Raw genomic sequence first — 72089 nt, forward strand, 5'->3', positions numbered from 1 at the left:
TCTATTTTGAGAAATATTCCCTCCGTACCACACCAAAGGTAACGTAGGGAAAAATGGAGTATTTAAGAAAAAATGGAAAAAGTAAGGGTAAAGAGGGGAAAAAATGTTGGAATATGTGTCCTCCGACAATAATGCGATCACAAATGTCGATCATAATGATCACATGTTTAAATCTCATTTTAAGAATACATGTGAGATGTAATATTTTACAGTCAACTGGTCCACACATATCGGTAATGATTGGCTGACTAGAGTTTGACATTACTGTCGTGCGACGGTGGTGATCAGTTGATCCCCTTATGTCATACCTATAGGGAAATACTCTTAATTGATTATTTAATTAATCGTATGCCGATACGAGTTAATTAAACTGCTTAAAATTGACGGATGATTTTGTGAGTAAAGTTAACGTGTCTTATTGTAATTCGATTAAATTAGATACGGTCTAAGTAATCGAATTGTTTTATTACTTGGATTAAAATATTGTTTACGAAACAATTGATACAGAATGAATAATTTATTATAAATGCAAGTTGTTGTAATTTATAATTTGATAAACCTTTTTGGTACAAGTAATTACGAATTACTAGTCGATTTTGTATATGACATATTTTATGAGTATGTTGATTTTTTGTAATAACCCGAAAAAAAAAATAATAGTAAATATATATATATATATATATATATATATATATATATATATATATATATATATATATATATATATATATATATAATACAACGTATAATAAAATACGCCAAACACATGTTATAAATTATACTCCGTGTAACTCTTTCCGTATTATACATTACTATTATTATAATAATGTTATTATACTTAGATATTTGTTATTGTGATATGTATGATGTGTTGGCAAGATAAGTGAAAAAAGGAAATTCTTACCCATTAAGAAGAGTAGAAGACAAAGCCCAATTGACAACATATTAGTATACTCCCTCCATTCAACTCCACATTACAAGTTTGTTTTTTCACGTTTGCCAACGAGTGTTTTACGCGGTAAATATCTTTAGCTACGTATTTGCAAAAATTATAGAAGTTAGATATTCTTAATGTACTCCTAAAGACGAATTAAATAAGATCTCACATGAATATATTTTCACTTATATATCGAGAGAAAATCGACATTGATTGTTCACTTGTGAATAGTGTACAAAAGAGAAACTTGTAATGTGGAGTTGAATGGAGGGAGTATTACTTACCTTGTGTGGAAGGTTTTTATCCGACTTTGATGGCTATAAATAGCCATCTCAAATCATGATTATTGTGTACACTAACACACAAAGAAAATGAGAGTTGCATGAATGTTTTTACCTTAATATGTCTAGCTACTAGTTCATCTATATATTATAAGGTATGATTTCGGGATCCTTCATCGTAGAAATAAGTAATAATATAATGATTATTCTATAGTATTATAAACCGAATCATGTTATATTGTCATTATAGTACTCATATGATATATTAACTGTCTTTATCTGAACATATGGCTGTCATATTAATACTATTGTTATAATGTACTATTGGCCAATTGTAGCATTCGGGATACGATTACGGGAGAGGGAAGACATTACAAATTTATCCTGTGTACATGGAAGGGGGCATGGCCTCATGTGAACTAAGGTTCTGATTATTACTGGTGAAAGTGTCAGGGGGTTTACACGGGTCTTAGACCTGGGATCCTGTGTACATGGAGGAGGGCTTAGCCTAGGGGAGTTTCTACTCCGTAATGTCTCTCTATTCAGTAATGTTTGACCGGTATAATTGTAAAGTGAGTTATTGCATTCTAAAATGACAGGTTGTGCATGTCTATTTAATAATTATTTGATTGTGTTCATGTGACCTATTTTTATACTTGTGAGACCAGAAAGAAGTGGAATATTAAAAGGGAGGTAAGTAGGGCCGGTGGAGGTGACCGGAGTCATACTCAGCCTGTGGTTGGCTGATTCCGTTACTTTCATTCTTTTTCAGGTACAAGTGTCGGGGAAGGACAAGTGTGAGGAATTTCAGATAGGATCAATGACCTAATAGGATGAATATGTTACAGAGTTATTAGTTTCTAGCTTTAAAAGATGTATTTATTTTTATTCTTGTAAAAGCCTTGTAATTTTCCGAATGGGAAATACGGCGGTGACGCCCTTGTATTTCCGCTGCTGTTTATTATTAATAAAAAGAGCCATTTTGAGCTGCCTGTCTGCTTTTCGGGGGTGTTACATTTTTAATATGTTAAAAATACATTACAATTTCACATGTCAAGTAACATGTCACATATGTCACAATTGACAAATGACAAAATAAAATGGACCTTTCATTTTATATTGAATGTGCCGAAAATTGTGGGTGTATTAGTGGATAAATTGTGTTGATTATTTTAAAACACAATGATTATAACCTAATATAGCCTTGCATACCTAAGCTTTTGAGAAGAGCAATTTTTCATGCATTGGCTCCCTAATTGCCCATACCCCAACCGGTTTTTCCACTAGAGAAAGGCCAATGTTTTCTCCATAATTATTCATCACCTTATCTAATATTTTCTAGTGTAAGAAATTACTATCCTCTCTACAATTTGTGAAAACTTAGAGAAATAAAACCTCACAAATCTCTCCTCTTGGCCGAAAATACAAGAGAACAAAAAATCAATTTTTGTGTCATTTTTATATAAGATTAATATTATTACTAGCTCATAATAATTTTCATCGCCTTTTATTAAGTTTGCATGCATAAGATCTTGTATTTATTTTATGAGCAAATAAATCTTTTCATATATGAATATGTAAACTAATGTGATTAAAGAATCCCAACAAAAAATAGGTGGGATATGTAATTGTGGGTTTAATTGTGGGTTGATAGGTGGGGTATGTAATGACATTTTGTGTAAATATCAAATAGGTATAAGGATAACTTGGTAAATGTTCTAGATCAAATAAGGATTGTTACCTTTGGTGTGGTACGTCCGTTTATAGTAAGTGTTACATTTGGTCTGGTACGGAGGGGGTATTTTTTTATGAATAATTTGATCTCTACATTTAAATTGGTTTCTTATCCTATGCTCAGTGGATATAGGTAAGAAAAACCGTTATTTTTAAAGTAATCACTTTGCGTTGTGCTTATTTGGACGCATATAAGGGCAACAAAGATTAAAATAACACAAATTCTTATTTAAGACTGGTATATCCGTCTTAAGTTTAGGACTGATCAAGTAGTTAAAATAAAATAAAAGCACATTGTCTAGGAAAAAACAACGGATTTGATACTTGACCTGTTTTTAATGTAAAGATGGACTAAGAGTAAGGCCATGTTCTTTTGAACTGAAATTGATCTGATCTGAACTGAACTGAACTTATAGAATCTGAACTGAACTGAACTTATAGGATCTGAAGTATGAAATTCAGTTAATGTAAATGGGAAGTTTAATGCTATTATAAATTGAAATACAATTACGTGTGAGTGACATTTAGGTGGTTAGTGACTAATACAGAGCGTGAGTGCGATGCGAGGCTCTAATCGGCCCGAACTTCAGCATGGAAGTGCCATGTTACGGCCGAGTACTTTCTTTAGTTGCGGGTGTAGAAGGTATAACCATAGTAATTCAATGAGACGGAAAATGGACGCTGTTACAATAATCACTCGACCGAGTGTCGGGAAGGACTCGACCGAGTGAAGTCAACTCGACCGAGTAGATGACCTACTAATCCTGAATTATATGCACACATAGACGAGTCAATGGACGGGAATGTGGTGTTGTAGACTCGTAGTGATACTAAGATATCATCTCATTAATCTCTTATTAGATACTTCTAAAAACTATGTTAATTTAGTTTAGTTATAAACTAATAAGATCTTATGCATGTATAACATTAAAATACAAAGTAAGAAGAAAACCGATCAACTTACACTACTACAGATACAGGCTATAACAACGGGTAAAAACCGTTGTAAAAACAAAAAGCGGACGTTGTTAAAGCGGCCGTTGTAGAAGGTATTTACAACGGTTTGGTTATTTAATGAAACCGTTGTCGAAAGTATTCACCACGGTTAAAAGCCGTTGTTGTTGGGTGTTCTCCGTTGTGGAAAGTGTTTCAAAAATTTGGAGGGAATAATATAACAACGGTTGTCATATGTATAACCGTTGTTGTAACTTTCCCTCCAAAATTGTGAAGTCTTTTGACAACGGGTTTATGCTACATACCCGTTGTTGAAATTGTTAGTAACAACGGTTATTAGTTTAAAACCCGTTGTTGTAACTTTACCTCCAAAATTGTGAAGACTTTTAACAATGGTTCTTCGTTTAAAATCTGTTGTTGAATATTATGCGCGGTATTTGTGAAAGTCATTCACAACGGTGTTCTTTTTATTAACCGTTGTGAAAGGTCTTCACAACGTTTTTTTTTAGTAACCGTTTTTATTACGAACTCCTAATGTTTTGAAAAATTAAATTTGTTTCATGTCATTCAAAAACCTGCATATATCAGCAGCACCATATACCAAAGACCAAAGATAAATCACAACGGGTTCATCGAACTCAATAGATTCAATTCAACCACAACAAATGAAAGATCATATATATATATATACTTACAAGGAGTTGAATTTACATGAACTAATCATTCCCTAACTTCAACAAAAAATTTACTAATAAGTTGATCTAAACTCTGAGTATCATGCATTTCTATTTTCTAAGACGTATTTGCCCAACATGTCCCTTACCTCGTCTATATCTATACTTGAGTCTTGCTCAATCTGTTGTGACGGGTTGATTACATCGCGGAAAAAACAAAGAGAAGACATTATTGTAACAACATCAATTACTGCATAGCAACATCATGGTATATATAGCAGCAAGCAAGACAACATTAGCTCTAATTTAAAAAAAGTAATAAACACATTATTAAATTACTAACCTTTTCTGGAATAATGATATATCTTCGCCTAATAATCTCCAACATGAACCGACAAACGTAGTATCCACATTGTATGCTATCTGGCTGGCGAGGGGCCTATTATTACATAAAAACAAACAGATGAGAGAAGGCTCACATCAGAATCTTGAACTTTAGGTATTGTATTAGTATTAAACACAGATTTTTTGCACTTAATGGATTGTATTTGAGCACGTACCCCTGTTATCGTAATAAAATTAGGGCCATCATCAGAATCTTTCGTGGGTTGATTTTGCTCGTTAGCTCTTCTCTTCTCTTCTCAAATGCCCTTATTTTTAAAAAAACAAAAGGAGGCAGACACTCATTTTTTTAGGGGAAAAAAATGAGCTTTTTGCTATAAATAAAAATTGAAACTTAATGTTATTATAAATAAATCAGTATTATAAACTTACTTATTAATCAAGTGCTTAAAAGTCTCGCTTGGTTGATTATGTAAAGAGTCCAACCAGAAAACTTTATTCCTTGTCGGCATGATCATTCGCTAGCACCCAATGAGTCCTACATCAAGAGACATCATCATTATTAACAAGTACATATATTAGTTATGAAAATGCAATTGTAGGGGGAAACGTAATATTAATTTGTTTATTACTCTTTTTCATTATAAGCGCCAAAAATCAGCTTCTTGGTTGTCGCCAATTGCTGAGCAATATAATCTACCCGTTCTTCGAACGAGAAATCCAGAATAAATAAAGATAAAACATAGGGGCACAAGAATCCGTATTGATCAGATGGAATATTCTTCTCGGGGATCACTCTCAATTTCAATATCCTACATTATTACGGTATTAATTACGGTATTTAAAACACTATCTAGTAGTCAGAATATTAGAATATGAAATTATTTATTAAGAAACTTACTTCATCCAAACAAATAGGTGTTGGACATCAATCTGGTCTAGGCCAGCCCAAATGGCTAGCATATCCCATGATAGAAGTGCTTGGCGCTCAACCCCTAGAATATCCTCCTCGAGCGGAATAACTATCAATTGCTCGGTGGCTATGCGATGGCCAGCCTCCTCATGCAGTTTCCTCATCGTCACCGTTCTTAATTTTTGCATGTAATCCTTCCCAGTATATTGTGTGGAGTTTAAACTCCTAACTTCTTTCAGGTCCGGGAAAGAATGAGTCTTTGATTTTGTGCTACTACCACCAGCCTACACATGTAGTAGATAATTAAAATAATAAAATATCCAAAGGTAACATATCCTAGTTAGAGTAATAAAAATAAAAGCGTACTTAATTAAATACCTCGTCAACCTGCTCTTTCAATGATGAGGTAGTAGTAGCAGGTAAGACTGGGGACTTAGGCTTATCGGTCTTTTTGTCCCCTACACAAAATTACCATGCTTTTTATAAATACAGACAAAATATAAATAAAGGGAGCGAGGTTTTTAAAAAAATGGAGAAGTTAATTAAATACCTCATCAAGTTGTTGTCTCGACGAGGTCGTTGGTATGTCTGTGGACTTAGGCTTATCCGCCAAAGCCGGCTTTTTTGTTCCCTACAAAAAAAAATAACATATAAATTTAACATATAAAAACATTCAACAATTAAAAATTTAACATATATATAAAGGTATTTCTTCTAACCCCAATCGCTTTCCATTTCTGAGGCGGAGACGGCCGAGCCAAGTAGATGTGAGTTTCAAGCCATTGGATGAAACTTCCAACCGCATCTCCCAGAATGGTAATGTCGTCACGAATCGGGACAGGCGGTTGAAAGTTTTCGTGGCTGGAAAGACCGTAGTTATCTCTACTTTGGTATGATTCGGCAAAAGTTTTTCGCCATGAACTACGTTTTCGCCGCCGCTGATTTGGTGTGCATTTCTACGAGACCCGCCAACACGCACATGTGGCTTTTCGGTTTAGGGTCGCAAGAATAAGCGGCCTCTTGTTTACGGCCTGAAGAATATACACATACATTATTATATCCCAAAATTTAATAGAATTCATATAAATTTAACTAATTAAACACTTCATGCATACCTTCAAAAAACAGGAACCGACTTGAAGGGGATGTATCTTTGTTTTCCATCACCGTCTTCTCAAGTTGCATCTCCTTTTCGGACCCATTATTTACCTAATAAAATTAACCAATGACACCATGTCAGAAGTTATAGCATTAGAATTTGGCAGGAACACACCCCCGATCTTACCCAAAAAAAAAAAAAGAAAAGAAAAATAAGGAAGTATTAGGTACCTGATCGGCTTTAGTTGTTACAACTTGAAGCATTATTAGGTACCCGATCTTTCGAATCTCGTTGTCCGATACTTCCTTCTCATGTATTGCCAAGGTAGTAGCGGCCTCTTGACCAATCTGTTGTACCTTATTACTACCCCCTTTAGAAATGACATCCTCCACCATCTTTACTTCTTCTTCGGAAAGCTTGCCTCCAGCATTCAGCTTTAGTAGTACGGATGCCATTAACTGAAGCTACGTGCCAAGAATGTAATGTGTCAGCAATTTTTATCCCAACAATAACATGTGAATTGAACTTAAATGAAAATAATAGAATAAATGTTACCATGTCACCTTCTCGGACTTAGTCTTCCTTTTCTTCTTTATCGGGGCAGTTGTCCCATAATATTTCGTTACTCCAACCTGTAACGGGACGCCCCTCAAACGACCTGGATGTTCGAGTCGGCCGATCGCTCTAGCAAGAACGTCACTACGACCACTGGGAGTGAATTTCCCTTCTTCTACCTCTTTCAATACGTTGCCCTATAATATATTAAATAAACTTCAAATTATATTTGTGACTAAAATAATAAAGTTAGTAATGAACTCGTCTTAATAAAATAATGCTTACTATGTTGGCCAACACTTCCTCATCATATTTGTCACGCGACCGGGATCCTTTAGGCGTGTGCCCTTCTTTATAAGTTACATGCCGATCCACCTCTTTCACTCCCTTTGACACCTACACATTAACATGGTAACATTTATACACGTAAATGTGTATCAATGCAAGTCCAAGTGTGATTAAAAAAATAAAGTCTCACAGGGGAATAATGCATGCTACTTACGAGGTTCTCTTCTATCTTTCTCAGAATCGCTCGAGAACCATACCATTTCCCCTTCTTGCATGAAATGTTAGCACGATTTCTTCTGCTAACGGCCTTCAAATAATTATATAAAAGCGCAAGTAGATGAGATAATAAAAAAGATTATATAAAGGACTCATTAATTAAAAAAATGATAGGTAAATCGTTAAAAGGCGAGGATATTTAACCTGAAACTTCTCAGTAGTTCTCATCTTTTTGAAAAGATCCCATTGTTCCGATCGATGGTGGGACACTTGTTTTCCGGTGGGCTCTTACGCATCTCCCCCGTTGCCTTGTCCACATACAACCAATCCCTAGCAACGTCACACCTCCACTGCTTGTGGACATCCGCTGCCTTATGCATTAAATACTTATCATGACTTTCATCGGGTATAATAAAGCCTTCCTTTACACGAGCCAAGTATAACTCCTCCAATTTTGGATTCAAAGTTCTAACATCATCTAAATGGATAGGCACAAACTGTCTTGTGCAAGTAGCAATCCAACTGGAGAAATAACCCGCATTTGGACCAGTAGGGAAACCCATCTCACTCCATGTTATTTCCAACGGCTGTTTAGGGGCTATAGTTGCAAGGACTTTCTGGCACTTCGTAGCACCCCTCTCACCAGGCTTATTATCCTCAGGCTTATTATTCTTTTGACTTCTTTTACGTTTTTCACTCATGATAATCCTAAAACCCAAATATGAATGATATAGGAAATGAACAACTTAACAACGTACATGCAGAGTATTATCTAAAACCCTAAACCCTAATAGGAATGAAAATTTAAAACAGCAGATTGAGCTTCTAAAATCCTAAACCTTAATAAGAGGAGTGAAGTAGATGATGCAGGATGATAAAGATAACAAAGAAGACGAAAAACAAACAGATGCATGAAAAAGAAAAAAGATGATCGTCTTAAAACCCTAATGACAAAACACAAAATTAAAGTGAACATACCTGATGATGATGATGATAAAGAGAACAAGCAGGATGATAAGGGAAGGCAACGGAATCTGGGCGTCGGAAATTGGGCGACGGCCGGCAACGAGAATGTAGAAAGCGAGGAAGAGAGAAGAATTAACTCAGGATACCAACGGTTGAACTAATGTTTTGTGTGTTTTGTATGGTATGGTATCTTTGTATGGGTTTGTAAATTAGTTTTTTATTAAGACAAACTATTGACAACGGGTGCTCAAAGAAGAACCGTTGTTATATGTTAATAACAACGGGTCAATAAAAGTCAACCGTTGTCAAAACTTTATTACAACGGTTAAAATATACCCGTTGTAATATATTTTCACCAAATTTGCGCCAAAATGAAATATGTCAAAAAAATCATTGACAACGGGTAGAGGTACTACACCCGTTGTTGAAAGTATTAACAATGGGTAATTTAAATATAACCGTTGTTATTGTTGAACCTTTTTTTAAAAAAAAAAATTACTGTAATTCCATTACAGTCCAAACCTATAACAATACATATGTAATAAATGAAGCACCATATATCGCAACATTATTCAAAGAATTTCAACACCAAAGATCCACATCTAATAATAAGATCAAGAAAATAAGACAACACCAAAGATGCATGCATACCGCATATCTAAGCTACAGGATTTACCATGCCATGCAAATTTGGGAATTTTTATTTAACAATGACCATTATTGATTTACCAATAAATTAAACCATCAAATTATTGGTCTGAAAATGACTCAAAATGTTGGTCGTCCATATCACTGTGTCCTGATGAACTATCTCAGGATCGGGGACGTTTCTTGGATGTCATAGTTTCTTCGTTAACCCAAATACCTTCACCATGGTCATCACGCATATAGATGCTTTCAGTGTCCTCATGATCAGTGTCAACATCGTCGAAATAAGATACAGTGGTAGACTGATCCATTCCCTCAAAATCGACATCCTGATCATCATCACCATTATCGGATGGACTACTCCTCCTACTCCTTATAGACAGTACAACAGACCACTTCTTATCCATAGGATCGGTGACATAGAACACTTGTTTAGCTTGGGATGCCATTATGAAAGGATCGTCCTTATTATTGTCAACCTTACCCAGATTGACCAACGTAAATCCCATCTTATCCTTTCGGACACAATGGATGTTGTTATCAACCCAGTTACATCGAAACAAAGGCATTGTGAAATCAATGTAATCTAGTACCAATATTTCTTGAATAACACCATAATAAAGGCATTTTCCCCAAATAGGCTTTTTATCTTTTGAAGTAGCAAAGTGCATTGCCTCAAATTCAGAACTCACACCACTATTTTGCATTGTGCTCAACTCATCTTGCTCGCGGGTGTAAAAAGTATATCCATTAATGGCAAAACTGTTGTAAAAGGTGATCCTGGCATTTGGACCTAAACCAAAACGTAGTAACCTAGGAGAGATGTCATCATCAGTTTGATCAATACACTCTAAGACAATATTCCTAAACCACTCTGCAAACGTCTTCGTATGCTCGTTCGCAATCCACTTCTCGGTCTTGTTTGGGTGATCGTATTTGAGCTCATCTTTGTGTTGTTGAATATAAGGTTGCACCTCATCTTCGTTGTTTAGCACATACGTGTGTGCTAAATGCAACATTTCACGTGTCGAATTTTTTCTTGCCCCTAATACCTTTTACGGTCATCCAGTCACTATGACGATTCTTAAGAACGCCAATCAACTCCTCAGGGGAGAGATGAGCGTAACAATATGAAAGAGCTTCGTCTAAAATAGCGCGTTCAGCAATACAACCTTCCGGACGATACCGATTAGATGTATAGTCCTTGTAGTCATCAATCTTTCGAAAGGATACTGGTATCTCAAGTACACGGGCCCAAGGTACAAAATCTTCCTAACCAAGTGAATGGTCAGATGAATCATGATAGTGAAGAAAGAGGGTGGAAAATACATTTTCAACTGACAAAGAGAGGTTACAACGAGGTCCTGCAATGAATCCGCGTCATCGGGATCGATGACTTTCTCGCATATGGACTGGAAGAAGAGACAGAATCTAGTTATAGCATATCTTACCTTTTCAGGTAAAATGGAACGAATAGCCACAGGTAGTAATTGTTGCATCAAAGTGTGACAATCATGTGACTTTAACCCGGTGAGTTTTAGGTCTTGCATCGACACTAGGCATTTGATGTTCGACGAATAACCATGTGGCACTTTAATTCCATTCAAACATGCACATAACTCTTTTTTCTCATTCCGTGAAAGGGTATAAGCTGCTGGCGGTAAAATTGTACGATTGCCTCTCTTCTGTGGTGCCAACTCTAGCCTAATACCCATCATTTTCATATCTTCCCTAGCTGCGGCGTTATCCTTTGTTTTACCAGGAACATTCAGAAGGGTATTGATAATATTATCACAGACATTTTTCTCAATGTGCATGAAATCGAGGCAATGCTTGACCTCCAGGTCAGGCCAATATGGAAGTTTATCAAAAAATATGGATCTTTTCTTATACCCACGAGTAGACAATTTAGAGCCGCTCTTCTTCCCATAATCTATCTCAATATGCTTTACTTTCTGATAAACTTCATGCCCACTCAAAATTCTAGGAGGTTGACGAAGTTCTTGTCTTCCATTTAATGCTTTCTGCATCTTGCGATAACAATGGTCATGATACAAGAACCTCCTATTTCCCATATACACATACTTACGAGAAGACTTCAAGTATTCAGACTCGATATCCTCCCCACACAATGGACAAGCCTCTTTTCCATGAACTGTGTGCCCAGAAAGGTCGCCATAAGCCGGATAGTCAGTTATTGTACACAATAACATCGCTCTCAAATTGAAAGTTTCGTTCTTATATGCATCAAATACTTCTATCCCACTATCCCACAACAATCGCAAATCATCTAGAAGAGGTTCCAAATATACATCTATATCATTTCCAGGTTGTTTAGGGCCCGAAATTAACAACGACAACATCAAATACTTTCTTTTCATACACACATATGGAGGTAAGTTATAAATAGCCAACACTACTGGCCAAGTAATATGTTGGCTACTCATGTTTCCGTGTGGGTTCATTCCATTAGTGGACAGCGCTAGACGTAAGTTTCTAGGTTCATTGCCGAACTCGGGATACTTAGCGTCGAACGATTTCCATTGCTTACCATCTGCCGGGTGTCTTAGCTTTCCATCATTTATTCTTCATGTTTCATGCCAAGTTAACATTTTTGCATCATCGGGATTCGCATAAATCCTTATGACTCTTGGTATCAATGGAAAATACCACAACACCTTAGCCGGGATCCATTCCTTATCTTATAACGCCACTCCAAACATTTAGGGCAATTGGTTAAGTTTTGATATAATTTCCGATACAATATGCAATCATTTGGACATGCATGTATTTTCTCATATTTCATACCCACTCCTCTTATTAGTTTTTTTGCCTCATATGTCTTAATAGGTAGAACATTACCATCAGGAAGCAACTCCTTTATCAAGGCTAAAAAACTAGTGAAACACGTGTCACTCACCCCATTTGCCCCCTTGATATTATACAACTTCACCACAACCGACATTTTTGTGAACTTATAACCAGGATACAGAGGTGCTTCAGACTCACACAACTTCTCATACATGTTGTTAAGGTCATCCCAATTACTAGTGTCATCACCTACATCTTCAAAAGCAATGAACTCATCGTCATTCTCTTCATTATCTATAGACCCAACATTCAACTTCTCTACTTCTAACTCTTCCAACTCAAAAAACTCGGCAAACTCAGGATCATCAGTTAGCCTTTCGTGTACCTCAACATCATCTTCTTCAGAGTTATTCTCTTCCTCTAATGATTCCCCATGAAAAATCCAACGTGTATAGGATCGACTAAATCTCCACTTTTCTAGGTGTATTTTAACGTCCGGAAAAGCCATATAGCTAATATTACCACATCTTTCACAAGGACATGCAATACTAGAAGAACCTTTCAAATTGTTCGAAACGAATTCATAAAATTCAGCTAGACCATCCTTGTAGGTGCGGTCACTCATATTTGCATCAATCATCCAAGTTCGAGTCATTATTCTACATTCGTAATAATAGGCAACTAATTCAGAAAATAAAATAATAGGCAAACAAATAAACGAAATTCAGGAAAGCAATTAAGCTAAATTATCAACAAATTAGATAATAACCCAAAAAATCCTATATCTATAAGTGTTGCTAAGAAACATATATATACCTGATTGATAAACACGATGAGGGAGAGAAGACGGTGACAATAGTGACGGAGATGAAGACAGAGAGACGATCAGGGAGGAATGGAGGATGATATAGTAGCAGTATTAGCTTGTGTTTGTGTTTTGTAGCGTATAACAGAATAAAGCAATCTGTTGTTCTTAAGATTTTCATAACATTAATAACAACGGTTATTGAGTCTACAACCGTTGTTAAAAAGTATTAAAAACGGGTTCTAATATAACCGTTGTGATTACTTTTCACTAATTTGGCGCCAAACCATTAACAACGGTTAAAATTTAACCGTTGTTATTAGTTTTTTCATTAACAACGGTTTTTCAAGTATGACCCGTTGTTAAAACCAATAACAACGGTTAACAACACAGAACCGTTGTAATTAAGTTTGGTAAAATTTGCGGAATCAATTCTACAACGTGTTTTGATGATTTTCGTGAATAAGCGTTGTTAAAGGGCCGTTGTGGTTGCCTGTATTTGTAGTAGTGTTACAATGAGGGCCGATTGGTTTATACTAATCGGTCTCCTACCAAATTAGTCTTCTTAAGAAAACCAAGTGCTCCAACAAAATCCTTAGATTCAATAGTAGAATCTAAGGATTGTCCCAAGGAAATCACTCTTAAATCCTATGCTAATTTTGTACTAGAATTAGTATATGAACCCTTAAAATAATTACTAATATTATAAGATTACTACTTCTAGTAATGGAGGAATAATATTAGAGATTTTGTGAGATTTTTCTTTCTTTGTATGTTCAAAAACAATTAGAGAGAGATAGTTATTATCAAGGTAATAATCTTATAAGAATGAATTGTGTGAATTAGAAGAGAAAAACTCTCCCAATTCACAAGGGTGGCCGGGTGGCATAAGGGAAGAGTGCCCAATGCTTTTGCAAGTTTGTTCTTCTCAAGATGTAGGCATGCAAGCCTATGATTAGTAGGGCATCATTATGCCTTCCACTAATTAAAAGAACAAAGCACAATTAACCCTTACACCCTTCATTTACACGGCACAATGGACTTAATATGGTCCACTTTAAGTTTGTCAAATGTCAATTTATGTAGTGTGACATATTGTACATGTTACTAGACATGTTGTTATAATAATGCATTTTTAACTTATTAAAAATCATTATATAAACAAAATAAATCACATACAAAAATTAACTAGTAATTCACAATTACAAATACTTAAAATGGGTAACAGAATTATAAATCACAACCACTTGTATTTATAATATGGTTATTTAACGGGAATACTCTGAACTATTAGGGTCATTCTCAAAATACTCCATAATTTAAATTAACTAACAATACTACTAACTTATACACTCCTTCCCACATAATAGAACAAGTGGAAGGGCTACCTGTTTTACCGGTTGTCCTTTTTTTAAAAAAAAAAATTGCTTATTATTTTCCAGTCATACTTCCGTTTTAGCTTCACCTTCCTCGGCCCTCACCTTTTCTTCTTCCTTTCTTAATAGGACTTGGACAAACTCTTTGAGGTTGTCTTTTCAGATTCATCTAATCTTTCCCTGATTCAATATCTATATTCTGTTCCCTCACAACATTTTCATCCTCTTCCGAAAAATGATATCGAGTATCAGTTTTATTATCTTCATCAACTTTGAATGTCCGTATGCATTTTTCCCCGGATTGAGTTTTCTAAGCAAAAACTTTTTAAAATTAATACCAGAGAAATGGAGAACAAGAATTATGAAAACGAAGATCACTTGCATCAGCATCATGAGCCAGAAAATGAATAGGGCACGAAAAAGGAAAAGATGAATTGGAGCAATCAAATAAAGGTTTGCCGATGAAATTGTAATTTTTATTTTCTTTGAAAATCGATAAACAAAACAAAGAAAATCCAAGCAAACAAGCTCCCTGGATTACAATAGAATGTTGGACATTATTGATTACGTAACTCCATCCTCCATACTAAACACTGGTGGACAAATTCCACTAAAAGACCCAATCTTAGTTGATGAACAATTAAACAATTTAAAGAAATTTACTAATTAGACTCTTAATTAAAGGTACTTACTAGGTAAAGGCGAGTAGGCGACAAACATATTAATTAGACTCTTAATTTGAAAAGGAGAGAGGCAGTATATGAAGATAAGAAAAGAGAGAAGAGATTGAGAATTCATATATGAGGATAAATTTGCATCGACAATGTAGGGGGAAGAAGATGGAGATCTTAATAAACAAAAAAAGTTGGCCCCGTATTATACATTACCTGCTACATCAGGTAAAAAAGAGTGTGATTCTGTTAGAAGAGAGGGGGTGTATTAGTTGGAAGCATTCCTAGTTAATTCAAAATATAGAGTATTTTAAGAATAACCTTAATAGTTTAGAGTATTCTCGTTAAATAACCCTTTATAATAAACCATTCATTCTTATTTTAATTGTTTCATAAACAATAATAAAACATAAGTAATAAAACAATTTGATTTAAACATATGATCGCATTATTGTCGAGGACACATATTCCAACAATAACCAGAGTAATTCAATGAGACGGAAAATGGACGTTGTTACAATAGTCACTCGACCGAGTGTCGGGAAGGACTCGACCGAGTAGATGACCTACTCGTCCCGAATTATATGCACACATAGACGAGTCAATGGACGGGAGTGTGGTGTCGTAGACTCGTAGTGATAATAAGATATCAACTCATTATCATAGCCTTGTCAGTCTTCACCGCCACCGGCACCGCCTGTTACTTTCCTGACTTCCAAAAAAACCTCACCCCGCCCCACCCACACTCAGCATAACCAACACCATCTGGACCATCATATCTGCTAGAAACCTCCAAAATCGGGCCACTCTTCTCTAGAAAAAGCTAAAGTGGTAGCTAGTAACTAGTAAGCCACAATGTTAGTTGCTTAACCATTAAAGTTGCTCACACTACGTAAACAACCAACATAAACTTGTAAAGCCCGACACTCCATCCATAATAACTCGAGTCATTAACAACAAAAATAACATAATTCGATTTTGAAACGAAAGCAAAATACAGATCTTGTTTGTAAGCAACTAACCAGCATCACTGCTAAATCAATGAATAATGATGAGCAACTGCAGAACAAAAGAACAAAAACTCATGGTATCACGAAAATCCAATGAGACAGATTCAGTTTGAGCATTGATAAAAGTTTTTGCATTCAACCACCATTTCGATCTTATACTCTTCACCAATGCAATTTCAACCGTATGTCGAGCACTGCCTTCCTTGCCTCGAGTAAATCAGAGTAATTAGTACCTTCAACTTCAAAGCTTTTCAATGGATGTTCCCAACTATTTGCCATCTCTTTTAGTTCACGGATCAAAGACTGTAAAACAACAAATACAAGCCTTATTAGCATTCAATCTTTTGTTCTCGACTTGTGATGAAAACATGATCGACGAGAAACATTCTGTTGAAGGGGCAATGGGCATTCTTAATAGTATGACTAAGAGAAGGCAACAATCCAAATTACTAACAGAATCAGAAACCTTTATATCATAAATTAGTCAATCTAACCAGGGGCGGATGCAGGAATTTTGGTTTGGGGTGGCACAATTTTCTTTTGCCGTAATTCTAATATTAATTTGCGCTTACTTACGTATTTGTACTCTTTTATTGATTTACATACATGATTAAATATCGCAAAAGACTACATATATTTCTATAGAGTATTGGAAATAAAAGTACATCTTACATAGATAAAAATAAGTAATGAAAAAAGTGCAAATCATTAAATTCTCTCATATTTTAAAGCTAATAAAGACCAAAAAGCGAAATAAAAAGCAAATTAAGTCAACCACGGGAATCGAACCTGGGGGTGCATGTTATAAGTCCCCTACACTAACAACTACACTAGTAATATTACATTGCATACAAGGGGAACTAACTCGTACATATAGCTGAAATTTTTGGGTCATGTGAGGGCACTTGCCCTCACTTTCCCTCCCACAAATCCGCCCATGAATCTAACAATCCGACTTGAATGCAATGGCAACAAAAATGGTGGTCATTGATGGGCAATATTACGTCTAGGTCCTCTACCAAGTCCATTGAGTCACATAAGTACCATATGCTGAATACTTACTGGTCTACAAAAAAACATGAATAAGCAGACGGAAAAGCATAAACGAGTACCATAGATGAACATGTTCAGCTAAATTGCATCGAATAGTAACCACTAATTCAACTGAAAATGAGAGAAGAATACAATGTGATCATACCTCAACTGACGTATTAGAAGCTCTTAAATTAACTCGTAAGGAAAGAATACGAGGGTGACAAGTCCTGAATACACCGTCTATAAAAGCTGAAAAAGAGGATTTAAAGGGTCTCCAAGTCGAGAGGTTTAACTTCAGTTCTCTAATGTCACAAGGCGGTCGAAAATAATGTGCAAGTTCTTCTTCGTCCAGTACTACTTCTCATCAGGGATGATCTCATCAATATCATCAAAGTCGATATCAACAGGACATACGTTCTTGAGAGTACAGAACCATAAGAATTTGTTAGTATACAACTTATTAATAAAACAGTCATTTATACTCTAAAGCAATAATATGATATTCCCTCATTTCATATTATGAAAATCAAACTTTTCCTAGTACGCCGTTTTACATTTTTTTTTCTGTATATTAGTGTTCTTTTCATTTACCAAAGCACAAACAATTAGGAAAAGAGGTAATTTCAGCAATTAGATTGATGGAGTAACTATAATAGAACATTTTCAGTACTTTTTAATGTTTCTGGAATAATCTAAAACGAACTTATAAGTAAACGGAGGGGGTACCTGATTAGGTTTTCGAGGCTTCTCAGGCAACGCAATTTTTAAAACATGGCGGTTGCTTAGTCCTTTCAGAAGCCTCTTCAATTTCGAAACTCTGTGAGGATAAAAAGAAGAAGGTGGTACGTGAAGCGACATATCACAACCCGCTACAGCATTGATACACATGGACAGCTTAAAGTCGCCTTTATATTTAAAGGTGTCAAGACATGGAGCATCAATGGTAACATCCAACAAGTCTGAACAATTTTCTACACGAAAATCCTTTAGCAGAGCACTTGAAATCCGGATAGTTTTCAGCATAGAACAGTTGCATAACTTCAAAGTCTCTAGCAAGACGAGTTCAGATAGTAGTTTGCCAAGAACCTCATCAGTAATGCTAACAAAACCGACTTTTAGTACCCTCAAGTTTCTCAAGACACCGTCTTTTGAAATAACTGGCCAGCGTTCAACACGGGCACCAGTAACACCACCACTGCGCGAGTCGCCTATATACTGAAAAGAAGTAAGACTAGAGGATTCAATAGTGACTATCCCCTCATCTATAGATAAACTTTTACTTAGATCGAGCGTCTCCAGTTTACTATTGCAAGGAATCACGATACTTTTGATACTTTTGTAGGTACCACTGCAACCAACCATCCTCAAATGTTTCAGTGACAGAGAGGAACTAATAATACGATTTAGAACTGCATCCTCTACATAGACCTCATCTAAAAACAAAGATTCAAGAGACGGAAAACCAGCAATGCCTTTGTAGTCATATATCTCGAGACAAGTACAATCGAGACATCTTAATGAGTTTGAAGTAAACAAAATGTGGGACAGTTCGTAATTTTTCGGACCAATAAGAACAAGTTCCTCCACTTGGTTACGCACTGCTATCTCAACCCATTGCTCAGCCTTGTTTTCCAATGGTACCTTAGTATTTCGAAATGTCATCCTTTGGATAGGAAATCCAAGTGTGAGCTTCTTTATAAGCAGTTTCTGTTTAGAATATCGCTTCATTCTAGTTTCGACGTATTTCAGAAAACTATCGATCTTAATATAAGCATCTGCCCGACCAGGTTTTGCTGAAAAAACTTCATTAGACAACTCCATATCTGGGTTTGTGTCTGAAATATACTTCCATGTTTTCGACAAAATGCTAGTTCTACAGGCCTCCTTAAATCCCAGAAAAGAAACGATATGGTAAACGACATTATCGGGTAAAGCGGACAGCCTATCGGCAGGATTCAACTGCCCATGTTTCGGTTTCTTGCTAATGCGTTTCATTTTCACTGAGGAATTTCGTCGAACAGTTGGTGTGCACCCTGAAAAAACTAGACTAACCTAATATACCTGGCAATTGGGCTTCATTTTCAGTGAGGAATTTCGTCGAACAGTTAATGTGCAGCCTGCAAAAATGCAAAAACTAGCCTACACTAATATACCTGGCAATTGGGTTTCATTTTCAGTGAGGAATTTCGTCGAACAGTTGGTGCGCAGCCTGCAAAAACTAGCCTACAGTAAAATACTTGGTTTTGGAAGATAGTGGTGTGTTTCGGCTGAAGACGGTTGAAGGTTTTATATGGGCATTTTTCTGATGTTCTATTATTCACGTTCTCGCGCAGTTTAGAAGAGAGTAAAGTTGCACGATGCACAATGATATACGAAGTATATATACTCCCTCCTTCGGGTCATGACCCGAGATTTGTTGACCACTTGACCCGACCGCAAATGACATAATCTGAAACCATCCGACTCGAAAATAATCAGGCAAAATATAACTCTAGTTGAACTAAAAAAACATACCCGGAAGACATTTTTTTCGAAAATCGGCAAAATATAACTTCAGTTGAACCAAAATATTATTTACGTTAAAATAATAAATAAATTATGGTTGCCAGTTTTTTCGACCCAAACCGTTTTGGACAGGAAAGACTGAAATTATTGTTTTTTTTTTTTGTTTTTTTTCTTAAAAATATATATTATTCCGGTCCATTAGACGAAATTTATGGGCAGAATTTGAAAAGGTCGGCAGATTATTTCAAATTTCGGTCCAACCGGTCCAATCTTGGAATTTTTTCAGTCCGGTCCAGTCCCGCCAGATTTTTTGCCGAATCCGGTTCCGGTTAGTCCGATTTTGGACCCGTGCGCAACCTTAGTTGTAACTTGTATGGGCTAAAGGCATATCCCTGTACTCATAGCCATTTAATAATTTTTCATCCATTTATATTTACCTTATTACCTATATAAAATATTCACAAGGTGAAATGGATTTTCGTTTGTTATATCATCCTTAATAATTTTACCCATATCCATCAATTATTTTTCATAATTAACAAAAAATCGTAAACTTCGATTATTTTATCCGTATCCATCAAAAAATCGTAAACTTAGATTTTAAAATTTACTCCCTCCTATTCTAAATAACTGTCCATTTGCCATTTCCGTCTATTCACATAACTGTCTCATTTGCCATATTTGGACATGGTTTTTTACTTTCCCACCCTTGACTCTTTTCTTTATTTACCACCTCTAACCCATCATATTCAATATTTTTCAATATTTAACTCCTATATTCTTACCCCTATACAATAATTTTCATTATTTTAACTATATTCCTTAATTTCGTGTCATTGGCCAAATGGGACACTTATTCGGAATAGGAGTGAGTACTTATTATAAAAAAAAAATGATAAATACAGCTTTAAGGGCTGCATTTTATGTGCCAAAAAAAGAAAAGAAAAGCTTAAATCAAGCACTAATGACACCAATTTAAGCGTAATTGTAACATAATTTACTAATTTAATTCAATTTTGGGAAGTAATTTAGTTCTTAAGGGCTATATTTATCATTACCTATAAAAAAAAAGGTGTAACCTGAAGTTTTACAATTTTCTATAGTGTACCCCTATATTTTTGAAATTTTGTGGTGTAACCTGAACTCTTTACATTAGTCTATATCATGCCCTTATTTATTGTCTTTGATGTGTTAGTTTCTTAATTAACCTATTAAATCATTTATTTAATATTTCAATTATTCGATAGTCTACTCATTTACTTATTAATTCGCCGAATTACTCATTAACCCATCAAATAGTATACGAATCTAACTAAAAATTCATCAAATCTCCATTATTATTTCTTGAATCATAACTGAGGTTTTTAATAGTAACTTGTGCTTATTAAAAGTGATTTCTAATGTTTTTCACATAGAATAGTGATATGACATTAATGAGTAAAAATAAATGTCAAAATACTTATTATTGATATTTGATAGTGATAAAGTTAGGTGAGGTCATGATGGAGAAATAAGTAAGAAGTTTAGGGGTATAATGTAGAATATAAAAAATGTAAGGGTACAACATAGAAAACTGAAAAACTCGAGGGTACGCCGTAGAATATCCCAAAAAAATAAAAACCATCAAATTTCAAATAAGGGAAAATGACAAATTACTACCTATTATAGTCAGAAACTTTTAAAATACTATATAATATACTTAATTATTCATAATACTTCCTGTATAGTTACAACTCTTCTCAATTTGCTACCTAGTAAGCTAAACGAGGTCATAATTGAGGTTAAATCATCAAAAAATCAGAAATTAAATTGGTATACCCATTTTACCGATCTTTACACACTTACTCACTACCATCTTCTACACCTCTACTAGCCTACACCAAAAATCAAACACCACCACAGCACGTCAACATCACCTCAGTCTCACCATTTTCGATGTTGATAGTGGTAGTGGCCGGTGGATAGATGAACATGATGAAAAAGAAAGGATAGAAAGAGGGAGTAAGATTGTTTTTTTTTGTGCAAAAGAGGGGTGAACCCCGAAAACTAATTAGTAGCTATTACACGGGGAATAGCAAACTCAAATATGTCCTCTCGAAGGATAGGACGAAGAGCGTTAGGTGGAGAGTCTAAATAGGTGACCGAAGTACTGGAGTTGATGCCTTGATTTGCAAGCCAATCACTAGCTCTGTTCGCTTCTCTGTAGGAGTGTTCGAGTCCGACTGTCCAAGAATGCGCGGCTATCAATTCTTTACATCGCATGACGATAAACTTGAGACTATTGCTCACAAGTTGATCTTCCAAGACTAGCTTAATACATGGCTTATTGTCCATGTGGATGATAAGCTTGTTAATCCTTAATTGTCGTGCCCACTCTAACCCCTTTAATAAGAGGGAGTAAGATTGTTAGTAACGGTATAATGGGGTAGATTATTTATAATTGAATTAATAGAGAGGAAATTAATGAAAATCATCTTATAATGGTTAATTAAGACCTAATTTAGGTAATTAGATATTAATTTAGGAAGAGTTGTAACTATGTAGGTAGTATTTTGAAGAAAACAATATTATATGTAGTATTTTAAAAAATCTTAACCATAATGGATAATACTATGCAAATCGGCTTTCAAATAATTAATGTAAACTCTTCCTAAATTAATATCTAATTACCTGTTTAAATAAGTTGCCCTTCCAAAGTATCAAAATAAGTTAAATGATTGGAAAGATCAGATTAATATGGGATAATCAATAGGTTGGATTAAATGGGGAAGGGAAGCCTTAGGTTGGATTATTGTCATTAAATAACCCTAACTTATAAGACACATTGTTAGTTGTTTAATCATTAAAGTTGCTCTTAGTACTATGTAAACAACCAATATACACTTGCCAAGCCCAACTGTCCAGCCATCCATTATAACTTGAGTTTCATTAGTCATTAACAACAAAAACAACATAACTTGAGTTGAATCCTTCCTAGACGATACAAAAACTTGAATAAGGCGGTCTTACAAAAAAATTTCGTAAATCAAGATCTCTTAGCTAATAAGGTTATGTTTGGACCGTTTACAACCATATTACTGATATTAGTGTAAAACCGCCTTACATAATACTAAAGCCTTAGACGAACAAATCTCAATCAAAGCAAAATACAGATCTTGTCTGTAAGCAAACTAACCAGCATATCATCACTGCTAAATCAATTCACAATGATAAGCAATTGCGAGAACAAAAGAAACGAAAATGTTGGTATGACGAAAATCCTATGAGACGGAGATTCAGTCCGAGCATTGACACATGTTTTAGCAATCTACATGCTCAGCAATTCTTCACCAATGCAATCTCTCAACTGTACGTCGAGCACTGTCTTCCTTGCCTCGAGTGACCGATTACTACCTTCAAGTTCAATGCGTTTCAATGGATGGTTCAAACAATTTGTCATATCTTTTAGTTTACGGATCACAGGCTGTAAAACAACAAATACAATCCAAATTACTGACAGGATCCGAAACTTTTCTATCATAATTTCGTCAATCTAATAATCTGACTGAATACTTGAATGTACGTCATCCTAGTAACAAGTATCGAGTTATAATACAAGACAGATATTTTACTGGTCTACGAAAAAAGATGAATAAGCAGACGGAAATGCATAAACAGGTACCAGAGATAAAAAATACAGTGCGATTAAACCTTGATTGTCACATTGGGAGCTCCTGAATTATCTCGTAAGGAAAGAATACGAGGGTGACAGGTCCAAAATACACCATCAAGAAAAGCTGCAAGACGGGATTTAAGATGAGAGGGTCAGCTTCAGTTTTCTAATATCACAAGGCGGTCCAAGATGAGCATTTGCAAGTTTTTCTTCATCAAAGTCGATTTCATCACATTCGTACTTATTAGGTTTTGCAGGCTCGTCAAGCAATACAATTTTCAAAACACGGTAGTTGCCTACTCCTATAAGAAGCTTCTTCAATTTCGAAACTCTGTCAGAACAAAAAGAAGTGGATGGTATGTGAAGAGACATATCACATACCGCTAGAGCATTGATACACAGGGACGGCTCAAAGTCGCCTTTATATTCGAAGGTTTCCAAACATGGAGCATCAATGGTAAAATCTAACAAGTCGGAACAATATTCTAAACGAATTTCCTTTAGCCGAGCACTTGAAATACTGGTAGTTTTCAGCATAGAACAGTTGCATAACTTCAAAGTCTCGAGTAAGACGAGTTCAGATAGTAGTTTGCCAAGAACCTCATCAGTAATGCTAACAAAACCGATTTTCAGTATTCTCAAGTTACTCAGGACACCGTCCTTTGAAATAACCGGCCAACGTTCAACACGATAACCAGTCACAGTACAACTATGCGAGTCGCCTATATACTGCAAAGAAGTAAGACTAGAGGAGTCAATAGTGACTATCCCCTCATCTATAGTCTATAGATAAACTTTTACTTAGATCGAGCGTCTTCAGTTTACTAGTGCACGGAATCACAATACTTTTGATACTTTTGTAGAAGCCATAGCAATCAGAAAGCCTCAAATGTTTCAATAACAGGGAGGAACTAATAATATGATTCAGCATAGATTCATCTACAATTCTACAAAAACCTCATGTAAAAACAAAGATTCAAGAGACGGAAAAAGATCAATGCCTTTGTAGTCAGGTATCTCGAGATAAGAACAGTCAGACGTCTTAATGATACTGCAGTAAACAAACTGTCAGGGAGTATGTAATTTTTCGGACCAATAAGAACAAGTTCAGCAACTTGGTTGCGCACCGCTATCTTAAAAATCATCGACATTTACCATCGAATTATACCAATTCCCCAAATCTAGAACTGCTGAAAAAACTTCATTAGACAACTCCATAACTGGGTTTGTATCTGAAATGTAGGTCCATCTTTTCACAAAATGCTAGTTCTACAAGCCTCTTTAAATCCCAGAAAAGAAATGATACGATAAACGATACTATCCGGTAAAGCCGATAGCTTATCGGCAGGACTCAACTGCCAATGTTTAGGTTTCTTGCAAACGGGTTTCATTTTCAGTGAGGAATTTCGTGGAACAGTTGGTGTGCACCCTGCAAAAACCAGCCTACCCTGCAAAAAATTAGCTTTTATATGGGCATTTCTTATTTTTGGCACGTGCGGAGTACTAGTTTCGAAGACGTAGGACTCGTGCAAAATTATATGGAAATATATAGAAACTATATATTCACTCACTTTTAAGTTTTAATTATTTGTTTATTTTTATTAAAATGTTTTTATCGATAATAAAAAAAAAAAAAAAGGAAATGATAAATACTATATCTCCGGTCTAATGAATTATATACATTTGTTTTTGTTTTTTGAGCACTATTCATAGGTGTGGAGAATTTTCATTATAAGTGCTAATATATAACATAAACGATAGTCATGTGAAATCTTTTTGAAATTATTTTATCGAATACGTTATTAATATCAAATTTTTATAATTTTTAGTAATGTGTAATTAAATATATGAGCAAAAGAAAACGTGCGTAGATGTATGTGTATAAAGCAAACGGTTACAACTCATTTTTTTGTTTAAACCGGGGTGTCCACCGTCGACAACAGTGTATAATCCCCTCGCCGCGCATGCTCTCACGAAGAGGTAAACTGCTAGCCAAAGCATTTGCTCCATTCCCATTGGCAGGGATCGAACCCCTGACCTCATGGTTAAGGGATGAGGTGAGCAACCACCACACCAAATACATTTGGTTAAACGGTTACAACTCATTGGAACACAAAAAATATAACTTTTAGGGCTGTATTTAAGAAACTAAAAGAGAAATAAATTATTTTTAATATATGCATTAATTTTATTGACTAATGTGTAATTTAGTTTTTAATTCCTAAATTAATACTATCAAATTTGAAAGTGCTTTGGAAATGTTCTAGTGTATTAGTTATGTTATAAATGTTCATTGAAAATTTAAAAGTTGAGTTTTTACACCAATAAAATGCCTTCAATTAGCTTTTTTCCCAATTTTGAGTGCTTTGGAAAATGAGAAAACATTTAATAAATAGAAGCACGTAAACGGCTCATAAAATAAATAAATAAAAATTAATTTTTCCCAAAATGACTTATATTATACTCCCTCCAATTCGCTATAATGTTCTCTCTTTCTCGAAACGGATTATTCAAGTAATGTTCCTTTTTTTTTTTGGTAACTTTTACTCTTATTTTATTCATCTCTCTCCTATTACCAAACCTCACACAACTCTTTTACTCTTATTTTATTACTTTTCTTAATGTTTTGGCCCCACAACTCCTTATTTAACTCCTAATAATTCATCTCTCTTCCTATCAACAAACCCCACATTTGTCTTTTATTCATTTTTATTCATTTTTCTTAAGTATTGTGCCATCTCAAATGGGATCATTATGATGAATTGGAGGGAGTAGAACGGAAGGAGTAATATTTCTTTAGCTTGTCATATTTATATTTACCGGGTAAAATGGGTGAAATGGATATTGGATCTGATATTTTCATTATAATTATTTTACCATTATCTATCAATTATTTCTCGCACTTTAAAAATCGTAAACTTAAATTAAATTAAAATTAATTATTAAAAAAAAACATCAAATTTTAAATAAATTTGTTCATATTTTTGCAAGTTGAAATTCACTATTAAGCGGGAAACTATACAGCACTGATTTTTGTAACTAATTTACTCTCATGGCATTCAACTTTGTTCTTCCTATCTTCTTCTGCCTCGCCCTCCTCACCACTGCCACTGCCACCGCCCGCCTCGTACTTTATTGACCCTCAAGAAACTCCCATAACCACCACCACCATCACCACCACCGTTCCCCCACTCCCGCTCAACATTACTTCCATCATCTTTGCCATCGTTTCCGCTGGAAACTTCCAAAACTGGGCCACTCTTCTCTCCGAAAACCCGTCTCTCCTCCCTCGTAACTTCACCTTCTTCCTCCCTTCATACAATCACAAGAATTATTCATCTTCTTTTACTAAAACCACTCAAGAAGCGCAACAACTCCGTTCATACTTCCTTCTTCTATACCACATTGTCCCAAATAATAATTACTCTGTTTCTTGCAGTATCTCCAAGAATTCAATTTCATGGTCGGAACTGTGGCGGAAAATTTGGGTATTTCTGTCGGTTTGGGTAACCTCCTGGATTATCTTCTTTAATCCAATTCATCTGTTCCCTATAATAATTGATGACGATAATAACGTCGAAAATGAAGTCTTATTAATTGAAGACGATAACGAGGTGATCGACTATGAAGCCTTAATAGAATTGGAAAGGATAGAGGAAAAAGGCGACAGGAGGCGATTGAGGACGCCGAGGATGAAAGGAGGCGGCAAAAAGAGGAATTGTGGAGGAAGATTGATGAGGAGGTTGAAAGGGAGCGGCAAATTAGGCGGGAACGAGACGAGAGCGAGAGGATGGAAGGTACTTTCAAGAATTCGATGATTGATTGATTAATTGATTGGTGTTTTAGTTTCGTCTCGGATTTTATGTTTTAGATTGATTTACAGGGTTCTTGGTGTTTTCCCCAGTCCACAAACTACTGTATTCTTTAGTTAGTGAATATGAGTCTTTGGTTCCATTGTCGCCTTGTCGCACTCACCCAGTGATAGCGACTCATTATTCCCCAGTCGACAAACTATCGGGTTTATTGATTTTTGTTGTTGTATAGAGCGAATGTTACAGTCGAAAAATTAACTATAGTATACTTTCTTGTTAGTGAATAATGAGTCTTTGGTTCCATTGTCGGACTTTTATATTAACGATCACTTTAGCAAAACAGTTTCTGTTTTTTCCGGTTTCCTTATTCAGGACGTAAAATGAAGCTGCCCAAACTCGAACTGGGGACCTACTGCGTGTAAAGCAGACGTGATAACCACTACACCACAGCTCCTTTGATGCTTATCAAGGACTAATTAAGTTTATGTTGGCTGTTAAACTGTTTTTAAATGTAAAGAGTCTGAAGACTAGTACTAGTTACACATTGTGACGCTTCCAAATGTATTGCCAAACTCCAGTAAGTGAATATATATTTACCAAACTTTTAAGTAGCTCGTGTAAGACCGTTTTATACAAATAGTCGCATGACATAATAAGTACTCCATATGCTAGAAAAACACACTTATTAAATATGTTGAATCACAATGTACCTAAAAAAAAACAAATACATTTAATCATACAATAGCAAGTCAAGTTGTTAGTTGCTTAACCATTATGACTCGAGTTAACAAAAACAACATGATTTGAGTCCAAAACCTTTTTAGGCGAACAAACGTAAATCAAAGCAAAATACAGATCTTGTTTGTAAGAAAACTAACCAGCATAACTCGTAAATCAATTCACAATGATAAGCAATTGCGAGAACAAATGATTTGAAACTTTTGGTATGACGAAAATCCTATGAGACGACGGATATTTAGTTCGAGCATTGATCCATGTTTTTGCATTTAACCGCTGCATGCTTACCAATTCTTCACCAATGCAATCTCAACTGTACGTCGATTACTGCCTTCCTTGTCTCGAATAAGTCCGAGCAATTAGTACCTTCAATTTCAACGCGTTTCAATGGATGGTTCCAACAACTTGCCATATCTTTTATATTACGGATCACAGGCTGTAAAACAAATACAAGTCTTATTAGCATTTGATCATTTGTTCTTGACTGGTTTACGAAAAAATGAATAAGCAGACGGAAATGCATAAACAGGTACCATAGATGAACATGTTGACCCAAATTGCAAAGAATAGTAACCACCAACTCAACTGAAAACAACAACAACAACAACAAAAACAACAACAACAACAACAACAACAACAACATCAGAGCCTTAATCCCAAAATGATTTGGGGTCGGCTAACATGAATCACCATTTAGAACCGTCTATGGGTGAACACACACCTCAAAAAGCGAATAAAAAAGAGAAAATGAAAAACAAAAGGGAGAATGAAAATGTTATGGAAAGTCAAGGTAAACTTACCGGTTTTAAAATCGAATTCCAGATTTCTTTTATAAAAACTTTGTTAGGAATTTGGTGCCTTGAATTTGTGTCATAGACGAACTAAGCTAAAGTACGAGCAAGAAAAAGTGAAGGCGTTAAAGGAACGATGTCAAGCCTAAGCAGTTCGCATGTGGTGGATTTCATTGGTTCTACGTTTGACTTTGTTTAGGGATTTTGTTGAGTGGGTTTCCTAAACTAATTAGTCCTTTAATGGTTTTTGGTTTGTACGTGGGTTATTTAGGAAATTAGATATTAATTTCCTAATTGTCTTTGTTTTCTAATTAGACTAGATATTTTATCTTGGGTGGAATAAGTATAATAAAGACCTAAGTTTTATTCTAGGTTAATTAAGGAGGTGGAGATAGTATTTGAGAGCACAATCTTATGAGAGTCAATTTGTGAGGTTCCCTCCCGGAGGAAGCTTCAGTTTGTTCCAGGCTCAAGTAGATTGGTGTTCGTCTGTCTTTGGAGATCAAAGGAGTCCGTTCGGATCTTGCTGGCCTCAAGATCGTTTGTCCTTCGTCTCGTTTGGGTAGTCTCTTTTGTCCTTTGGAGATTACTATTTTGTTGGTAGAATAGGGTATACTTTTGGCTCTTAGTAGCGCGTGTATACCGGTCTGCTGTTGTACTATTATCTCCACAATAGTGAATTTTGCTCTCCTTCAGGGTGGACGTAGCCAGTTATTTTACTGGTGAACCACGTATATCTGTGTGTCACTTTATTTGTTATTCGCTATTATTTGTTCTTATCACCCTAATCAACTAACTATTGGGTAACGGGACGCCTCCGTTACAACAAACATAAAATTTAAATTGGGAGAAAAGATTAAAACGATTTTGAAAACCGAAATAGAATTAAGGATCCGGAATGCCTTAAAAGTAAACCAAGTAAAATATATAAGAAAGTGGTTGGTAAAAAAAGTGTAATAAAGAAGAGAAGAACAAATAATTTAATTTTTAAATTAAATAAAAACTCTAAATATGTCAAAACAATATCAAACACTAAAAATCCACATGTATCCTTTCCCTCCATTGTGCCCTCTCCGTCACCATACTCTCCTCAAGCCCCAGAAATCTCATATCTTTCTCTATCACTCTCAACCATTGTGTCTCGGTCTTCCTCTACCTCTAGGGACCTTTTCTGTTCTCCAAGTCTCCAGCCTTCTAACTGGTGCGTCCATAGGTCTCCTTCCCACATGGCCAAACCATCTTAGTCGGTTTTCCATCATCTTGTCCTCTATTGGCGCCACTTTTACCTTTTCCCCAATCACCTCATTCCTTGTATGTCCGCACATCCATCTCAACATACGCATCTCTACCACACTCATCTTTTGAATGTGACAATGTTTCACGGCCCAACACTCGGAACCGTAAAATAAGGTAGGCCTAATTGCCGTGCGATAAAATTTCCCCTTTAATCTTTGGGCATATCTTTATCGCATAAAAACCCTGAAGCACTCTTCCATTTCAACCATCCCGCTTTAATTCTGTGAGCCACATCTCCGTCTAACTCCCCATCTTTTTGAATAATAGATCCTAGATATCTGAAGAAATCTGACCCCTCAACAACATTCCCATCGAAAATAATACTCCCCGCCTCTGTCGATCTCAACCCCACCACTTTAGTGAACTGACACCTCAAATACTCAGTCTTACTCCAGCTCAGCCTAAACCCACGAGTCTCTAAAGTCTGCCTCCACACTTCCAACTTTCTCTCTACCCCCTCTTTCGTCTCATCAATCAACACAATATCATCAGCAAATATCATACACCAAGGGATGTCGTCCTGAATATCCATTGTCAACTCATCCATAACTATAGCAAAGAGAAAAAGACTAAATGCGGAACCTTGATGCACCCCGATGGTAATGGGAAATTCTTCCGTTCTCCCAACAGTAGTGCGAACACTTGTACTAGTCCCCTCATACATGTCCTTTATGAGGTCAATATATTTTCGAGACACACCCTTTCTCGCCAAAGCCCACCAAAGTACTTCTCTTGGTACCCTATCATATGACTTTAATTTTGTTTTGTAATTGAATTAGTTAGTAAATTAGGTTATGTGTTAGGTTTTATTAAAAATAATTGAATTAATTTTGAAATAGGTTAATTTATCTTGTGAAATTCATGTTAATTAGTTCGTATGATGTAAATTTTATTATTGTTTGTACTTAGGTTGATGTTGTTTGCGAAATAGACTAGATTTTGAGTCGATTTTTGTTGTTGTTAAATCGGATTTGGGCCGATTTGGTGCAAGACTATGGCAAACGGTGGGATTTTACGTTTGGCCATGGTCTGGAACATGGGTTTCTCACGTTTGGCTGCTGTTGAACGTGGGTTTCTCACGTTTGGCCGTGGTCAAGCAGAGGAAAATTTGGTTTGGCCATGGTCAAACAACGGGATTTTACGTTTGGCCGTGGTCAAACCAAGGAATTTTACGTTTGCCCATGGTAAAAAAAAAAAATTCATTTGTCCATGGTCAAACTAGTAAAAATTACGTTTGGCCATGGTCAACTGTCAGAATTTTACGTTTGGCAATGGTCAAACAAGGGGTTTTTTTGTTTGACCATGGTCAAACAAGGGACTTTTTTGTTCGTCCGTGGTACGTTTAATTTTTTTTTTTAAAAACCCGTGTTTTTTGCTATTATTTACCGATTTTTTGTTACTTTATATGTTTTTTAGTCGATTAACGTGTTTTCTAACAACTTTTATTTTCTTAATGTTGATGGCAGATCGAAATGAGAGAGGAAAGGCCATTATGAAAGCTTCGCCTCCGCCGAACGTACACGACCGTACTGCTGGGCGGGTTGTTACGGGCTCGAAGCGTCGTTTGCGTGTTAAGCAGACCCACAAAGAGCCACCGCCACTTCGAGAGACGTCTCGAATGGTTATGATGCCTACTCCCGATCACGTCCGTAGTGAGTTGGAGGAGGCGAGGTCACAGGAGGTTGCTGGTAGCTACCAGCATGATAGAGAGGATGAGCCGTCGGACGACGGTTCCGAGGAGAAGGAGGAGGATGCTGGAGAGTATCGGGTCCAAGAGAACTCGTCATCACCGAGGTTGTTGAGTCTGAGGTTGGGCCGGGATAGTAGAGGACGCTATTCGAGTGTTAGAGAGACGTCCTCTAGCACCGATAGGTCAAGGAGACCGAGGAGGGATAGTTCTTGGATCCTGAGAAAGCCCGTTCCTGGTGATCATAGTAACATTGGCACCCTACGGAGTTTTGGTGGACACGTTGCATTCAACTCTTGGTCGGACCCTAACCCGGAGAATATGAGGTCGTGTATCAAGAGAGGCCGAAAGCTGCGAGGGAGATTAGGCAGATATGTCTCAGTGAGGCTGTTGCGGCTAGGGTACAAGCGAGCGGGCTTGGGGTTTTGAGATAGTGTTTTACAACCGGTCTAGACGATAACCTCCTTAGTGCTTTTATCGAGAGGTGGCACCCGGATACTAACACTTTACATATGTCTTTTGGAGAGATTAGTATCATGCTCCATGATGTCCAGCATATTCTTGGGATATCTGTTAGTGGTGAGCGGGTGCTTGTGGACGGTTTGGCCGAGGTTGATGATAGTGGTCTGAGGGGGAAAATTGCGAGGTTTTATGGAGTTCCTGAGTCCGATGTTGTACCACCGCGCTACAAGAATGACGGTTTACTTACATCGGACTTGAGGAATGTTGTTTGCCTAGGGAACGAGCATGACTCGTTACGGGCTTACCTCTTGATTTTATTGGGTCATTCTTTATTCATGGATAAGAGTGGAGATAGGGTGTCCGCTCAATTGTTGCCCTTGTTTGATAGTCTTGATCGGGTTGGTTCTTATGCTTGGGGTGCCGCTTGTTTGGCTTACTTGTACCGACAGTTAGGGATATCATCGCGCCGAGATACTACTGGTGTTTGTGGGTGTCTATCGTTACTCCAGGCATGGATATACGAGTACTTTCCCACGTTCCGACCCGACGGTGGTTTCTTTTTAGAGGACCGTCCTCTTGTTGAGGCTTGGGCCAGCTTGCCTTAGGGTAAGGGCGATTCTCATACTTTTCAGATGTATCGTCATAGTTTGGACGATCTTAGGTCGGAGCATGTCCGATGGTTGCCTTACGGGAACCGTCCCCAGGGAGCTTGCAGAGTATCGTTTTACTCGGGTTTTATCAGGCATCTTGATATAGTAGAGCCGTACCAGTCGGATCGGTGCATGCGTCAGTTTGGGTATATTCAGACTATCCCAGACCCGATGCCTATTGCGATTGTTGAGTCTCGGGCCGTGAATGGGACTTACAGGCTGGACTTCGGGCAAGAGCCCGATAGGACATGGGGGAGCGAGAACTCCATCACACCGTTACGAAAACTGTCAAGGAAAGCATATATGCCTTTCGAGTGTGCTGATGGATACATGACCTGGTATGCAGAGATTTCACACCCCTATTTGTATCCCCCTTCACACCGCCTCCATGTTCGGTCTGTCGAGTTTCATCAGGAGCCGGAGGTCGCCCTAGCTCTTAGTCATAAATTCAAGAATGTCTTCCAGCAAACTAGTGAGGAGGCCAAGAGAGAGACTTTAGAGGATTTGTTTGCGGACATGCGTCCCTACTATGAAGACGTGTATGACGACTAGTTTGTTTTTATTTTTTATGTTTGTATCTTTGTTAAGATTATGTTTGTATAGATTTTTTAGTATCTTTGTATGGATAATTTTTATGGTTTTTTATATTTTTCAGATTTTTTAATTTTAGTAATGTTTTTATTGACCGATCCCGTAGTTAAACGATACAAATTAAAACGTAGTTAACAGAAATTAAGCGTACCCGAGAACTTAATTTTTAACACGATACAATTTAATAGTAGGGCATAATACAGAGACAACACTTAATAAGGTAAAACATAAATTGAAAATATAACGGGAATTAATACGTACTTAAATGGAAAGGAAACGACGACATAAATTGAAAATACAAGTTACTTAAAACATAATTAAATAACTATCGAACTTAATTATCTTTCGATGATGAAGACAACGATTCCTGATCTTGTTCATAATCTTGAGCCTCAATTTCTTCAGGTTGGGTAACCACATATTGAAACAACAAATCAGTGACGTAGAGATAAATATTTCTTAGGTTGAGCACTCTACCGACACATAAGTCTGATAGTCTTGCGTAATCGAGCACGGTCAGGATGCGCTCAAAATAGACAAAGAGATCACTTCTTAACCTGCGAAACTCCCACATCTTCTCGGTTAATGTTTCATCAGAAACAACCTCATCAGTAACTGCTGAAGTTAGTATTTGATCCGGGTTTCCGGCTAAGGTTATACAAAGGGCTACCAATTGAAGGATTTTCAAGCAAGTGCCATAAAGTTGCACTAGGAACTACTACTTCAAGTTGAGAAACTAGCACTGGTAAATTTTGAACAATTAGATCGATTCTTAGTTGATAAGCTCTGATTTTCTGAGTATTTGTGAGAACCATTTTAGTATTGTAGTGAGTGAATATGATTGGATGTTGTGATTGAAATTGACATAGAATGGGTTATTTATAAGCTCTGAATTATAACGGCTATTTTTGAATTATAACGGTTATTTTGAATTGTAACGGTTATATTTGAATTATAACGGTTATTTTGAATTGTAACGGTTATATTTGAATTATAACGGTTATTTTGAATTATAACGGTTATTTTGAATTGTAACGGCTATTTTGAATTAAAACAGTTATTTTGAATTATAACGCTTATTTTTGAATTGTAACGGTTAGATTTTTGAATTATAACGGTTAGATTTTTTAATTATAACGGTTATATTCCCTCAATTTTGTCTGAATCTCAACTATATTAACGGTTTCATCTTCTTCCAGTTTTCAATCATCCTCATCTTCTTCTACTTTTCACTTCTATTTTCTTCTTAATCTTTCTACTAATTTCGACATCATCCTCAATGTGAAGAAACCACCCAATTGAAGGCCTTAATTTTAAGAATCAATGTTGCAATCGTTGTGGCAAAAACGCTATCATCAAGATTTTCGGGTCAATTAATAATCCAATGAAAGCATATTTTAAGTGTTTAGATTGCAATAATTTTGTGTCGTGGTTGACTGAAGATCATTTGACAATAACAAAAAGGTTGAAGATAGCATGTGAAGATGAAGGTGATGATGCATCAAGTGAAAATGTCATGAAAGAGCAAGTGATAGGTTTAAAAGAAAAAATTTCGGGGTTGTCAAGGATGATGAAGTTTATTTCAAGTGTATCTTGTATTTGTTTATTTTCCTTATGTTAGTCATTGTTATGAAGTAGTGAGTATTTGCAAAAATTTTCAAATTTGTATCAGTTGTCATGAATTCCGGAAATTTCAGAATTAGTAACATGATTGTTATGGTTTTCAATAAATATATTACATTACACAAGTGAACTTAATATTTTATTCAATCCGAACCACTATTAATTGTGTAGATACCTCATTTCTGCACCTCCCGCAAACCACCCGGTGATGATTGGGCCGCATGTTTGATACGCGGAACGATTTGTGACAGTTCGTAAGATTATCGTTAAGTGATTGCTCAAATACTAATGTCTACCTCATGGTTGTCATCTACGTCCCGATACGGTCGTTTTGGCAGTAATTAGAGTACATTCGAGTCGGGTCAAAAACCGTCTCCATTTTTCGATAATTTGTTAAATCCGAGTCAGAATGTTCTGGAATGTTCCGGATATTTCTATTCCATATTTCACAAATTTTATATTTTGGCAAATAATATCCCGTAATATTCATAAGATAATCGAATTATTTCCGTCCTACCATAACTCAAACGCGGAAATCTTTCTTCAACGCGGGAGGAGCGGGAATAGACGCGGCAGTCTTTGCGCCTCTTCCAAGAGACGTAGTGGCTGCTGCGCCTCTTCTCAGGCCCTTTTCTGCATGTTTCTCGTATCTTTCTCATATCTTTCCGAGATTCACTTCCAAAGAGTCTCCGAAACCCTAATTCCTCCACGTGATTAGTATAAATAGGAGCCTTCGCTCCTCATATTTCTCACGCGAGTGTCCGCCATTCTCTTCTCCCTTTGCATTCTAGACTTTGTTCTTACTTATTGGCGCCTACGTGCTTGAACTTTCGACCACGTAAGCTCGGATCTTTCCGGGTACCAGCCTCTCCGTTGCATGACCGACCAATTTGACCAACTACACTCAATCAACTTAATTAATTAATCGTTTTCCTCTTACGAGGGCGCTCTCTTTGCATTCGCGTCGAGCATCACTAATCGATATCTTAGTCCTTCTCGTTTCGTCAACATGTAAGTCTGAGGGTGTAAATCTCTCTTTTATATATTGTATTTTACTTTTCGTATCATCAATTGTAAGGTTTACGTCGAAAATACCATTAAAACCGATTTCTAAAACCCTTTGTTAAAACCTGTTTTGCGGATTTTCAGTAAATAAATGTCGAGAAAGGACGCAGCAACTGCTGCGCCTCTTCGAAGGAGCGCAGTTCCTGCTGCGCCTCTTCGTGAGGCTGCCGCAGTTCCTGCTTCCTTTCTTCTTCGTTTGACCTCTGTAATTCGTGTTCAAAATCCTTCTTTTGCTTGTTCGTTTGTTAATTCTTCGTCATGATAACATATAAATCACATGTGTATATTATTCATCGTCATTCCCATGTTTAATTTGTCACAAATCCGACTTAAATTCCCAAATAATTCATATCCGCGGGTTTTCGTCATTATAATTCAATTCCGGGTTGTAGAGATTCAATTCGTTCATATTGGGTTTCTGGAATTCGTCCTTGATATAGTTTAATCCGTCTTTTGTCATATTCGTCGCATATTCGTCATTAATCCATCGTATCTAATGTTAGTTAATTGATTTCAATAGAGGACTCATTAATATTTTTTTCACCTCTATCATTATTCCGTCATGTAGTTAATCCGTTTGCATCTGTCTCATTCATGTTTTCTTGTTTTCATGACCATCATTCATATGTAATAACCTATTAATCACTTTCATCCGAGTAAATAATTAAATTAATCCTTTAAATCACCAATCGACATTAACGGCTTGCAATCACGGCTTCACGCCGGGCGAGCCAAGGAACAGACGCGGCGTCTGCTGCGCTATTCAAAGGACGCGGCTCTGCTGCGCTGTTCTCGGCCGAGTTCGTCCCCGAACTCCGTTTCTGCCTTGACATAATTTAATTAGATTACGTATTAATCGACTATTATCCGTATTATCACCTTCTGTTCTGTTCGTAATTCTTTTATCTCTTTTTTTCTCAAATCATCCGTTTTAAAGGTATTTTCGACATAAATCGCCTATTCCAATGTAATTAATGTAATTTTCATTATTGTAATTTATAGTTATTGTATTTCCTTTATCATTTGTATGTTTTCACATGTAAATCAACCTTAAATTCCTACTTCGACCCAATTGCATGCTAATTACGTGTCAACCGACTTAGTTAATTTTCACATGCTAGGATTAAAACTTGGATGTTGCATTGCATGCATATAGCCGACGATATATCAAGTATGAATAACTTCCCTAATCATTAGTAGAGGCCGCTATCGAGGTGGGCGGGATTAGGTGTTCGATCAAAAGAGCTTCCTAATACGTACCCTCACCCCTTACTCCAGATCTCCGTGAGCACCCGTGTTCATTGGCATCCACGAGAGTCATTCTAGACATAGAATGCTAAGGGTAACGATTGCTTAGTGTTCATGTCACTACTTTGTGTCTTGACATGACACGAGGTATTCGAACGGTTCCAATTTCCCATAAAAATTGGTGGCGACTCCATACAAAATGCAAACGCTTGTTTCGTTCTCACCAAGCGCCCCCGTGGGCGGCCCGCTGTCCACAGTTTGGCGACTCCGCTGGGGATAATACACTTACGTGTAGCCAAGGGTGAAGCTTGAACAAGGTTAGGGAATAGTTTGTACAAGACAATTGTCGGTTTTCATAACTCGGTCTTCCTAGATCGTTAATTCGGCCTTCCTAGGTGATGTAGGGATTTGCCGTCACTTCCCAATCAAAAACAATTTATAAAACCAAATAAAAGTAGTATTTATTCGGGTGTCGAACACGAAGATGGCGGGGGTTAGATACTTGGTTTGTTTAAGTCTTTAGTTTAGTCAAACAAAATAAGATGTTGATTTATCTAAAACTAAGATGCAAACAAGTTAAATTAAACTAAATGGGATTGTATTCAATTGATGGAAGGCTAAGGTCTTTGGGTTCACAAAGGGCAATTAGGGGGAGAAACAAGGTCTAACAAGAAAAGGGTAATAATGGTGGTCAAGGGTTTAAGACTAATTTCTTAGTCACCTTAAGCTCCTCAATAAGTTATCACTTGATCGAGATGAACCGGCTACAAATAAAGCATAAAGACTACCCAATAGCATGAGCACCAAGACGGATCGAATGCATCAAAGAGATGTTCTAACTTTCATTAAAACTCATCTATAAGCACTTCTAAAACTATCTAATAGCACAATGCACCAAGGTAAGCCAAACATGTTAATAAAATGTCCAATTTTCATTTAGGCATTTCCACAAACACTTCAAATGCATTAAGAGTAGAAACCAAATAATCACCCAATTCAAAAGGTTAACAACCCAAATTCATCCCCTTAATTACCCAAATTCCCCCTATGACCTTAGATAAGACTACTCACACATGTTCATGGGTGAGAAATTAACAACAAATTCCAACAAAACACAAGTAAATATTGCAAACATGATAAAGACTAATACTTTTGATGAATAACAATTAAACAACATAAGAAATGTAAACAAATGAAAATAATGTAAACAAAAGATGAGAATTGTACCAACAAAGAGGAAAGTAGCAATCTTGGATAATAATGGAAGAATGAATTTCTTCTAATCTTCAAATACAACCCAAAATACTAATTGTAAACTATTGAAAAGAGATGAACTTGGATAAACTAGAGAGCAATTAAACTAAAATTAAGGAAAGATTGCAAATTTTATTGAATGAAAATTAGAAAGGAAATATTAGGGTTCTACAATATTGAGAGAGAATGATGAACTAATCTAATTTTCTATCTAATGTAAGGTAGTGTAATGTGTTGTGTATAATTCTATTCTAAATGTGACTTTTTTTATACTACTAGTCTAATATTAATACTAAATAATAATCCTCCACCTAATTTCCAACTCTGCACGACGCATTCTCAAACAAATGGACAAAAGGGAATAAAGAAAAGGAAAACACGCAAAAGGGGTTGGGAGCCGGCCCACCGGCCACCGGTCAAGTGACCGGCTGGGAACCTCCTGGAAACTTGGTGTATTTTTGATGTTCTCCCAGCCGGTGGGGAAGGCGGCAGACGGTTGACCGTCTGGGAGTACAAGAATTGTTGTGTGAGCCGGTGAGGAGGCAGACGGGTGCCCGGCTGGGAGCGCAATTGGAGTTGTGAGCTTGCTTGATCATTGTTTGTGACTGGGTTGATGCGGGTTATTTGTTGCGGTGGCTGAATTGATGGCGTGAGCAGCTCCGGTGGTGACTGTCGAACTGGTGAGTGGCAAGAATGGCGGAGATCAGTGATGGAATTGAAGTTGGTGGTGGGACGAATGAGCAGCGCCGGACTCGGGTTTTGATGGTGATGATTGATTATGGTGGTATATTTGAGACGGGTTGCTGCTGGTGTTTGGGTTGAATTCCGAGCTCGGAATCGTTGTTGCTGCTGTCGAGTTACTCGAGTAATGTTGGGGAGTCAAGGTGACTCGAATGGTGATGATTAAAATGAGCGATGATGATGAAACACGATGAGGGAGTGGTTGAATGTGTGACGGGAATGGAGTTCAGGTGATAGTCGACTTCTCTAATGTGAATGAATGAAGATGGGCAACAATAGTGTGGCAACTATTTTGATGAATCGTTTCACTGGCATTTGGTATTGAAATCAATGGAGAGTGATAGTGATGAACGTTGGTCAAAGGGGTTAAAGGATAGTGATGAACTGATGGTGGTGCTAGACAAAGTCAAGGATTGACTTTCTATTATTCATCATCATTCCCTTTAATTTGACTCGGCCTTAATCCAATCCGCTTCACTTGACCTTTCTTTTATTCACGAACTCGAATCCTACACAATTAAATAACACAAAAGCAAAGCATTATTTGTATAACATTTATAATAAAACTAATATATTAATAAATATATAAATATTTATTCGCGATAGATAAAATCGAATTATTAAATACTAATATTATTAAAATCCGACTAATTATTAAATATGACTAAGATGACTAATTATTATAAATTAGTAAATAAATGAGCTTTATAAATCATTTAAGCACGCAAAATCAAGTCGGAATAGGGTATAAATGCGGGGTAAAAGCTACCAAAATACTATTCATCAAATCTCCCCACACTAAAACCTTACTCGTCCTCGAGTAAGCTAATTAAATAGACTAAGACTCTTAATATAAAAGGACTAGATAAACTAATAATATCCGATGAAAGGCAATTAACGGGCCTTCTCCGTCCCTTCAACTCACATTGAAATACAATGAGGTATGCATTCCGATGCAAGGCAAGTGGGGGCTTGCGGAAAATTTTAGACACATCCAACATTTAAGCACGAATCAACATATAAGATGCATCACAAAAAGTCAAACCGCTTTCCTCATCTAAGCGGCCGTTTTACTTTAAACAATTAAAGGTTTTGGTCGGGAGATACCGTCTCATAGTCTTGGCAGGGTGTCAATGCCCTAATGGTGGCTCAAGCAACCTCAATATGACAACCAAATGCCTAGGAAACAAATTCAAAGGCGGGAAAGAGGGAAGTAAAGCCTAACCTTCAAGATTTACACGACACACGCAAGATTCAACCAAATTGACCCATGACTAGGGGGACCTAGACTACCGACTTCCTCACGGTTTTCACTAGTCTCTCATTTTCTTTTTAGAACGGGTGATTTTTGTGCAAAAGTAACCAAAATCACTCAACTACTCGACTCGTGAGACATGCCCGCAATCTAACATGGAATCCTCTCCTACAAGACCATTCACGAGATGCAAAAAAGGAAAATATGCATAAAAGAAACAAGGGTTGTAACGGGGCTAGGTGATGGGTCGACACGGGATTGGTGCAAGCACCGTTATGGATCATTTGCAGTTTAAAATCAAGTAGTTGTCAAAATTCCGCTTCTTCCACTTTTATTACAACAAAAGAGTAACGTCTACACCCTAACAAAAATCGGTTTCCCGAATTAATGCAAACATTGTGCAAACCCGACTCTCTTTGGAAAAATACAAAAATCGTCACCTTATTGCAACCAATGAGCAACGTCTACACCCTAACAAGAAATTGGCTTGCCAAAATCGAGCAAAAAATGTGTAAACCCGACTCACTTAGGAAAAACATCAAGTCCCCTTTTATTCTTGCAACGCCTTTTTCTACTCCATTGATGAAGGAGTGTTGCTTGGCTTTTTCTCATCAAACAAAGTAATTGTGCAAATTTTTTTCTTTTTCATTACATTTTTCTCCTTTTCTATTTTCTTTTTCTTTTCTTTTTCAAAACCTCTTTATTCAAAGCAAACCAAACTAAACCGTCATTCCGACTCAAGTGGATTGTGCACATCCACTAAACCAAGATTCAAATCCCCTTGCTTCATACTACCAAAACTCATAGACAACTTTCTTGATCAAGGTCGGTTGTTTTTGGGTTGTAGTTAGTATCGTAGGTATCAAATGAAAGGTCAAGGCTCAAAAGGGGTAAACAAAATCGGTCCTAGTCTAAAGGGTCGAAGAATTAGGCTTATTTGGCAATGTGAGGCTCAAAAAGAAATGAAATGCAACTTGTTGTTTCAAAATATGCATATAAATGAACATCTCATGGTCTAAAAGGAAAGGACGCCATGCTTGTGCGTCGTGATGTGACATGCCACGCGAGGAGCCTACTCACACCTAAAGGGGGACCGGGTATGGATGTACCGGTCCCAAGGAGGCTCTAAATCTCACATGTAAGTAGCTATGTCGAAATCTAGGCCTAGTCTACGGTCTTGGTCTCACATGGTGGTCAAAACTTTCCGGTCTAGCCTCATTTCCCGGGTATTTGCAAGCAAACACCCTAACAAGGAGGTCACAAGATGCAAGCCACTAAGAGGGGAAAGACACAGCTTAGACAATATCATCATAAAGGGTATCATACTCCCTTCCTAGACCAAATTTTGTTCAAAAATTTATATACAAACTCGATGCAAAATGTAAATAAAGCAACAAACACATATTCACAAGATACGAAATGCATTTCTAAGTACTAACAACATAAATAAACATGCAACAATTATCTAAACCTAGCAGCACGTAAGCAACACACACCAAGTTCCAAAATGGAACATCCTCATCAACATAGCCCATCCTCCTCCATATATCCAACAATATAAAGGAAAAGAATAGTAAAGGAGAAAGGGATAGGAAAGATTAAACCGAGCGGTCTTCTAGTCTCCTAATGCCTCAAATGTCCCGTATGTGCCTGCGCCACTTGTTAGACAAACATATATATACAATGCAATATTTTTGTAATTTTTTGAAATTTTTCAATTTTTAGGCATTTTCTTGCTTTTTCGTAAATTTACAAGTATATAATGATATGAACAAATATAGACAATATTCACAAAGTGGATATTTCCCTCCCCACACTTGAAATTTACATTGTCCTCAATGGAACAAAGTATAGGGAGAGAATAGGAAAAATAAACAACATATTTTTGGTGGTTTTTGAATTTTTTGAAATTAAATAACGTGTTTTTTGGATTTTTTTTGAATATTTGGAAATAAATAACATGTTTTTGTATTTTTAAATGATGGAATTTCCTCCCCACACTTATTTATTTACATAATTCCAATGGAAATAAATGTGTGGAGGAAATTCGGAAATGAAATACATGTTTTTGTTGATTTTTGATTTTTCAAATTTTTAGTGGTTTTTGTTTAATGAATGTAATGCATGAACTATCCTACATGCTAAATTGAAAGTACAATGCAAACTACACTACATGAATGCAAAGAGAGCTAATTTAGATTAACTCCTATCGGATCATGTCACTAAATGCAAAATGCGGTATAAACTTAATTAAAGAGAAGGAGAAAGTATATACAATGCGGTGGTTCTTAAGTAACTCCACCAAACCTCTTCATTCAAAGACTTCATTCAACCGGGATCAATATTCCGAGATCCCACTAACTTTCCAACTTCAACACAAGAATCAACAACACACGAACCCTTGGTCTTCATCATCAAATCATGCAACTTACTCATGGCATCTTGAATCTCTTGCCATTTTCGGTTCATTTCTTCTTCAAACTTTTCCTTAGTCTCTTTGTCAACAATAGGGTCACATACCCTTTTTCCTTTCGATCTCTTCCTCCATCTCTTTGGCTTCTTCTTATCAATTCCCGGTTTTGATTTTGGAGGGGCATTGGTGCTAGAATTGAACTTGGTTTCCCAAGTCTTGCCCATTTCCCCACACTTATCTTTAACATTCACTTCTTCTTCAAGGAACTTATCCGGTGGCTCATCATGAACTTTTGGCTCACAAGAAATTAAGAGCTCCATGTTCTCATCTTCATTCTCATGGAGTTCTAATGTTTCCACGGCAAACATGTTTTGAACCACGATTTTCTTTGAAGCATGTGGTAGCTTGAATTCAACTTTTTCCTTCCCAATTTTGAATGACAATTGTCCCTCTTTGACATCTATGACGGTTCCTCCCGTGGCCAAGAATGGCCTACCAAGAATGATACGAGAGCATCTTCCCATAGGGATGTCCAATACAACAAAGTCGGTAGGAATTGAAAGCTTACCAACTTGAACCATGATATCCTTGAGAATCCCATTTGGAGATTTGATTGTTCCATCGGCAAGTTTGATTGTAATGGAAGTGCGGGCTAAGCTTGAAATATTCAACCTCTTCACAAGGGCAAGTGGTATGACACTCACACTTGCCCCTAAGTCACACAAAGCACTATCCACCTTTTGGTCACCAATGGTACATGGAATTGAGAAACTCCCGGGGTCATCAAGTTTGACGGGAATTTCTTTAGACTTGACCACATTGCACTCTTCACTTGAGGCATCAAGCTCATGTCTACTAATGTCCACTCTCCTAGAAATGACTTCTTCTTGCTTGGCCAAAGAGTGTTCTTCTATCATCACCACCTCTTCTTCTTCCGGGCTCTTCTCAACTTCTACCATCACATTTGGTGATTTCACAATTTCTTCAAGCACAAATTCTTCACTCATAGTGGTTGGTGAAGTCATAATCATCTCTCCCTTACCCGGGTCAACTTCAACATCCAAGCTTGTACCATGAATTGTCATTATTTGCTCAAGCACATAGTCTTCTATGCTCTCTTTTTCGGACTCACGGTCAACTTCTTGGAATGTTTCCATAGCCATGGAAAAGGGAGTAGTGTAAGATAACTCCTCTTGACTTGGCAAATCAAATGACTCTTCTCTTTCCTCTTCAACTCCAACCATGATAGCATTAACTTCCTTTGCCTTCATAGGGTCTCTTGGATTTTGCCCTTGTCTTAGAAATACACCCGGTGGTTTTTGAGAACTCATGAGAGCTTGGGAAGCCACTTTAGCTTCAAGACTCTTGATTTGTTGTTGGGTACTACTTGCCAAATCCCCTAACAACTTCACCAAGTGGTCATATTTATCATCTCCCATGGTATTGCTTGCTTGGGGTGGTGGCTCTTGGTTGCAAGGTTGGTTGGAAATTGGAAGAGGAAAGTCGTATCCTTGAACTCTAAAGTTGGAATTTTGGTTGTTCCCTTGGTACCCTTGATTAAACCCTTGGTTTTTCCCTTGGTTGTACCTTTGATTATTGTTGTATCCTTGATTGAACCCATTGTTGTTGTTCCATTGATTGAATCCTTGACCAAACCCTTGGTTAGCTTGGTTTCCTTGGTTTCCTTGGTAAAAGTTTTGATTACCTTGGTTCCCTTGGTTACCCTTATAATCTTGATATGCTTGAGATTGGTTGGCAAAGTTTTGGTTGGATCCTTGGTTGTTGTTGAATGAGGGTCTAGGTGGACGGTTGGAAAAATTGTTAAATGCTTGGAAAGCATTCACCTCTTGCACATTGTTCCCATCAAAGTTGTTGTAATTGTTGGCACACAAGTCATATGTGTGACCACTTCCTCCACAAAGTTCACAACTTGAGACTTGAGCCACTTCCTCCATGGGTGCCCCATGTGAGGTTGCGGCTTGGTGCACTTGATTTCTTTGAAACTTCTCAAATTGTTTTGTGAGTAAGTCGAGCTTGGCATTTGTCTCGGAGTTGGAGGAGTTTTCCTTAGGAAACTTCCCATTCCTTCTTAGCATGTTTCCTCTAGAACCATAGTTTGCTTCCGAATCTACCATTTTCTTGATCAATGTCGTGCCCTCTTCATCACTCAAGTGATCAAATCCTCCCCCTGCGGAGGCATTTACCATCTCCTTAGTCCTCGGTAGCAAAGTTTGGAAGAATGTTTGAGTGATGTACCATTCCGGTATTCCATGGTGGGGGCAACTTGCTATCAAGTCTTGATAACGGTCCCAAGCCTCACCCAAAGACTCTCCATCCTCTTGTTGAAATGTATGAATCTCGTTACGGAGCATCGCGGTCTTTGAGGAAGGGTAATATTTGGCCATGAATGATTTAGCCAAGGCATCCCAAGTAGTGAAAGTATCCGGTGGGTGAATGTTCAACCATCGGTCCGCTTTGCCCGTCAATGAAAATGGAAACAACATCATTCTCAAGGTGTCTTCGGACACCCCATTCTTCTTCATCATTGAAACTTTTCTTTTAAACTTCCGGAGATGAGCATGGGCATCCTCTTCAATATGCCCCCCGAACAAATCCTTCTCAATCAAACCGACTTGGGCGGGATGCATCTCAAAGTTGTTGGGAGCCAAGGCGCCAAAATTAATTGGGTCACAAGCATCATTGTGGTTAGGACGGTTATGGTCACGTAAAGCCATTGGTGGTAGATTTGGTATATGAGGGGGTGGTGTTTGAGGTGGAGTATTTGGGAGTTGGAAATTGTAGAAAGGATTTTCTAGGGGGTGATCAATGGTGTTGTTTGGTTGTTGTTGTGTTGTGTTTTCAAAGAGAGGTTGGGTGGGTGAATTTGCTTGGTTTATGGTTGCTTGAGAAGAGGTTCTAACCCTTGCAATGGTCCTATTCCTTAAGGCTCTAAAAAGCCTTTCGGGATCGGAGTCAAAGAGCAAAGCTTGGTGGTTCCTCCTAGGCATACAACTTGACAAACCGTAAGACTCCTAGTGCTTTTACACACTAGGGTAAGGCAAAAATCACACACACTCTACAAGAAGCACACAAGCTACACAAACAAGCAAACAAGTAAAGACTAAAGCTAGAAACTTCAACTAACTAAGCATAACCTAACGCCATCCCCGGCAACGGCGCCATTTTGATGTAAGGATTTGCCGTCACTTCCCAATCAAAAACAATTTATAAAACCAAATAAAAGTAGTATTTATTCGGGTGTCGAACACGAAGATGGCGGGGGTTAGATACTTGGTTTGTTTAAGTCTTTAGTTTAGTCAAACAAAATAAGATGTTGATTTATCTAAAACTAAGATGCAAACAAGTTAAATTAAACTAAATGGGATTGTATTCAATTGATGGAAGGCTAAGGTCTTTGGGTTCACAAAGGGCAATTAGGGGGAGAAACAAGGTCTAACAAGAAAAGGGTAATAATGGTGGTCAAGGGTTTAAGACTAATTTCTTAGTCACCTTAAGCTCCTCAATAAGTTATCACTTGATCGAGATGAACCGGCTACAAATAAAGCATAAAGACTACCCAATAGCATGAGCACCAAGACGGATCGAATGCATCAAAGAGATGTTCTAACTTTCATTAAAACTCATCTATAAGCACTTCTAAAACTATCTAATAGCACAATGCACCAAGGTAAGCCAAACATGTTAATAAAATGTCCAATTTTCATTGAGGCATTTCCACAAACACTTCAAATGCATTAAGAGTAGAAACCAAATAATCACCCAATTCAAAAGGTTAACAACCCAAATTCATCCCCTTAATTACCCAAATTCCCCCTATGACCTTAGATAAGACTACTTACACATGTTCATGGGTGAGAAATTAACAACAAATTCCAACAAAACACAAGTAAATATTGCAAACATGATAAAGACTAATACTTTTGATGAATAACAATTAAACAACATAAGAAATGTAAACAAATGAAAATAATGTAAACAAAAGATGAGAATTGTACCAACAAAGAGGAAAGTAGCAATCTTGGATAATAATGGAAGAATGAATTTCTTCTAATCTTCAAATACAACCCAAAATACTAATTGTAAACTATTGAAAAGAGATGAACTTGGATAAACTAGAGAGCAATTAAACTAAAATTAAGGAAAGATTGCAAATTTTATTGAATGAAAATTAGAAAGGAAATATTAGGGTTCTACAATATTGAGAGAGAATGATGAACTAATCTAATTTTCTATCTAATGTAAGGTAGTGTAATGTGTTGTGTATAATTCTATTCTAAATGTGACTTTTTTTATACTACTAGTCTAATATTAATACTAAATAATAATCCTCCACCTAATTTCCAACTCTGCACGACGCATTCTCAAACAAATGGACAAAAGGGAATAAAGAAAAGGAAAACACGCAAAAGGGGTTGGGAGCCGGCCCACCGGCCACCGGTCAAGTGACCGGCTGGGAACCTCCTGGAAACTTGGTGTATTTTTGATGTTCTCCCAGCCGGTGGGGAAGGCGGCAGACGGTTGACCGTCTGGGAGTACAAGAATTGTTGTGTGAGCCGGTGAGGAGGCAGACGGGTGCCCGGCTGGGAGCGCAATTGGAGTTGTGAGCTTGCTTGATCATTGTTTGTGACTGGGTTGATGCGGGTTATTTGTTGCGGTGGCTGAATTGATGGCGTGAGCAGCTCCGGTGGTGACTGTCGAACTGGTGAGTGGCAAGAATGGCGGAGATCAGTGATGGAATTGAAGTTGGTGGTGGGACGAATGAGCAGCGCCGGACTCGGGTTTTGATGGTGATGATTGATTATGGTGGTATATTTGAGACGGGTTGCTGCTGGTGTTTGGGTTGAATTCCGAGCTCGGAATCGTTGTTGCTGCTGTCGAGTTACTCGAGTAATGTTGGGGAGTCAAGGTGACTCGAATGGTGATGATTGAAATGAGCGATGATGATGAAACACGATGAGGGAGTGGTTGAATGTGTGACGGGAATGGAGTTCAGGTGATAGTCGACTTCTCTAATGTGAATGAATGAAGATGGGCAACAATAGTGTGGCAACTATTTTGATGAATCGTTTCACTGGCATTTGGTATTGAAATCAATGGAGAGTGATAGTGATGAACGTTGGTCAAAGGGGTTAAAGGATAGTGATGAACTGATGGTGGTGCTAGACAAAGTCAAGGATTGACTTTCTATTATTCATCATCATTCCCTTTAATTTGACTCGGCCTTAATCCAATCCGCTTCACTTGACCTTTCTTTTATTCACGAACTCGAATCCTACACAATTAAATAACACAAAAGCAAAGCATTATTTGTATAACATTTATAATAAAACTAATATATTAATAAATATATAAATATTTATTCGCGATAGATAAAATCGAATTATTAAATACTAATATTATTAAAATCCGACTAATTATTAAATATGACTAAGATGACTAATTATTATAAATTAGTAAATAAATGAGCTTTATAAATCATTTAAGCACGCAAAATCAAGTCGGAATAGGGTATAAATGCGGGGTAAAAGCTACCAAAATACTATTCATCACTAGGCCCAACCCAACCCATTCGACCAATCGTCCCTTCTAAACGGTCCTAATTCTTATTTGGGCCTAAGGATGGATAGCGATTGACGTCATCCATACCATGATGCTTACTCTTGTTTGTATCAAGGACTTTCACTACTTGAGGAAATGGACTAGGAATCGGCCTTACTCTTGTTTGGCACGAGCCTCTCCACAGACTTCGGGTTTGATGGTTCGGTATGGCAACCTACCCTTTAAACCAAATCCCCTTTAAATGCACTCAGCATCCCGTTATAATGCTTGTATAAATGTGTAAACCTTATGTGATCACCATTTCTAAACAAAACCATGACGAATTTTCAAAAATCAAAACCCTTTTTCAAACAAGAATTTCGAAATAGGGCTTCCAATTAGCGCAAAATCCGGTCAAAACTCTGTCCGTTTGTCGTGTCAAAATTCGGGCCACAAGCCCATTTCAAAACCTCACTTCGAGTCCACTCCTACAACTACACTACAGTTGGCTAGGACACACATTTTCAAAGACCTTGTCTTTCTTCAAAACTCACTCAACACAAGTGGCACACACCCACTTCACGAGTCAAAACTTTTCCTCTTTTAGCAAGGGTGATAGAATGGTCGATCGTGTTTTGATTCGTCGCCGATCTCTTATCCAGTTCCCAAGATGCCCGGATCAAGTGATGAAACGAATCTCCACCACCTTCAAGACGGTAATGATCGAATCCTCGCCGCGCTAGCCCAAATGCAAATTACCCAAGAACAAACATATGACCGCCTTGAGCTTATCGAAGGCCGTATCTTTTCCGTTGAGGGAAGGTTGCCTCCTCATGAAAGTGAAGTACTACGTAATTCCGATGATGAATCTAGGGATGAGAATCCTCTCATGGGAACGACTGCAGTTGAGAAAAGACTCCAATACCTAGAGGAGCAATTGATGTACCTTAAGGGTGATGACATTTATAGGGAGAACAATCGCAAATATGAAGCCGTCAATTCCAAATTGCCAACTAACTTTAACATGACGGATATCCCTAAGTTCAAGGGACACGAGAACCCTTTGAACCACATCCGTGCCTTCAAGGATTACATGTCTATCAAAGGCATCAAACCCGAGATGTTCTTAAGGATCTTTCCTTCATCTCTTGACACCATCCCGAAGCAATGGTTCTACACTTTAGATCACAAGAAGGTCACTACTTGGGAAGACGCCGCAATCGAGTTCTCTAAACAATATGCGGATAATGCCGAGATCCAAGTCAACATGCGTACTCTAGAGGTTCTTACCCAAAATGACAAAGAAGGATTCACCGACTTCCTAAGTAGGTGGAGAAAGACTAGCACCCAACTAGTTGAACGCCCGGATGAGGCTACTCTTGTGGAAAAGTTTGTGGATAATCTCAAACCCATCTATGCCAATAATTTGAGATATCAAAACATCAAGACTTTCAAAGACTTAACCGTATTGGGGACGAGGATTGAAGATGACATCCGTAAAGGACTCTTGTCAAAAACGGTAGGTCGAGGATATCAAGGGTCCACGAGTCGTTCATACGGCTCTACTAGCAAGACCGACGAAGTTAACATTCTCGAGCCATCCAAGAAAACTACCCCACCAAGGAAATTCACAAACCTCGGGGATACTTACTCCAACGCTCTAAAAAGGTTAATGAAGCAAGGTAAACTCCAACCCATTGGACCTACTCCCGAACCCGAAAGGAAGTCCAAGTTTTGGAATGAAAATTCATACTGTGAATACCATAGGGGCAAAGGGCACGACACAGAAAAATGCTACAAGTTGAAACACGTGCTTCAAGATATGATTGAAGATGGTCGACTTCCAATACCACCAGGAGGTAAACCCAACAACACTCAGAATCCTCTTGGAGTTCTAGTGATTACAAGTGATGAATCTACCTTAGATTGCTCACACCTCATTTCTCCCACTGAAAATGAAATTCATGCAATTGAGAAAGAAAGGCTCTACTCTACCATCTCCCCTACCATTTCCGACTTCATCACATGGGCAAGAAGTGTAGATAGACAAGTTTGGGAACTAGAAAACATGGTAACAACCTTACGCAATCCCAACGCAATACCCAAAGAACGTGTACCATTGATCTTCTCTCAAAATGCCACTATGCAAGAAGTAGTCACCGTGGTTGATAACACTGTTGACCAAATCATACGACTAGAAGGTGATATCATGAGAATGAGAGAACTAGCTGCAGTCAATGGGGTTTGGGCCGATGATGATGAGGACGAATATCTCATTGAAAACTCCCTAGTCAAAGAAATAGTCCAAAATGGTGAAGACCAAGATGTGGATCACCTAACTCGTTCGGGTCGCCCATATCAAAACACTACTCAAAATGGTCCAACCAACGTCATCACACCAAATGACAACGAAGATGACCCCACTGATCATTTGCTCAAGCAATTACAGAAAACAAAGGCTGATCTTTCAGTCTGGCAACTAGTAGCAAGCTCATTCCCACATCGCCAAGCTTTACTGCAAGCTTTGGCCAAGCTAAATGTAGCACATAACTCCACTCCTGAAGATGTAGTCAACTTGGTCTTCCAAGAATCACCTAAGCTAAGTAATCCTATTACTTTCTCGGACGAAGACTTGCCACCTTTTGGCGCTAGTCACAACCTTGCTCTATACATCACTGTCATTTGTCTAAAGAAGAATGTGCCAATGACCTTGGTAGATGATGGCTCCGCGGTCAACGTCATACCCCTCAAAACGGCATACAAGCTAGGTATGAAGGAGTCGGATTGGACTCCCACCAATCAAGGTGTGCGTGCATATGATGGTACGCGACGAAAAGTGGTAGGACTTGCTAACCTAACCATAGCCACGGGACCAATCGAACGAAAGGTTAACTTCCAAATAGTGGACATCGAAGCTTCATTCAATATACTTCTGGGAAGGCCTTGGATTCACGCTTCCAAAGCGGTAACATCCACCCTTCATCAAAAGATCAAGATCCCACTAAATGGAAAAGTAGTGACGATCACTTCGTCACCCATCAAGGCAATAATCGAGAAGCAATCAAATAATCAAGTCCTTGCGGATCCCGTATACGAACTTGGGGGCTTCCAAAGTGTAAGTGTCATAGAAAGCGAATTGGCACCCTTATACTATAATCTCTACTCCAACTTGGTGGTCAACCACATACTCAAATCCCAGGGATACTTCCCTGGAATGCCTTTGAACCCAATTCGGAAGAATACCTTCGCACCATACAAGGAAGGCAACTCAACAAGGATACCACTTGGACTAGGGTACAAACCCACAAAAGAAGAAGTTCTCGAAATGCTTGCCCAAGTCCAAAACCGCAAGCACGTGGGAATCCAGATGAAGCCATATCTCCCCACTTTAAATGGGTACTTTGTTCAAGAAGGAAGTTCAGAGCTCTTTCATGAATTTCCCGAACCTTGGCATTATCTTGAGAGGAAGTTAGCCGGAATCGAGATCTTTCACGATTGCTACTTCATTCCTCCGGAAACGGTTCCTACCGTCAAAACCCGTCAAGCACCTTGCTTAGACGAACAAGCTGTTAGCCTATTGTTTGGAGAAGATCGATTCGTTAGGGCCGCGCAGGATGAGATCATTACTATGATACTGCAAGATGATCGCTTCAACCCCACCGCGTTGATTACAGAAACCGACACAAAACAACAGAAAGGATGAAAAAAATCGATCAAATGGACCAACAATCAAGGAAGACTCTTCAAGCTCACCACTGGAGAAGGAGAGATGTTCAAAGGAGAACCAGAAGACGATGAGTTCGAGTCGGAGTCGGAGTCAGAGTCGGAGTCTAGAGAAGTCATTAGAGACTCCACTCCTGTCGTCATCCCCACTCCCTTCGTTTCTCCTAGCTTAGTCTCGAGTAGTCACAGTAGTTCGGGAAATGCCCCAATTACTGTCCCTTTGCCGCCACTGACCATGGATCAGTTGGCTTCTTTGTTTCAACTTTACTCGAATCTTAATATGAATAAATCAGGTTCTGCTTAATCTTTGTGTTATCTTGAGTGCAATTCTGTTTACGATGATACTGAGGATGACCAAGACCCAGACTCAATCGAACTACCTCCCTACGTAGCCAAAGAAATATTACAGGAAGGGGAAGGGGGACCAGTAATAGAGGACACCGAACCCATCAATGTAGGAACTAAACTAGAACCCAAAGAACTTAGGATAGGGACTACCTTGAGCTCTACCGAAAGGGCCGATTTCATAGACCTCCTAAATGAATTCAAAGACGTTTTCGCTTGGTCCTACAAAGACATGCCAGGGATCGATAGGGATATTGCCGAACATAGGATTCCGATTAAGCCAGGTTTCAAACCTGTGAAACAGAATCTTCGACGAATGAGAACAGAATGGGCTCTAAAGATTAAGGAAGAAGTTGACAAGCAATTCAAAGCCGGGTTCATCAAAGTTTCCGAGTATTCTGACTGGGTAGCTAACATAGTACCCGTACCCAAAAAGGATGGGAGAATCCGTGTTTGTGTTGACTTTAGGGACTTGAACAAAGCGAGTCCGAAAGATGACTTCCCTCTACCGCACATTGACATATTAGTGGACAATCGCCGACCACGCGTTACTATCCTTCATGGATGGATATGCGGGTTATAACCAAATCAAGATGGCCATGGAAGATATGCATAAGACCGCATTTGTCACCCAATGGGGAACCTATTGCTACACGGTAATGCCGTTCGGATTGATCAACGCCGGGGCTACATACCAACGCACCGCAACTACACTCCTACATGACATGATGCACAAAGAAGTTGAGGTATACGTAGATGACATGATCGTCAAATCTAAGGAAAGAGAGGGACATATTGCGAACCTTCGCAAGTTCTTCGCAAGACTACGAAAGTACAACATGAGGCTCAATCCTCAGAAATGCACATTTGGGGTAACATCTGGCAAACTCCTGGGATACGTGGTTAGCCAACGTGGTATAGAAATAGATCCGTCCAAGATCAAGGCTCTGATCGAAATGCCACAACCCCAAACAGAAAAAGAAGTCGAGGATTCTGGGAAAAGTACAAGACATAAGTCGATTCATATCGAAACTTACGATGATTTGTGAGCCTATCTTCAAGAAACTCAAGAAAACAGACCACACCATGTGGGATGATGATTGTCAAAAGGCGTTTGACCGAATCAAAGAAATATTGGCTAAACCACCAGTGCTCATGCCGCCACAACGAGATCAACCTCTTGGTTTATATCTCACAAGAATCGAAACCGCCATGGGTGCTATCTTTGGCTCAAATGTAGGAAGTGAAGAAAGAGCCATTTACTATCCAAGTAAGAAGTTCTTGGAATATGAGTGCAAATACTCACAACTCGAAAAGACATGCCTCGCTCTTGTGTGGGCAACAAAGAAGCTACGTCACTACATGCTTAGCTACTCCGTCAAGATATACTCCAAAATGTATCCAGTCAAATACCTCTTCGAGAAACCCGTCCTCAACGGACGCCTACGGTAAGATGGACTCGATGCTCTCGAATTCGACCTTAAATATGTGCCACCGAAAGTTATAAAAGGTCGCGCCGTCGCCGAATTCTTCGCAGAAAATCCTATCAACGACGCACAAACCATAGATACTTGGTCATTTCCCGATGAGGATATACTTCAAACAGATGTAGATTCTCGGGATCGTACTTTGATGGAGCATCCAACTTAAGAGGATTGAGAATAGGAGTGTTGCTCATTTCTCCGAAGGTGAGCATACACCAATTCTTTGTCAAACTCGACTTCGAGGTGACAAACAACGCCTATGAGAATATGAAGCTTGTCTCATTGGACTACAAGCGGCAGTAAGCTTAGGCATTAAAAACCTCCGAGTACATGGGGATTCATCACTGATCATCAACCAAGTTACGGGATCTTGGAAAATCCGGCTTAAAGCCTCGCACCCTATCAGGCTAGGATAGACCAAGTCGCTCAATTCTTTGATCACGTAACCTACCTACACCTACCTCGGGAGGAAAATCAATTTGCAGATGCTCTTGCGAAACTTGCATCTTTGATAAATATGCCAGATCACATGATGGAAACGCCGTTGTGTATCGAACGACGGTCAGAGCCGGCTTATGTTCACCAAATCACCGACGAAGAGGAAATCGCGCAGGAACCCTGGTTCCAAACAATCCTGAATTTTAAGCTTAATGGTACCTATCCACAAGATATGGACAAAAGGGGACAACGTGCTATACGCCTATTAGCTTCCCAATACATTCTGATGCAAGGAGAATTATACAAAAGAACACCTCTTGGTGTAGTCCTACGTTGCCTTGATCATTCACAGGCACGAAAGGTGATGGAAGAAGTCCACGACGGAGAATGCGGTCCTCACATGAGTGGGCCTATGATGGCAAAGAAAATCACACGTTTGGGATATTATTGGACCACAATGGAATCCGATTGCATCAAATACGTGAGACATTGCCACAATTGCCAAATCTTTGGGAATGTACAACATGTCCCTCCTTCATTGCTCTACACGATGACATCTCCTTGGCCATTTTCCGCATGGGGAATTGACATAATCGGGAAGATAACCCCGGCCGGAACAGGAGGTCACTGTTTCATTCTAGTGGAAATTGACTATTTTACCAAATGGGTAGAAGCGGCTTCCTACACTGGTCTTACGGCTAAAAATGTGGCAAAGTTCATACAAAACAACATCATCTGTCGATATGGTTGCCCACATGAAGTCATTAGCGATAACGGGTCACACTTCCAAGCTGAAACCGAGCAATTGCTAGCCAAATACAAGATTAAGCATCACCACTCTTCGCCCTATAGACCACAGACTAACGGCGCGGTAGAGGCGGCAAACAAAAATGTTGTCACAATTCTCAAGAAAATGATCGACAACTACAGAGATTGGCCAAGCAAAATACCCTTTGCTTTATGGGGATACCGTACATCTGTCAGGACGCCCACTGGGGCTACTCCTTTCTATTTGACCTACGGCATGGAAGCCGTACAACCAGTCGAGCTAGAAATACCATCCCTGCGTATTTTACTAGAAAGTCAAATCCCGGAGGCCGATTGGAAGAGGGATAGATATGAAGAACTCATCCTCCTGGATGAACGTAGGCTGCGCACCTTACATAATGTCCAAACATATCAAGCACGTATCAAACGAGCTTTCAACAAAAGGGTTAGGCCAAGAAACATCAAAGAAGGAGACTTAGTACTCAAATCGGTTAGAGCTCTTTTACCTGTCGACCCAAGGGGAAAATTCAAACCTAATTGGGCCGGACCATTTCTAGTCAAATCCATACTCCCAGGGGGTGCGGTTAGAATCACAGACCTAGATGAGAATGAGTTTTCAAACCCCACAAACCTTGACCAACTGAAACGGTACTATGCCTAGAATAGGAACAAAAACGCGCCTCGCGTAAACCCATGTGTCGCTCTTGTGGCACTAAATAAACGGCCCCTGGCCAAGCTGAAATAAGCTAAATGTCACTGTGCTCTTGCATTTTGACGAAATTGTCATCCTCATATCATCAAATAAACTAAATTCGCACCTCCAGAGTAAGCAAAAGCTCATGCTTATTTTCTATGTTCATTACAAGCTCTTGCTTCGAACAATTATTCTTTTACATTTACTCGAACTACGCGCAAGGGTTTGATTTCGCTTTAAGTGAATACGTAGGCAATCCTTCACGGGATTCAACCCATTATATCTAAAATGTAAATAGAAGGACATTTGCATTGCATTTGAAATTCGACAAGAATAATAAGTAGAAAATCCCAACGGTTTCATAACCATTTAACCTCTTTATTTCATTCACTTCCTAAATAATAGTAGTACGTTACATAATAGAATAGGCTAGGATTCTAAAAATCCCTCCTTTTTATTACAACAACAATAATAATAATAATCAAATAATAAATAAAGACTCGGGCTATTCCTCCATCTTCCCCTTGCCCTTGTCATTCTTGTCATATTTCTTGTCACGACCTCGAGCTGGGCGCTCTTGCACCACTTCAGACCTAATCACCAACGGTCTTTCTCGAGGTCTGACTCTTCCATTCTTGCCAACCACCATCTCTGCGACAGGAGTAGTCTTTGATTTCTTTGAAGGATGAATGACTTGAAACCCGGCTTCTTCTTTCTCGAGGTCTGACTCTTCCATTCTTGCCAACCACTCTCTTCGGCTTTCTGTAGTAAGTGCCATAGCAGTCTGCGGAACGGTATCAAGCCTAGGGATCGCCTGCTTCAGCCCAACTTGCCTCATCAGTCTTTCCGGAAAGATGCATACCATAAACTCCAATCCAGGAATGCGCACGGACCTAGTGGGATCCAAAGAAGATACTCCAGTGACAGACTTGAGGTGCCACCACGGTACAACCCACCTAATCAACGGGCCATCATCACTCTTCAGCTTATTCTTCCAATAATCACAGACCCGAGTGAAGTCCACCATGTACAACCGCGTCCTCATCGCAATCGAACGAGAATGATAGGAAAGTGCATGAACTGGGGGCTCGATCAATCGGAGCCGTTCCATAAGCCAAACCTACCAAAAAGCAGGCATTAGACATCGGAAAAAAAAAAAAAAAAAAAAAAAAAAAAAAAAAAACAAAAAAAAAGGAGGTGTCTTTTACCTGCAAAATGACGGGACTCCCCAAGAACGGCAGATCGCGGTTGGATTTCCTATTGTCCAAACCCAAAATAATCTCTCCTAAGCATAAGCAAGCTGGGCTCCTGCAGCTCCATTTGCTCAATAAGGCCCAAAAGACGGGGATCACCTCTCAAGTCTTCATCAACATGCCCTTGGAAGACATACACATGTAACAAACAAAAGCCAAATGCCTTCCTCCTAGCAACATGAGAAACAGTAGGGTCGGCCCTGTTGATGAATCGGTCCACAAAGTCCAACATTCTCACACCTTTCGGGGTAACTAGACGGTCCACCTCAAGTCTGGTCAGTCCAAGCAAGTCTCTGAATTTGCTCTTATACCCTTGTGAAGTGGAAGGAATGGCAGGTAAATGTTCGGGGTCCCACCCGCCAATAGCAGCAATTTCTTCAGGAAATGGGCAAATGTCACCTCCTGGGAATGCGAAAACATGATAATTCGGGTCCCAATAGTCAAGGCAAGCATCCAAGAATGGTTTTACAACCTTAATGAGTTTCAAGCTCAACAAAGACCCAAGATTATAAGCACCCATGTCATGCTTCTCCATATTTGAAAATTCATTGGTCCATTCCTTCAAGCGGATCTCCAAAGTATTCATGATGACAATTTTTTTCTCTTGAAGATTTATTTTGGGAGTTTTATGTGAATAGACGAAGAAGAGACGAAAGATTTATGTGAATTAAAGCTCCGTCGACGCTTCTATTTATACTAATTGCTGTTTCCAAAAATCCGCCAGAACGGACCAGCTTGGGAACAGGCGCGGCGCTTTCTTGCGCCTCTTCAAAGGGACGCAACTCATGTTGCGCCTCTTTTGATCTCACTTCGTGATTTCGCGTGGGATCTTTCCTAATTCTATAACGAATGATTTCCTATTCCTACGGGGTTTGATTTTGGTAAATACGGGAAGATTACCATGTTTCAGGTTTCCTAAATTCGCGGGCACGCATTTCAAGGCGACATCGACACCTTCGCCATTTCATCACACTTAATTCATTTCTTTTTTTTTGTAGGATATAATTTTCATTGCCTTTTTTTAGGAAATAATTTTCATTCATTTTCTTTTCAGGAAATAATTTTCATCTGTTTTCATTTTTAACGAATTTCAGCATTTCATTTCTACATTTTCTAACTTATAGATTTCTCTTTTTTCTTTTTTTTAGGGGGTAACCCTCCCTACCGTCCGGTCATTTTCGGCAAAATTTTTGCATTCTTGTGTTCTTTTGAGTCTCATTTTGCGCTAATTAAGGCCATGTGTATATAAAAATGTATGCTTGGCGTGATTTCTATGTAAATTTCGGCAGCATGACGGCGTAAACCGTTATCTACCAAACCTGTTCAAGAACTAACTCGAGATACAAGCAACACAACCCAAGAAACAAAGGCACTCAGGACGTCGTATATACACCAAACAGAGCAAATGTACAAGCAAACTGGGGGCTTGCGCCCCGAACAAAGTCCAAAAGTCCAAGCAAACTGGGGGCTTGCGCCCCAAACAAAGTCCAAAAACGCTCAAAATCAGACGTCCAAATGTACAAGTCTACAGAACTACACAAAACTACTACTGGGCGCCCTCCAACTCGGCAACTCTCGCCACAAGAGCAGCGATCTCGGCATCCCGAACCTCGAGCTCCCTCAACACGCGAGCTGTCTCCTCCCGAGACTGGGTCAACTCTCGCTCCAGCTCGCGGTCACCCTGTAAACAGCAATAAATTGGCTCATGTCAATCGGTTCAAGCAAAATTGGAAATCAAAAATCAAAAAAAGAGAAATGGGTGTAAGGTTCATACCTGACGACCTCGACCACCGACGAGTGCCTCGATGGCAGTAGCTCGCAGCCGGTTGGCCACCCTCCATAGCGCCACGAACCGGGACGGCGCGACCTGCATTTTCAAAAGAAACTCTCAGCAAATTGAACAAGCTCAATCAAATGTGTTCCTACATGAAAGTTATACAAGTTAGAAACTCACCCTCCGAATCAGATGCTGCCAGTCGTCTAGGCCAGCATCCGTCACAGCTACGTCAAAGTCACGCAGCTCGGAGATCATCGTCCTCCCGGTCGCGTCAGTGTACTCAAGGGTCTCAGGGTACTCTGGGGGCTCGATGCCCGCCGCCTCGACCTCCTTCAAGGACAAATAGCTCTTATTAACCGATGATCTTTCATCGTAATTCTCAAAATCAAGTCAAGGAAAAGTAAAAGATACTCACCACTACCGGCCAGTACGCCAACCTCCCGTAAAGGAACCTCGAGTATTCCTCGCCAGGGAGAAAAAGGTCGTCGCCACTGGCACCAGCCAAGTTCGCCTCCCTCTCAGCCTCAGAAGGTTCCCTAAACATCGTCCCGGGAGGATCGACGGGAACCGTCAACGCGTCCCGAGAGCACTGACGAGCCAAACGCTCGCCCAAGTACCACACAGGACCCATCGACGTCCTCAACAGCAGTCGACTCGGGCTCCTAGGTCGAAGGACCTCAGCCACGAAAGGAGGCGCTCCAGCGTACTCCGCCCAAGGTCTGGGCACCCACTGTGACAAGGTAAGGCAAAGATCAGTCCTATGATCAATTAAAAGCAAAGTGTAAGAAGTATAAATGAATACAAATGGGATACTCACGCTGCTCAGCTGAAGAGCGTTCACATCTCGCCGGTAGACGTTGTGAGAAGAACGCTTGCTCTTCGTCCGGCACATCACCCAATCCCTCACCACGGGATAGGCCCTCTCCAGCGGCTCCGTCCTCTTGGGCGCGAGACTCGGGAAGTAAGAGTACACCCACGCCTGTAAAGCAGAATAATCAATGACGATCTTTCGTGATTTGATAAAGAAAGGAATTTACTTTGGTCTAAAGGAAGGTTCATACCTCTAACAAGAGTCCAGTCCGACAAAGACTGGAGAAGTCCCCTTCTCCATCAACTCCGGACGAACCATGGCCCTCATGAAGCGGATGAGGACCGCGAAACCAAGTGATGACCCGGTCCAAAGACCCTAGGGAACTCGGGTCGAAAGGAAGGGAAGAAGCTTCGTCGTGACCTCTCGCCCTTGTCTCCGAGGTAAATCAAGACGGGAACCACCAAAGCCACGGACGAGCCCCTGCTCGGTCACCTGCGGGGAGGAGGAGCCGTCTCCCTCCCGTCAATCGTCACCACCGCCGGGGTCTTCCCCGCAAAGTAGTCTCGAACGTAAGAATCGGGTACCAAACCAAGAAGATCGAATGACCTTCGGCGACAAGTTCCAGCCAATCAACCTCCTCGCCTCGGCCGAGTCCGCCCTCATGGCAGTCTCCAGCCACACCATCTCCTCGGTCCCACACGGCAAACTAGAAATCATGCCGTAATCCTCCAAAGTGACTCCCACCTCACCAAAAGGCATGTGAAATGTGGAAGTCGTATCCCAGAATCGGTCCAAGAAATCGCGGACCAGGCTAAGGTTAGCCCGCAACTTCCTCTTCACGATATCCCTCCAGACCTGAACCAGAGGACCGAACGCTCCACGCTCGATCATGGCCCTCTCCTCCGACACCGCTCGTAGTGCTCCATCGCCGTCGTGTACCCCGAGAACGACCGAATGTTCCCGGCCTCCTATCATGATTTGAAACAAAGCTATCTTTAGTTTTGACTAAAATTTAAAAGAAATTTGGACAAAAAGAACGAAAGAGGGGAGCGGTGGGTAGTGAATTCCTATTTACAAGCTCTTCACCGTCTGTAGGACGGGTGACCCTCTGCAGCCCCCACACGAGGTGCCTACTCTCCCAGTCTCGGCCACGCAGAGCTCCTCTCGGTGACGACCTCCTCGCCCGACGTTGGCTCGTCTCGGGATCTCCTCCTCCTCGACGGCCTCCTCCTCGTGAAACTCAGCAGCCATCACCGCAGCGGTGAAGGCCCGCTCCAAAGCCCCTCACGAGCGGCGTCTATCTCCATGGGAGCTCTCCCAGAAGTAGAAGCCTCATCACCTGCAACGTTAAAGCAAATTCAGGCCGCGTCACATGACGACGAGCCTTTGTTAAGGAGTTTTCGAGCTTTCGAAGCCCTGAAACCGCTCTTTCCTTGCCATCTTTGGCCATATTCCCACCAACCCGATCACTCATGTGATAAATTGGGTCAAGTCAAGTCTAATTCGAAGCCTAGTTCCGGGTTCAAATCGAAAATTCGGCAGCATTTCGCTATAACGGCGATTATGCCCTAGAAAGGTGTCCTGAAAAAGTTGTCACAAACCAAAATTTCGAGATGGTAGAAAGTTTACCCATCACCCAAGGATCCCAAATATCAAATTTCGTCACAAATGGACAATCCTAAGTCTATTTTCGAAGCAATTTACAGTTCAGCTGTAAAACCGTCTCAAAATTTCACTCAAAGGCTCAAAACTTGATGAAAATTCGAAACAAATACATGGTTATGTTCCTAACATCACCTACTATCCGTTTCTAACGTCAATTTGGCAAGGCAAATCCATTTGGGGGAAAAGCCCCAAATTTTCGATCAAAAGGGTCGAAAACCCTAAAGTTCGCGGCTCAAAATTCAACAAATGTAGAGGATTAATGCAAGATTAAGATACATACCTCGATTAGTCATGTTTAAAGCAAGCTTTTGAATCAAGCCTTGGCGGAAATGGTGAAGATTTGAGAGAGAAATGAGTGATTTGTGTTTCGAATGCAAATGAAACAATCCCTCTGATTTTCGCGTTTTTACGCAGGAAAGCCAAATTGGGGAATAGACGCAGCAGGCGCTGCGCCTCTTCCAAGAGACGCAGCTCTTGCTGCGCCTCTTCCTCTTGTTCCCTCCATACGATTTTCAAAAATTCGTTATAAGTTCGTTATTTGTGGGCCCATCTTTGGTGCGCCTCTTCCCAGATGCTGTTTTACTCTTTCGGTCCGTTCGACGATTTTCTTTCGTTCCGGCTCGCATTTCCAAACCAGCAGCAGACTATTTATTCCTTCCAAGACTCATTTTGCTTGTCGCAACGAGCATTTAATTATTTACAAAAATTCGACACACGTTCATTATGTCTCAAGCGAGAGTAAGCGGATATACTTTCCCTCTCATGACAAGAAGAATAATCCCAACTATGTCTCCAGCGAGAGTAAGCGGACGCACTGTCTCTCTCAAGACGCGAGGATTGACATCTACCCAAGCAGATCTTGCCCTCCAGCAGTTCCCAGCCGTGTCCTGCTACTCAATATTTTCCCGAAGATTATCCAAAATACTTTTCCCTCCAGCAGTTCCCAGCCGTGTCCTGCTACTCAATATTTTCCCGAAGATTATCCAAAATAGTTTTCCCTCCAGCAGTTCCCAGCCGTGTCCTGCTACTCTCAATATTTCGTGTTTCCCCGCGGAGTTCGACGAGGGTGTCGTTCTCCAGAAGTTCCCAGACCCAAAGCCTTCTTTCTTAGGTTCATAAACCCAAAATTAGGATTTTTTTAAACTATAGGATCCCAATCCTTTTAGGTTCATAAGCCTCCATGTCCCCCAAACCAATAGAGTTCCTATACCCAACCTCCAGTTTACCCTTTAAGTTGAACTTACTTTAGGCCTCCTTCCCGTCAATGCTTTCCTTTAGGGTCCCACACCCTAGCACAATCCTTATATACCCTTTTAGGTCTTACCCTTAGCTCCCATGCTCAACCTTAGCTCCTACGCAACTCCGGAAGCATCTCGAGGAAGAAGTCTCAGGTATGATCTCTTCTTATGGTTGGCGAGCCCCCTTACGTAGTCTAATGGACTTTAAACGACCCTCCCCGATAGTCGACAGACTCTAAAATGTTCCCGACGACAGGTCCTTGGTTCAGACCCCTTGAACCGCCTCGCGTCGCCATAGTCGTCAGGTTGTAATCTTCGATTGACCTGATGGCTATACTTTGACTTTCACCTTGTCCAAGCCTCAGTCAAAGTGGGGGCTCTGTAGATACCTCATTTCTGCACCTCCCGCAAACCACCCGGTGATGATTGGGCCGCATGTTTGATACGCGGAACGATTTGTGACAGTTCGTAAGATTATCGTTAAGTGATTGCTCAAATACTAATGTCTACCTCATGGTTGTCATCTACGTCCCGATACGGTCGTTTTGGCAGTAATTAGAGTACATTCGGAGTCCGGGTCAAAAACCGTCTCCATTTTTCGATAATGTTAAATCCCGAGTCGAATGTTTGGAATGTTTAGGATATTTCTATTCCATATTTCACAAATTTTATCTTTTGGCAAATAATATCCCGTAATATTCATAAGATAATCGAATTATTTCCGTCCTACCATAACTCAAACGCGGAAATCTTTCTTGAGCAGGAGGAAACCTCACGGGAATAGACAACGGCAGGTGTCTTTGCGCCTCTTCCAAGAGACGTAGTGGCTGCTGCGCCTCTTCTCAGGCCCTTTTCTGCATGTTTCTCGTATCTTTCTCATATCTTTCCGAGATTCACTTCCAAAGAGTCTCCAAAACCCTAATTCCTCCACGTGATTAGTATAAATAGGAGCCTTCGCTCCTCATATTTCTCACGCGAGTGTCCGCCATTCTCTTCTCCCTTTGCATTCTAGACTTTGTTCTTACTTATTGGCGCCTACGTGCTTGAACTTTCGACCACGTAAGCTCGGATCTTTCCGGTACCAACCTCTCCGTTGCATGACCGACCAATTTGACCAACTACACTCAATCAACTTAATTAATTAATCGTTTTCCTCTTACGAGGGCGCTCTCTTTGCATTCGCGTCGAGCATCACTAATCGATATCTTAGTCCTTCTCGTTTCGTCAACATGTAAGTCTGAGGGTGTAAATCTCTCTTTTATATATTGTATTTTACTTTTCGTATCATCAATTGTAAGGTTTACGTCGAAAATACCATTAAAACCGATTTCTAAAACCCTTTGTTAAAACCTGTTTTGCGGATTTTCAAGTAAATAACGTCGAGAAAGGACGCAAAGAATCGCTGCGCCTCTTGAAGGAGCGATTCTCGCTGCGCCTCTTCGTGAGGCTGCCGCAGTTCCTGCTTCCTTTCTTCTTCGTTTGACCTCTGTAATTCGTGTTCAAAATCCTTCTTTTGCTTGTTCGTTTGTTAATTCTTCGTCATGATAACATATAAATCACATGTGTATATTATTCATCGTCATTCCCATGTTTAATTTGTCACAAATCCGACTTAAATTCCCAAATAATTCATATCCGCGGGTTTTCGTCATTATAATTCAATTCCGGGTTGTAGAGATTCAATTCGTTCATATTGGGTTTCTGGAATTCGTCCTTGATATAGTTTAATCCGTCTTTTGTCATATTCGTCGCATATTCGTCATTAATCCATCGTATCTAATGTTAGTTAATTGATTTCAATAGAGGACTCATTAATATTTTTTTCACCTCTATCATTATTCCGTCATGTAGTTAATCCGTTTGCATCTGTCTCATTCATGTTTTACTGTTTTCATGACCATCATTCATATGTAATAACCTATTAATCACTTTCATCCGAGTAAATAATTAAATTAATCCTTTAAATCACCAATCGACATTAACGGCTTGCAATCACGGCTTCACAGCCAGAACTGAGCCAAGGAACAGACGCAGCGTCTGTTGCGCCTATTCCAAAGGACGCAGCTCTGCTGCGCCTGTTCCTGGCTGAGTTCTGTCCCTGAACTCCGTTTCTGCCTTGACATAATTTAATTAGATTACGTATTAATCGACTATTATCCGTATTATCACCTTCTGTTCTGTTCGTAATTCTTTTATCTCTTTTTTTCTCAAATCATCCGTTTTAAAGGTATTTTCGACATAAATCGCCTATTCCAATGTAATTAATGTAATTTTCATTATTGTAATTTATAGTTATTGTATTTCCTTTATCATTTGTATGTTTTCACATGTAAATCAACCTTAAATTCCTACTTCGACCCAATTGCATGCTAATTACGTGTCAACCGACTTAGTTAATTTTCACATGCTAGGATTAAAACTTGGATGTTGCATTGCATGCATATAGCCGACGATATATCAAGTACGAATAACTTCCCTAATCATTAGTAGAGGCCGCTATCGAGGCGGGCGGGATTAGGTGTTCGATCAAAAGAGCTTCTTAATACGTACCCTCACCCCTTACTCCAGATCTCCGTGAGCACCCGTGTTCATTGGCATCCACGAGAGTCATTCTAGACATAGAATGCTAAGGGTAACGATTGCTTAGTGTTCATGTCACTACTTTGTGTCTTGACATGACACGAGGTATTCGAACGGTTCCAATTTCCCATAAAAATTGGTGGCGACTCCATACAAAATGCAAACGCTTGTTTCTTTCTCACCAAGCGCCCCCGTGGGCGGCCCGCTGTCCACAAATTGAGATAACTGTCGAACTATCAGAATTTCGGCTTCTACGACGTCTTCTCGGGGTCTCTCTCATGAATGCTTGCCAATTCTCAATGTTATGTTGGTACAAAGTATATAGGTGAGCAACACTAGCATCTCGGAAGGCCAACCAAGCGGGATCAAGTGGCGGCATAGGCAGACTCTCAGGGGGGCCTCTAGAATGCAACCGCATCCAATGGCTTGGTGTAGGACAATCCACAAAATACCACACGGTAGTCGACCTTCCACTCGGGTCTTCACTGGCATGATAGTTTTGCAACTTCCTTCCCAAACATTCTTCCCGTCTTGCCCTCGTGTATGACCAATCACACATATCGTCCAATTGAACAGCGTTGCAAAAACTAGCAAATCGTCACTACACTTCCAATGGTCCGGCCCACAACTAATCTGCTAAAAAAAACTCAACTCGTCGAAGTCCTACCTCAAACCCTGTCATACCGGTGAGTGGTGATCGATAAGCTCCAAACAACTCTGTGTATATATCGTCGTTCTGCATCTCCCTCGAACACCATTCCCGCATAACTATATAATCTGTCTCTTGGCCTCGCTGAGCATGAGATATTACCCAGAACCCACAATGACCTTTATCTCCAATATCCACCCAACCATCGAAGTGGCCCCACAGAATCTCAGGAACACCCCACCGTTTGGCCCATGATGATATAAGGCCAATGGTAAAGTTCCTTCCCAAAGGAGCACCGGGAGGTCCCGATTCGAAATCAACAAGTCTTTGTTGTGATTGATCTGCATTTGTTGAACCGTGAGTACTTGGTGTCCCGAACTTCTTTTCTGCATGCTCGAAACCCGACTTGTTTCTACTTGTTGAACCTCTCGGACGGCCTTTCGGTTGCTCATTAATAGGGGGTGGCAAAATCTCTTTGTCCTCCGGGTGGGAGAAATCACGCAACAAGTCAATGACCGCCCTTCGTTTAACCGGGTCACTGTTTCTCACATCGTCAACTAATTCCTCAAACAAATGACCGTCATTTTTCGGCATTTGTTGAGGAATATCATAGACCAATGTCTTCCAAAAGACATGAATATCCTCGAGATGGACCCTCCTACCTCTTTTGGGTAAAGATACCAAATTGCATGCACAAGGTAATCCATGATTCGTTCGTACCACGTGTCGGCATCGATCCACTAACCCGATACCCAAAATAAGGCCTCTCACAAGTTCTTTCTCCATTAACTCTATGGCCTTAGTAGACACGTTCCATTGTAATAAGGAGAAAGTACGGGATGTTATCCTTGGTTTACCCATTTCATCTTCGAGTTCTTTCTTAATCTTGGAGTGTTGAGCTTCTAGTATGCCGTGGATACGGGACCACATGGTGTCAAGTGTGAGATGACTTGATTTCAACCAAGCCTTCAATAGAGAATGTGCTGACTGAACATTGGAAGTTGTCGTGTTACCAAGATGGAAAACCTCGTTTGTATAGCATAAAACGAACTTCCCTGCGTGTTCACCCCAAGCTCTCCGTATATAATCAGACATACATCCCCACTTACGACAGAAACACTCCCAAGCGTGCTGAAAGGCTTCCTCGATAACTGCATTGATCACCTTATTCCAACCGTCTTCTAGATTAGTGATGACAAATGACTTCATACCCTCAGTGCCGAATAATGTCAAGGCTTTTGCATTGATGGCTTTGTCCACATGCCATCGACACAACAAATGATCAACCCCGGGAAATACTGCCGCAAGAGCGCTGATCAAACCCAATTCCCGGTCGGTGACAAAAATAGAAGGGGACGCTCCGGTGACATCTAAAATGTCAGCTAACTTCTTCAACAGCCACTTGTAATTCTCGTCAGACTCGGTAGGAATCATCAAACATGCAAATATGCAATTAAGAAGGACGATCCCGTGGGTGTCACACCAACCATCTCAATCAGTGGATTCTTGTAAGTGTTTGTTTTATAAGTCGAACCCATGATGACCACATAAGGATAAGCCCAAAACAACTTAATCGCTTCAGGATGTGCCATGAAAATGTGAGTCAACTCTTTTGACTCGGAATCAATCTCGTGCCAATGGACTTATTTCGCTTCTACCGCTAGAGCCAACATTTGCTGAGCGGTGTTTATTTCACCCCTAACTTCTTTCCTAATTTTCCTTGTTTTATTATATAGTTGGGTGCTTGACGGTTGAGGTTTTTTGGGGGTTCTCAAATGAAGACCATTTTTAATATCCCTCGGTAGAACCCCGACCAATGTTTGTTGCCTAACATATGCCTTCTCTTCCGCGTCCAATCCCGCAAAGTGCCGATCCCTGTCCTTATAAACGGCTACGTTGTGGTTGTGTAGTCCATCACCCTCGAAGGTTACAATGTTCCACACTACCGTCATTGATCATTTTTAGACACAAAATTTTGAACGACACGAATACGAAACTTGCATGAACAATTCTGCGACCTCCTTGGCTTTTCGAGGTCATCCGATTATTTTGGTAACCCATGTCTTTTACATCGAAAATAACTTACCAAAAACCCGTTCTTTTTTCTATTTTTAGCTCCGTTATTCGCTTTAACCAAAGCAAATCCATTCTCGAATGCGATTTTATTAGCCCAATTGAAAGCATCGTCACGCGTTTCGAAATCTATAGTAGTCTCGAACAACGGGTTGTAATCAATTGAATTCTCGCCAAAAGTCTCCCACGATTCCTGTTACAAGCAATACAGACTATAGTAAGACAATAAAAAAGATTTATAACCTAAATAAATTGCGTAAATGTAACACCCCCTCATATCAAGGTGTCTTACCAGGACCACCCTAGCATGAAAGAATGTTACCATCTCAGTTGCCCGAGGTTAGTATATACCAAAAGCGTCTGTCCCAAACACATTTATTAAAAGTATTGGAAATATAAATGGTTACAACAATGCCAAATCCAACAAAAGTGAATCCAAATGCATGCTAACAACTACATAATCATAAACTAAGACTCGCAACTGTGATACTACAACTGATGTGACGACTCTCCCATGACCGGCCAAGCTCACCAAATGCAATATCAGTCATAGCCTGCTCACCATCCCCGAATGGATCACAGCAGATTTCACAAAACAACAACAACGGGGCCAGTACTGTTCAATCAAGATAAGACAAATACACAAGGTAACTAGCTGATCATCCTCCAACCCCAATCCTCCTATTTCACACAGTAACCGACTACACACCGAAGTGTGTAGCCCTGCCAGATTACCCATCGCAACAGGTAATCCTCGCCACCAGTGGGGGACCGCAGCCAATCCCCACCTAAATCCCACTCATCAACGAGCGATATCCCTGTCCCTTAATGTGCACATCCCCTCCCCTAACGGGTTCCAGGGAGGGCGAACTAGGGTGTGAAGCCACTCCCGCAAGTGACTCCACCACAACCAGCACAACACAATCACAATCACAATCACAATCACAATCGTCACCACACCACAACATCACATCCACCATCACAACACCGACACTCCGATGATCATCAGACAACAGCAAATTACAATGCAACCATATCTTAAATCAACAAACAGAGACTGAGTAGGGAAACCCTACCTTAGCAACAATCAGCAACAATGGAATCAATCACTAGAACGGCTCCTCTAAGAAGTCCCTGCCTAAACAATAATCACATAACACAATTACACATTGCACAATCCCATTTACCCAAAATTCATAAATAAAGCAAACCCTAGAATTGACCATTAACAACATGGGGATAAGACTTACCGGCGAAAGAACGAAAGACTGAATGCAATCACTACGATGTCCACACACACAGAGGAGAGATTTGGGAGTGATTAGGATGTCGTAAGAATGATTAGGGTTGCAAATGATGTTTAAAAACTGTTTTATCGAATAAATAATCCCTAAACACTCCCGCATCAAACCGCTGAAATATTACTCCCCAGACCGGATACTTAGTCGAGTATAGAGTATACTCGGCCGAGTATCCTCTACTCGGTCGAGTTTTCATCATACTCGGCCGAGTATTCCTCGGCAGTAGCCAAACAGACTACACCATCTACACTACTCGGCCGAGTAGGATCTACTCAGTCGAGTACTAGCCTAAGGAATTCCGTATTATTACAGTCTGCCCCTCTTAAAAAGAATTTAGTCCCCGAAGTTCATACTCTACCCAAAACAACCACAAACAAACGACATCCCGACTCACATATACCAACATTATACAAGCTTAAAACATCACAAACTCGACTAATCCGACTCAAACTAAGACAAAAACACGCATGCGACCATCTCCTACCCCCCTAAAAAGACAACGGTTACGTCCCCGTAACAAACCATACCTGATCGAAAAGGTTAGGAAAACGCTCTCGCATAGCCTCCTCTGGTTCCCATGTGGCCTCTTCCACATTGTGATTGGACCAAAGTACCTTGAGTAAAACGGTCTCACCATTCCTTGTCTTGCGTACCTTGCGATCTAGGATCTCCTTAGGAACCTGTGGACATGGGGCCACGGGGGCGCTTGGGAATAAGCGTTTGCATTTGTGGAGTCGCCACCAATTTATTGTGGAAAATTGGAAACCGTTCGAATACCTCGTGCCATGTCAAGGCACAAAGTAGTGACATGAACACCAAGAACTCGTTACCCTTAGCATTCTATGTCTAGAATGACTCTCGTGGATGCCAATGAACACGGATGTTCACAGAGATCTGGAGTAAGGGGTGAGGGTACGTATTAGGAAGCTCTTTTGATCGAACACCTAATCCCGCCCGCCTCGATAGCGGCCTCTACTAATGATTAGGGAAGTTATTCATACTCGATATATCGTCGATTATATGCATGCAATACAACATCCAAGTCTTAATCCTAACATGTGAAAAATTAGACTAAGTCGGTGAACAATTAATTTAGCATACAATAAATGTCAAAGTAGGGATTTAAGCTCAATTATATGTGAAGGCATACAAATGATACAATAAAAGAAATACAATAAAATACAATAATTAAAATTACAATGATTACAATGGATTCAATTGATTTATGTCGAAAATACTTCCAAAACGGATAATTTGAGAAAGAACAAAATAAACAAATAAGCGAACAGGAATTAGGCGATAATACAATTAATAGTTAATTAAATACGTAAGCTAATTAAACTAGGTCAAGGCAGAACAGAAGTTCAGAGACAGAAGTCAACCTGGAACATGCGCACGTAGCCGCGCCCCTGGGAAGAGCGCGCAGATTCTTCGTCTGTTCCAAGGGTGAGTTCTGGCTGTGAAGCCGGAATTGCAAATCGTTAATGTTAATTGGTGAATTTAAGGATTAATTATGATATTCGACTCGGATGAAAGTGATTTAACAGATTAATTACATGCAAATGAGTCATAAAAGCAATAAAACATGGATGAAACGAATGCAAACGAATTAATTACATGAATGAAAGATTGATTAGTGACATAGGTGAACTAAATAGGCTAAATATGACAAATTAATGACGAATTAATGGCGACTAGACAGATGGAAATATATCAAAGATCGAATTCCAGAAACTCAATATGAAAGAATCGAATCCCTACAACCCGGATTGATTTTAATGACGAAAACCCGCAAATATTGGATTACAAGGGATTTAAGTCAGGGTTTAATGATGAATTATACGTATTAATGATGATGAATAATATATATGTGAAATTATTGTGCTATTACGTCAAAGAATTGAAGAACAAACGAAAACAAATAACGAACGCATTTAATTGATGAGGACGAAGGCGAAGGAAGAAGAAAGGAAGCAGGAACTGCGGTAGCCTCACGAAGAGGCGCAGCAGGTGCTGCGTCCCTTTGAAGAGGCACAGCAGTTGCTGCGTCCTTTCTCGACGGTCATCTTCTGGTAATCCGTAAAAAGGGTTTCAAAGCGTGGTTTTATAAAACGGTTTTAAGAAGTATTTTCGACATAAACCTTACATTAATGATACAAAAAGTAAATAACAATAAATAAAGAAGGATTTACACCCTCAGACTTACATGTTTGACGAAACGAGATAAACTAAGTTTATGATTAGTGATGCTCGACTCAAATGTAATGAAAGTGCCCTCGTAAGAGGAAAACGATTAAGATTAATTAAGTTGATTGATGTGGAGTTGGTCAAATTGGTCGGTCATGCAAACGAGGCTGGTACTCAGAAGGATCCGAGCTTACGTGGTCGAATGTTCAAGCACGTAGACGCCAAAAAGTAAGAACGTGGTCTAGAATGCAAAGGGAGAAGAGAAGGGCGGACACTCGCGTGAGAAATATGAGGAGCGAAGGCTCCTATTTATACTAATCACGTGAAGGAATAGGGTTTTCGGAGAAACTTTGGAAGTGAATCTCGAAAAGATATGAAAAGATACAAAAAATATGCAGAAAAGGACCTGGGAAGAGGCGCAGCAGTCACTGCGTCTCTTGGAAGAG

At 39.3% G+C, this 72089-nt stretch overlaps 2 protein-coding genes and 2 non-coding genes across 4 annotated transcripts in view; 1 reads left to right on the forward strand and 3 right to left on the reverse strand.

Annotated features, from left to right (window-relative positions):
* Window positions 1-16201: 16201 nt before the first annotated feature.
* On the reverse strand, window positions 16202-19829 carry LOC141642452 (F-box protein At4g22280-like). Its single transcript, XM_074451258.1, has 3 exons — window positions 18042-19829; window positions 17479-17732; window positions 16202-16583 (listed from the first exon to the last, which is right to left on the reverse strand). The coding sequence occupies exons 1-2, from the start codon at window positions 19308-19310 to the stop codon at window positions 17670-17672; spliced, it is 1332 nt and encodes a 443-aa protein (XP_074307359.1). The 5' UTR covers window positions 19311-19829; the 3' UTR covers window positions 16202-16583; window positions 17479-17669.
* A 7836-nt stretch (window positions 19830-27665) lies between these two features.
* Window positions 27666-27738, reverse strand: TRNAV-UAC (transfer RNA valine (anticodon UAC)). The gene has a single exon. It is a non-coding gene; the product is annotated as a tRNA-Val (tRNA).
* A 17625-nt stretch (window positions 27739-45363) lies between these two features.
* Window positions 45364-45470, forward strand: LOC141644896 (small nucleolar RNA R71). The gene has a single exon (XR_012544498.1). It is a non-coding gene; the product is annotated as a small nucleolar RNA R71 (small nucleolar RNA).
* Window positions 45471-66061: 20591 nt separating this feature from the next.
* The window catches only part of LOC141637409 (uncharacterized), a 10318-nt gene continuing 4290 nt past the window's right edge, over window positions 66062-72089 (reverse strand). Inside the window, exons 2-3 of the mRNA XM_074446892.1 lie at window positions 68169-68348; window positions 66062-67501 (exon numbers count right to left, since the gene is read on the reverse strand). Coding sequence (XP_074302993.1) covers window positions 66062-67501; window positions 68169-68348 — 1620 coding nt within the window. The remainder of the gene's footprint in view (window positions 67502-68168; window positions 68349-72089) is intronic.

This window comes from Silene latifolia, chromosome 2 (assembly GCF_048544455.1).
Source record: "Silene latifolia isolate original U9 population chromosome 2, ASM4854445v1, whole genome shotgun sequence".
Classification (NCBI taxonomy): Eukaryota; Viridiplantae; Streptophyta; class Magnoliopsida; order Caryophyllales; family Caryophyllaceae; genus Silene; species Silene latifolia.

Excerpts from the sequence above, each read along its gene's own strand:
- LOC141642452 (XM_074451258.1), bottom strand. The coding sequence starts at position 19,310 with ATGAAACGCATTAGCAAGAAACCGAAACATGGGCAGTTGAATCCTGCC. Across the intron at positions 17,733-18,041 it reads AGCCTCGAAAACCTAATCAG|AACGTATGTCCTGTTGATAT; the intron begins GTACCCCCTCCG and ends TGTACTCTCAAG.